This window comes from Lactuca virosa, chromosome 4 (assembly GCF_052849685.1).
Source record: "Lactuca virosa cultivar CGN04683 chromosome 4, Lactuca_virosa_CGN04683_v6, whole genome shotgun sequence".
Classification (NCBI taxonomy): domain Eukaryota; kingdom Viridiplantae; phylum Streptophyta; class Magnoliopsida; order Asterales; family Asteraceae; genus Lactuca; species Lactuca virosa.
In genome coordinates this window covers 432,682,621-432,754,709 of record NC_136429.1, presented here as the reverse complement: position 1 = coordinate 432,754,709, position 72,089 = coordinate 432,682,621, and positions in this window count along the sequence as shown.

Genomic DNA, 72,089 nt, shown 5'->3' with positions numbered 1-72,089 from the left:
ACATTATGTAACTTATAATATTATTATAAACAATTTGAATAATCAGGGGAGTTTCAAATGTATGTGGTGAAAGGAAAATGCTTCATTTATCGGTCCAAATTAATCAAACTCGGGCCGATTCAGCTTAATATACCAAACTACATAACGTTTTTTCTATTGAAACCCGGTTTGTATATATTTTGTGTTTTTGAATCAAATTTATTTTATAAACAATTATAATTTTATGTTTATGTAACTTATTTATAATATTATTAGAAACAATTTGAAAAATCATGGGAGTTTCAAATGTATGTGCTGAAAGGAAAATGCTTCATTTATCGGTCCAAATTGATCAAACTCGGACCGATTCAACTCAATATACCAAACTACATAACGGTTTTTCAACTGAAACTCTGTTTGAACCTAAAAAAATCTTGTTCAAAACCATTTTCGGGATTCTAAAACTTAAATGGACAGTTGCCAATAAAGACAATCTCACCAAAGAATACCCTCAACATCCTAAAAAGGTAGGCATAAGGAAGTTCTCATGGTTTGGTCCCTTTGAAACATTTCACAACCTTTCCTATTTATAGAAGAGGAAACGTTCTCTTGTTTACTCTCACCATCGATGTGGGATGAAGACATTGTAATAAAACACGCTTTCTTGTTTATAAAACATTATTCAACTTATTTAGTAAAACACCATTTCTCTTGTTTACCCTTTCTTTATTGTTCAATAGTTCCATTTTTCTATAATCTCGTAAGTTGCTATCCAAAAAAGTAAGTTTTTATTGAATAACTTTTTATTCAATTCTAAAATCATAAATTCAGTTAGGTACTTAATACAGAAAGTTTGTTTATATGTATTTTCAAGATTCAAAAGTTCATTATAAAAAGAATTCATTTATAAAATATAATCTGCGTATATATTTCATGCTTTTGATCAAATCGAATTTTCAAACAATTATAATTTTATGTTTAGGTACATGTTTTTTTATATTTATATAACATTATGTAACTTTTTTAAAATATCATTGGAAACAATTTGAAAAATCATGGGAGTTTAAATGTATGTACGGAAAGGAAAATGCTTCTTTTATGGTCCAAATAGATCAAACTCAGACCGATTCAACTAAATATACCAAACTACATATTTTTTTTTTCTAGTGAAACCCGGTTTGTATATATTTCGTGCTTTTAAATCAAAGTGATTTTTCAAACAGTTATAATTTTAGGTTTAGGTAGATGCTTTTTTATATTTATATAAAATTATGTAACTTATTTATAATATTATTAGAAATAATTTGAAAAATCATGGGAGTTTCAAATGTTTGTTGTGAAAGGAAAATGATTCCTTTATCGGTCCAACTTGATCCAGCTCCGGTTCAACTCAGTATACCCAACTACATAATTTTTTTTCTAACTGAAACACGGTTTAAACCTGAAAAAATTCGATTCAAAACCATTTTTGGAATTCTAAAAGTTAACTGGACACTTGCCAATATAGACAATCTCACCAAATAATACCTTCAAAATCCTACAAAGGTAGGCATGAGGAAGTTCTCGTGGTTTGGTCCCTTTGAAACATTTCACAATCTTTCCTATTTATAGAAGAGGAAACATTCTCTTGTTTACTCTCACCATCGATGTGGGATGAAGAGATTATAATAAAACACCCTTTCTTGTTTATAGAACATTATTTAACTTATTTATAATATTATTGTAAAGAAATTGAAAAGTCATGGGAGTTTCAAATGAATGTGGTGAAAGGAAGTTAAAAAAGGGGGCTTCAAGTGTATGAGATTCAAGAAAAAATTGCTAGCTTTATAAGTATGTATGATGTATGATACACACACACACACACACACACACACATATATATATATATATATATATATATATATATATATATATATATATATGAAGATTAATATTAATAATATATATAATAAAACTACTACTATTATTATATAAACTAATGCTAAATAATTACAAAAAAGTGGGAAATGAAAACAGTTTACTACGAATTACCTACGAAATGAAAAAGTTCCCACCTTTTTTCACTTCCGTAGGTAATTTGTAGTTAATTTCCTACAAAGTTCCTACAACATTGCAATCTCGATTAAAGAATTGGGGTTACTCAATTTTTTGTCGCTATTTCATAGGTAAATACCTACTGAATACATAGAGAGTACTAATTTGGAATAAAATATTATTGTTCGTAGGTAATGTGTATGTAATTCCCAACGGATTACCTACAAAAGTTATTTTTGTCGCTAATCTGTCGGTAGTTTGTAGGTAATTCAAGGCAAATCTTTTAGTAGCTACTCCGTTGGTATTTCGTAGATAATTACCAACGGATTTTCTTCCATAGGTGATTTTTGTAGGCAAATGGAAATTTTCTAGTAGTGAAAGATAACATAAATTCATCGGCCTTTATAAAATTGACCTCACATGAATTACTAACACATTTTAACTCTGTACATGATGATGCTACTTTAATTAATGAATCTTACAAGCAATATTATCCTAAAACATAGATCATCGAGATCCATATGAATAATATTCATCATCATGAGTTCCATCATCAAAATTCAGTGAGTAACTAGCAGCATCATACTGGAATATCAAAGGCTTTGAAGATCCGTACATGCTTTTTTTGCTTCCTTCAATCACCTTCTTCATGAGCTTCCTCCAATTACGACTCCGGCGTACACTGCCACTGTTAATTTGTGTGCAGTCTTCCTGATCGGAGATTGAAGAAGTCGACGTACAGTCAGAAACGTTAGATAATCGTCCTTCAATGGCAGCGCTGCAGGTAAGGTTAATTGTGGTGGCCATCTTTTTTTGAGACAGAAGAGTTCTTGTTTGTTGTGAATTGTGAATTGTGACTTGATGAATGGAAATTTAATTAGTGGAAGAGGAGACTTTATAGTTGGTGTAGAGGGGGTATTTGGTAATTTTAAAAGTGTGTGGTGTACCTTTAAATCTTAGGTGTAAAGAGGTGTTACAACGTAAGTCGGCAATCTTTACACATAAATTTACATCGTTGATTAGTTATGACACAAATAGAAAAAGATTGTTGAATACACGTCATAAATCTTATGTTATAACATAACTTTTACAAAAGACAGAGAATTCGTCTTTTGATGTCATTCTTTGCCAAATTATCCACTCACAATACACGAAAATATGTCAATAGATTTTATTAAGTATGCAACTTTATTCTTCAAGGATTTGAGAATTCAGTTGGTTTCAAAAGTATTAAGAACATATCACATGTCCTCAAATGGGGAAGTGTTGTGCCTTTTTTTAACATGGTATATACCATTAGCAAGATGCCAAGATGTACTTGCATTTTTTGGTTTTGATTTTTTGGATACAACTCACGATTTCCGTCAGATTTTTCTAGTGAAACTGTGTTAAGCAAAGGAGTCAACTTTCAATTCGATCATTTTCCGTTTTCATGTATATCACATTAAGTTTTGTAGAGACTCGACACAAATTCCATTAACCAAAACCACAACTGGATCACCAATTGTGGTTCAGATTTTATAAACTGTAACAAGTCACTTTCATCAACTACAAAATGCTAAATCTGGGGTTAAAAGTTGTGGGAGTTAGCAAGGTGAATGTCATCCGTCATATTTGAAGGGGCACATCTGCTCTTGTTAAACACCACAAGTTTTCGGGTTTTCCAAACATGCAAAATCACCGAGTAAATAAACGCCAAAGTTGCAGAATATATCAACAAATCATTAAATTCATATCCACACTCCATGGGATAAATCTCTTTGAATTAACATAAATTCATTTACCTTCATAAAATTGTACTCACTTGAATTAATAACACATACTATCTCTCTGTACATGATGATGCTACGTTAGTTAATCGATCTTAAAAGCAATATTATCCTAAACCTTGATGTCATCGAGATCTATATGAATAATATTCATCATCGCGATTTCCTTCATCAAAATTCAGCGAGTAACTAACAGCATCGTACTGGAATATCAAAGCCTTCGAAGTTCCGTATATGCTTTTTTTCTAGTATAGAGATTGTAAAAAACACAGATAAATATATCAAAATATCTCTTTGATTTATAATTGGAAATATCACTCAAAAACCAATTGGTTTACAATGTGTTTTTTGTTGCTCTGCATATTCATAACTCGATATATGCTATATATATATATATATATATATATATATATATATATATATATATATATATATATATATAAGCTGGAGTAAGCTTATAATATTAAACAAGTAAAGAGACCCAACCACTCTTTGATGATGTCCCCTACTTTGTTCCAGAAATTGTGTTAGCTTTTAGGAGTGGAAGACAGGAGTGGAGGGATTAAGGAATTAAGATTCCAACAATCACCCCCGAATCTCTAAGTCCTTCTAGAGATGTCTTCAATCCCGATCAAGTCCCGCATTGTCTTGAACTTGGTTCGAGCCAATGGTTTTGTGAGAATGTCTGCCTTTTGTTCTTCACCTGGAATGTACTTCACCTCCACTTGTTCCTTTTCAACACACTTACGAATGAAGTGAAACCTAGTGTGAATGTGTTTACTTCTTCCGTGAAAAACGGGATTCTTTGTTAGTTCGATAGCCGACTTGTTATCAACTCTAAGAACCACCTTCTCTTGTGTTTTGTTCAAGATTTCTCCCAGCAAATCTTGAAGCCATATTGCTTGACATGCAGCCGCAGTGGCTGCCATGAACTCTGCCTCGCAAGATGATAAAGCAACAGTATCTTGCTTTTGCGAACACCATGTTATTGGAGACAACCCATAGTAGAAAATATGATCAGTTGTGCTTCTTCCGTCATCTGGATCAACATTATGACTACTATCACTGTAACCAATTATTCGATTTTGTCCCATCCTCTTGTACTTGATTCCGTATCCCGTTGTTCCTCGTAAATACCTTAGGATGTGTTTGATTGCAACACCATGTGATTCTCTTGGATCTTGCATGTATCGACTAACAACTCCAACCGCATATGCCATATCGGGTCTTGTCTGCAAGAGATATCTAAGGCATCCTACCAACTTTCGGTATTGTGTCGGGTCGATTTCGGGTTCATCTTCGGCCTTCGACATTTTGGTTCCTGGATCCATGGGAATGTGGGTAGGATTGCAATCATGTAAACCGGCTTCCTTCAGAATGCGTTGTGCATACGGTTCTTGGTTTATTGTAATCCCCGATTCATCCTGTTTGACTTCAATGCCCAGGTAGTAAGTTAATCTTCCAAGATCAGACATCTCGAAGTTCTTGGACATTTCAAATTTGAACCTTTTGATCATGCTCAAATTTGTACCTGTGACAAACAAATCATCAACATAGATTGCTAAAATTAGCAAGTTGGATCCTTCGTTCTTCCGGTACACCGATGGTTCTTTCATGCACTTGTGAAATTTCATTCCTTTTAAAATCCCATCAAGTTTTGTATTCCATGCTCTCGGTGCTTGTCTAAGACCATATAGTGCTTTTGAAAGACGGTACACCTTGTGCTCGTCGCCTTTCCTTATGTAGCCTTCCGGTTGATACACATAGACGGTTTCTCTCAACTCTCCATGTAAGAAAGCCATCTTGACATCCAAGTGGTGAAGCTCCCATCCATTGGTAGCGGCTAAGGCAATGAGAAACCGTATGGTTTCGATGCGAGCTACCGGAGCAAATACTTCTTGAAAGTCAATACCAGGTTGTTGTATGTACCCTTTAGCAACCAACCTCGCCTTGTGTTTGTTTATGGTGCCATCTGCATTTTTCTTCAGCTTGAACACCCATTTGAGTCCAATGGGCTTCACCCCCATAGGTTTGTTTACGAGAGACCAAGTATTGTTCTTGTTGATCGAATTGATTTCTGTATTCATGGCTTTGACCCACTCTGGTTCTTTCTTCGCCTCTTCAACCGATACCGGCTCGTCATTGGTTGCTAGGAGAAGTTCTTCAATTTCATCAACATAAAGTACATAATCTCGTAATCGAATTGGAAGCACCTTTTGTCTTGTGGGCCTTTGGTTTTGAACATTGTTCACGTTGTTGTTGATCGGACTTGGTTGCTCATTTTCTTGTACCTCCACTCCGTCTTCAATCTCGTGATCCGATTCGTTTGGTTCGTTGTTTACATCGTTTCCTTGGTTGTTGTTTGCCTCATCTTCCGGTAAATCCCATGGTACTATGAATGATCATGGTTCTTCATTGTCAGGTGTAGCTTCGTTAACCCAATTCCATCCTTTGGTTTCATTAAAATAACGTCTCGACTTACGATTATTTTTTGTGTGACCGGGTTAAATAACCGATAGGCTTTTGTACCCGGTTCAGAACCAAGATGAACCAATGGTCTTGATCTTGCATCCAATTTTTTCACGTTTACCGGTTCAACTTTTGCATACGCTAAACACCCAAAGATGCGTACGTTCTCCAAATTAGGTTTTCTTTTATACAACTTCTCGTACGGAGTTGTATCACCAAGTACTCTTGTGTAAACACAGTTGATCAGGTTTGTGGAATGTTTTACCGCTTCTCCCCATAGATAGTTTGGAACATGCATCGCCTTCATGATACTTCGTGTCATGTCCATAAGTGTTCTGTTTCTTCGTTCCACAATACCGTTTTGTTGTGGTGAATATGGGGCGGTAAGATGGCGTTTGATTCCATTCATATCACAAAAGGAATTAAACTCGAGCGAAGTAAACTCACCTCCTCGATCACTTCGAAACACCTTTAAAGACTTTCCGAGCTCATTCTCCGCCAAAGCTTTAAATTTTTTGAAGTGTAAAAACGCCTCATTTTTCTCTTTTAAGAGAAAAATCCACATATACCGTGAAAAATCGTCAATTAGTGTGAAAATGTACCGATTTTGACCCTTCGTTGACGGTGTTATCGGACCGCATAAATCACCGTGAACTAGCTCCAATGGCCGTGTTGCTTTGTACGTCGTCATTAATGGAAATGACTTTCTTGTTTGCTTGCCCACCAAACAAGATTCACACAATTGATTTTCACTGTCAAAATGGGGTAACCCTTTGACTAGACCTTTCTTGGACATCTTTTTCATTGACTCGAAATTGATGTGTCCAAGTCTTGCATGCCAGCGCCACGTGTCTTCACTCAGTCTTGTATGAAGGCAAATAGGTACTCCAATGGGCAACTGTATTTTATAAAGGCGGTTTGGAGTTCTTTGTACCTTCATTAACAAGCAGTTGTCGGCATCATGCATTGTCAAATAGTTGTCTTTCATCCGAATATCGCATCCGGCTTCGGTTGCTTGTCCGAGACTGAAAATATTATTTTTCAAATCCAGAATGAAATAAATCTCCGTTATCAATCGTTGTTGTCCCGATTTTCCTTGGAAAACAATTGAGCCTTTCCCTTTTATTTCGACACACGAATTATCACCGAATTTGGCCTTTCCAGTTATTCCTTCGTCGAGTTCGGAGAAAAATGAATGATTTCCCGTCATGTGATTACTCGCCCCGTTGTCCAAATACCACACATCGTTTTCTTGTGAGTTGTATCGAGACGGTATCACTTTCTCTTCGTTCAAAAACACGGTCTCGTGTAAAAATACTGTTTCACCGGCATCGTCGTGTTCAGTAAAATTACTTTCTTGGAATTTTTGGGTTCTGTCCGGACATTTGGATGCGTAATGGCCCGACTTATCACATCTGTAGCATATAATCTTCGACAGATCTTTTTTCGGGTTTCGGTTTGAGTCCGAATTAGAATTGGGCCGGTTATTGGGCTTATTATTGTTTTGGGCCGAATTGGGTCTATTTCCTTTTGGGCCTGACCCACTGGATCCTACTGACCCGGATCCACCACCCGACCTGCTTGACCCATTTCGATTAAAGCCTCCCGACTCGGTGCCATTAGAACCCTTCCCCCGTTTTCCCCGATTCGTCTTCCCCGACGATCCAGAACCTCCACCGCCATCATTTCTCCATCCACCACCACCACTCGTTCTAGCCATCAACACCCTTTGTTGCCCGTCTCCGCCTTCATCTGCTTTGATTCTTTCTTCATACGCTTTCAGACGCCCTACGACGTCATCGAAGGATACTGTCTTCAAGTCAAGCACTTGCTCAAGGGAGGCAACGATTTGAATGAACCGATGAGGTACCACCGTCAAGAGTTTCTTCACGAGTTTCGTTTCTCCGATGGGTTCTCCCAGTGACGCTGACTTCGAGGCGATTCCAGCGAGCTTTCCGGCGAAAGCGTCTATCGTCTCTGTCTCCTGCATCTTCAGTCTGTCTAGATCGGCGGTGAGAGTTTGAAGTCGAGCCTCTTTTACTCTGTCGGCTCCAACATGTCGAGCCCTAATCGACTCCCAGAGGACCTTCGCTTCATCGACGTCCCCTATCTGCATTATCAAGCTCTCAGGGATTGCTTGATACAGCAATCCCATGGCAAGGTAATTCTTTTCATCATTCTTCTCTTCTCCTGGATCGATTATGGTCCAGGCTTTATGAATTCGAAGTACAAATTTCATACGTAGGGACCATACGGTGTAATTTGTGGAATTCAACATCGGGCAAGCCACTGTGGTTGATCCTATCTCTTTGAGTTTCACCGGAGCCGGACCAGCATCACCACCATCTCCTTCTTTGTCTGACATCTTTACTGGTGTCCTTCTTGATCACCAGGTAATTCAAAGCTTTCACAGCTCCCCTTGACTGATTTCGAAAGCTCTGATACCAATTCTAGTATAGAGATTGTAAAAAACACAGATAAATATATCAAAATATCTCTTTGATTTATAATTGGAAATATCACTCAAAAACCAATTGGTTTACAATGTGTTTTTTGTTGCTCTGCATATTCATAACTCGATATATGCTATATATATATATATATATATATATATATATATATATATATATATATATATATATATATATATAAGCTGGAGTAAGCTTATAATATTAAACAAGTAAAGAGACCCAACCACTCTTTGATGATGTCCCCTACTTTGTTTCAGAAATTGTGTTAGCTTTTAGGAGTGGAAGACAGGAGTGGAGGGATTAAGGAATTAAGATTCCAACATTTTTTGCTTCCTTTGATCACCTTCTTCATGATCTTCCTCCAATTCCGGGTCCTTTGTACACTACCAGTGTTTATTTGTGTGCAGTCTTCCTGATCGGAGACCGAAGAAGTTGATGTACAGTCATAAACGTTAGATAATCGTCCTTCAATGGTGATGCTGCTGGTAAGGTTAATTGTGGTGGCCATCTCTTTGGATAGAGAAGAGTTGTTTGATGTTTGTAGTGAATTGTGAATTATGATGGTGAATGGAAATTTAATTAGAGGAAGAGGAGACTTTATAGTTTGTGTAGGAGGGTTATTCTGTAATTTTTAGAATGTGTAGTGTACCTTTAAGTCTTAGGTGTAAAGAGGTCGTTAGAACGTCAGTTGGCCATCTTTACACATAATTTTTGGGACTCTGTAATATTTTGACTTGAAATCTTGAACCATCATATTCTAATTTTTCTTTTGTAATGGATTTTTAAATGAGCCGACAATCTTTTTTTGGAGACCATTTTATAACTATTGTAGCATTAAAACTCTTATCCTAAAGTTTTATACTTTAACAAAAGAACGTAGAGTGATCTCAAAGATGTCTTAACTTCTGTTTTTAGTCCATGTGCATAGTCTAAACATTCCTCGCGAAATTTCACTTTTAATTTACATCATTGTCTAGTCTTGATACAAGAAGAAAACAGATCGTTGAATACACGTCATAAATCTTATCTTATAACATAACTTTTACAAAAGACATAAAAACAAAAAGATCAATTTTTTTTTTTGATGTCATTGTTTGCCAAATTATCCACTCAGAATACAAGAAAAGTTGATTTTATTTAAGTATCCAACTCTATTCTTCGAAGATTCGAGGAGTCAGTTGGCTTCAAAAGGATTAAGAACATATCACATGACTTCACATGGGGAAGTGATATGCCTTTCTGATCATGGTATATATAGCATGAAATGTACGTGTGATTTTTGGTTTTGATTTTTGTTTCATACGGAATTAATTTTCGGTTATGTATCTTCTGTAAAAAAAAATATATGTCTTGTCCACATGCACGGTTGACACAAAAATTTACTTTGGATTCCTTAATCTTCCTCCTCGTACTATTGTTGTCTTCAAGATTCTATCACTTTAATATCCAAGCGATAAAGCAGTGTTCGTGATGGCTAATCTCCTAAAAAACATATAGACACTACACGAAATCCAAGTAATACCGGCGACAGTATTACTGACAAAATAGGCTTTACCGGCGACATCTGAATTTCGTATTTTCATGTCACCGGTAATGCCTATTTCGCCGGTAATACCGTCGTCGGCATTGATAGTAAGGTAATACCGGTAATACCCTAAAAATTGACCGAGAAATCTTCCCTCCATTTACCATTATATGTCGTCGCTAAAGATGTATGTCGACGCTAAAGCCTGTCGCTACTAAAGCCGATGCGACTACATCGGGAGCTTTTTCCCCATTTCTCAGTTTACGCAAATTTCTCTTGAACCATTCTCTCCTCTAGTGATTTCGACGAAGATACTTAGGTTGTTGCTAGAGCAAATCATGACGAACACCCATGATTATCACTACCACGGACCACGGAACAGGAACCATTGGGGTTCATTATACCGGCGACGACTATCATTTTTCTGCCAACAAATCGACCACAACACCGGCGACATTTGTATTTCTCATCCCTCCATTCTCTATCTCCTTTTCTATTATGAACAGAGAAAAAAAGTTTAATTTGTAGTTCTTTGTGTTTTCAGGGCACCGTACCGCTATTGTCTTCTCCTTCTCCGGCGACTACACGACTATCGCTTCTCTTTCTCCGACGACTACCACCACAAGATCTGCTGCTTATTCTTGCTTTCAGGTTAGTGATTGTTACTTTTGTTTAATTTTGTTCATAAACGGATGGCTATCAGTTTAAGGGTGAACATCTATATATTTGGTATATGTATATGTGTAACATTTTTATATTTGGTATATGTGTACGTGCATTTGGTAAAAAATGTTTGTGTATTTTTTATATGTTTATGTGTTTTTTGTAAGAGTGAATATTTATATGTATATGTGTATCATTGTTTGGGTATGTGTATATGTGTATATGTGTATTTGTATATATTGTGTACATGTATAAATGTATGATGTATGTATAACGTGTATTTGTATGAATCAAGAATTTATATGTGCATAATGCGCATATATATATATATATATATATATATATATATATATATATATATATGTGTATCACAATATTTTATGTATATGTGAGTATATTGTATGTATATGCGTGTAATGCACGTATATGTGTGTAAATTGTATCTATATGTGTGTAAAATATTTGTGAAATAATCGTAGGCTTAGAGATGGGTTAACTTCTTATTACTTAATTAGGCAAGCCTCAAAACTAGATAATATGTAAAGTACAATGCTATAATTGGAAAAAAAAAGTAGGATGTTATAATTCACAATGTCATCTAAAATACAATGCTTTAATGGAAAAAAAAAACATAGGATGCTATAATTCATAATGTCTTTTAAGGTACAATGTTATAATAGAAAAAAAAAACAATATAAGTAAAATGCCATAAATGAAAAAAAAGAAATATGAAAAAGGAGAATGCCATAATAAAAGAAAGTATATAATATTTAAAGTGCAATGTTATAATAGAACGATTAAAACAAAGTAAGATGCTATAAAAAATAAAAAAATGAAAAAGTAAGATGCTATAAATAACAAAAATATGCTACAATTATATTCGTTTATGTTTCTTCGTTTTAATAATCATGATCTTAGAAATACCCGTCCGAAATTAATTTAGAAATTAATTTCGGGATGCCCCCATTTTGGGACTGCTTTTTGAATATTTTATCTCATTTACAATGTGAACATGTATTAAATGATTGTTTGTTTAAGACAAATTTGATTGTCATTTTCTCTTTGCTCTTCGTATATATACTTATATATATACTTGGGAGCTAAGAAGAATGTTGTAGAATTTTTCTTAAACATACAATCATGTAATATATGTTCACTTCTGAGATAAGGTATTAAAAAAGTGGGTTTAGAAGTCTACCCTTGTGAATACTCTATTTAATTTCCGATGAATACTCTATTCAATTCTTGTTTCTTGTAGAGTAAAACTTAAAACAAATGTAACTTTATTCGGGGATACTTTTTAAATAATATACATTCTGAATACTCTATTCGATAATTGTTTAATTTGCACCGTGCCTATTGATAAAAGTTGGACCACTAATCCAAAACATAATTCTCCCGAATTCTTGCAAGGCCTCGCTAATTTTATCGAGCTATGAAAAGTACATGCCGGTAGCAGAGATTTTGTCATGTGCTCGTGTGAAAAATATTATTATCGTGCTTTAAGTGTAACTTATATCTATGTTCATAGTTGGTATTATGAATTTATAAATAAGATTACCAGTAATACCGGTCGTTATATTGATCGATCTACTTATGAGAGTGATGCCTACGCTAGATTCGTGAAGTGTTTAAAGTCGAATTACCAAAGGGTACATCTTTTTATCAAACGGGTCTTACCTCCAATATGATTTTACCGGTCGTTATATTGATCGATCTACTTATGAGAGTGATGCCTACGCTAGATCCGTGAAGTGTTTAAAGTGGAATTACCAAAGGGTGCATCTTTTTATCAAACGGGTCTTACCTCAAATATGATTTTACCTGGTTATTCTTTATCAGATAGAACTTGAAATATTCGTTAAGATTATTGAAGAATCTTCAAACGATTCATATAACTGTATAAACACGAGCAAACATTAAGACTTAGTAATATTCATATATATGTCATTTAAAAGGGAAAAGTTGAAGTGTTGGTTAATGAGCTGAATTTACCATGAGTCTTACACCTTTATCAGGTGAGTGCATAATACTTTCATGAACATGTTTTTAACAAAACTACTTACTTAAAGTATTAAATATCTATTGAAATCATATATGTGAAATAAGTTCTTATTTGGTGGAATGCGTGTTAAATGTAAAGTTGATAACATATGTTGTGTGAACCAAATATGGCTATATATTTTCTAAAGTGTTTATATGGTAGTATTACATGATAATCTTAATCGATGTATTTTTACTTAAAAGATTAATGTATATTAAATACATGTTACCTTGTGTTAAATAGATACACTGAATTATGATAGTCTTATATAATCATGTAAACATTTTTGGAAGTTGGTTACAAGCATTAGAGTCTTACCTATTGATGAAATAAGACTTACAAATGATGCTTAGTTCGAGTTAAGTTGAAATAGAGTTTAATTATACCCTGTATTGTAAAGATATTACATAGACATGAAATTTGTGTTGAGGTTAATTACGGGTATCGTAAATCAGTCTAGTTATAAACCGAGAACTAAAGGGGATGATTAGTTCAATTAAGGTTGGATAATAGGTAGTGTCATATTGATGGTATGTATGAGATGAGAATAGAGAGTAGAACTTCATGCGGTGACACTGATTTTTGGTGGGGTATAGGTTACATACAAGAGTACCATATTAGTATTCTCCATCCTTTTTAGATAGCAAAAAAAGGTGTGTTTGTTTTAAGTAGTCGTTAAGTTCCTGGTTATCTTCCGGAGGAGGATGACAACAACAGACTAAACCCAATCTTGTTGAATCACTGTCAAACTTATTGTCTATAAGTGTTAAGGAATTATATTGATCTGAGTGTACATAATGTTTAATCGTTGTATAATATGCTCCCCACATGGTTGCCTTTATTGATTCACGTCTGCTGCTAAGGAATCCCCGAAGCAGTATAGTCAAATCGTTGCTTACAATGATCCCTCAGGATAGATCCCATAAGATCACTATTATAGGATTGGTATATGAGGATCAACAGGAAGGGTAACTAAGGTTAAAATGTCTTATGGATATTTATGATGTGTTATTGGATAATAGTTACTTTTGCAGGATTATTATAATAATTATCATAATATTTTTGGATTGAAAACCCTATGTGTCTCACCAGGTTTCCCAACCCGACCTACTCAATTTGTATTCGTCACAGGTAGCGGGGTTAAGACTGCTCAGGACTTGAATAGGATGTTCACTGACTAAAAAGAAGACATGCAATAGTGTTCAGGACCATTAGGTCTTTACTTTGTAATTATGTTGTGTATTGATTATGAAATCCTTAGAGTTTTATTATTTTGAAATAAGCATCTATACTCAAAAATGTTTTAATATATACTGAAACTTTTGCAAAAAGATGTTATGGTATTTAAAGCATAAAGAAAAAGATTTTTTTTCAGTTCTGGAAAGTAGGGGTTGTCAGACTATTATAGGAAGTAAAAAAAGAATGATATCATGGTTGTACTTCGTTTTCATCTCTTGACTTTATAGCAAAGCTGATGCATATGAAGGTGAACAACAAATGTACTAATATTTCATTTGATCAACTCTTGCAGTTATTGCAATCAACATTTCCAAAAGGAAAAAAGTTACCCCCTCACATTATGAAGCAAAAAAAGAATCTAAAAAGGATTTTTTTTGGGCTATGAATTGATATGTGTGTAAAAACGAATGTTCTCTCTTTTTGAAAGAGCACAATTCATTGCAAAAGTATCCTATTTGTCATGAAAGTCAGTGGGTCGATATAAACAAAAGGGAAAGAAAGTTGCTCATAAGTTGTTACGATATTTTCCCTTGACTCACAGACAATGTTGTTTCTATGGTTCCAGACACACAGCTAAAAAATGATTTGGCATAGTACTAAGCGAGAAGAGGGTGTGATGTCTTATCCCATTGATGGATCTGCATGGAAAGAGTTTGATAGTAACTACACAAACTTCTCAAGAAAACCTTAAAACATTCGCCTAGGCCTTGGAACTGGTGAGTTTAATCTATTTGGTAAAATGAATACGACTCACAGCACGTGGCCAGTTGTACGAACCACATACAATCTACCACCATGGCTATGTATGAAAGAGTCGCCATTTATGTTGACCTTGTTGATTCTCGACCATAAATCACCTGGGAAGGACATGGATGTATTCATTAAGCATTTGTGGTATACTTGCGTACATACTAAAGACCCAACAACAAAAACAATCTTCACAATGAAATCGATGTTGTTCTGGACAATAAATGATTTTCCCGCTGACATTAGTCTATCAGGTTGGATCGGACAAGGATGAAAAGCATGCCCAACATGCAATGAAGACGCTCCTTCATTACATGTATCAAATAAAGTTGTATATGTCAGGTACCGCCTCTTCCTAGATGCCAACCATACATGGAGAAAGAGTTTGGACTTTAACGAAGCATATTCTTCGAACTCGATTATTTGTCTTCTCTACAACTGAAGTACAACGTCGATGTTATGCACGTCGATAAGAATGTAGGCGAGAGTTTTTTCGGTACTTTTCTAATGAACAATAAGTATAAAGACACATCAAATATGCAAGACGACTTGGAAAAATGCTAAAAATTTGTATAATGCAATGGTTGCGAAAGAATGATAACCGATTTTATAAACTCCATTCAAAGTACACATTCACGCCTCTGATCAAAAACTATTTTGTCAATTTATAAAAGATGCTAAATTGTCATATGGATTTGGATCTAACATTGGCAAAAAAGTGGCAGATGACAATAAAAACATTACCGGGCAGAAATCTCATGACTATCACATGCTTATGCAACATTTAATACCATTTGGAGTTAGAGGGTATTTGACCAAAGATACTTAGACACCAATAGTATGGGCTTGTATGTTTTTCAAGAAAATTTGATCTAGAACACTAAATGTGGAGGATATGAGTAAATCGAAGGCAAACATTATTACCATCTTCTATAAGTTAGAATTGATATATCCTCCCGCTATCTTTATATTATGGTTCATTTAGTTTTTCATTTACCTAATGAAGCACTTTGCGGAGGTCCAATATATATGAGGTGGATGTATCCACTTTAAAGGTATATGAAGAAACTAAAAAACTATGTCATAAATGTTGGGTTTTTATTCATAAATAGTTTCAAAAACATGACATTTTAACAACAAAATACTTGAATTTTTATCAATTATAAACAAGTTACAACCCTCCAAGTATCATCTTGCAAGTAATGGAATGAAAACACCAACCATAGAAGAGCTAAAGAATACAAAACCTTTGTTGTCTTTGGATCCTCAAGGGGAGGCTAGTAAATTGATGAATAATGTGGCTCCTTTGAGACACCAACAATGAACCAACTTGAAGAGATGCTAGTCACACTCTTAGGACGTGTTCGGAACGAAGTTTTTGGGAGCTTCTGGCTTCTAGCTTTTAACAAAACGCTGGTAAAAAAGAAAAAGCCTCATTACGCGACGGGAGCGTTTAGCTTTTAGCCTAAACAAAACGCTCCAAAATCAAAGGCTACATGGAGTAGCTTTCAACAAAACGCTCTAAAATCAAAAGCTAGCCGCTACCCGCTAACCGCTACACACTACCCGCTACTAGCTAGTTTTGCCGAACACACCCTTAAGCTTTAAGCCAAAACTATAATTTAACTTAAAGAGAGCAAGTAACTTTTAATAACACTTTTGAAGAACAATAAGAGAATAAGAGAGGAAAAGCTATGGTTTTTCTATCAAAAACTTAAGGGATGAAAGCCTTCATTAATCAAAACCATTACCAAAGAGTTCTTAACACTTTAAGCACTCCATACCCTAAATTTGATGAAACAAGCTTCCTTCTTTCAGTCAAGTTGCACCCATCGATCTTGCCACTTTAATTTTCTCCAATTATTGTGATAGTCCATTGATTGTTGCCACTCGCTCTACCACTCAGCCCATTTCTCATTCTATTTCACATGTTAAAGTTTTCAAGTCAAATAACCCAACATATACAACCTCTTCTCATTTTGGGCCACTTGTTTTGGCCAAGGCAAGCGGTCTTTGTTCTTCACTTGGATGCTCCTTACGGCACGATATAGCTGAGTCCATGACTGTTTCTGCTCCAATTCATACTAGATCTACATTGGCCCAAGACATTGACCTGCTTTTGTACACAGCTACGACCCAATCCCTTCCTCATCATCCTATGTTTACACAAGGAAAATGTAAAATCACAAAGCTAATTCCAAAGTATACTGTTGATTTCTCTTCTCTCCGGTACAACCCTCTTCACGTTGCTATTTATTCAAATAAACAGCCTTGTGGTTTTAAAAGTGTTGTTAAAGATCCCAAATGGTTATCCGCCATAAAAGAGGAAATGCATGCTTTGAGATCTAATCATACATGGGTATTAGTTCCTAGACCCACTTGTTTGAATGTTGTTGGCTCTAAATGGGTATTTTGGACAAAACATAATTATGACGACTCTCTTGATTGGTTTAAGGCTCGTCCAGTTGCCAGTTGTACTAATTACATATAATCTACCACAATGGCTATGTACGAAAGAGTCGTCATTTATGTTGACCTTGTTGATTTGCAACCCTAAATCACCTGGTAATGACATGGATGTGTTCCTTAGGTTGTTGTTGGAAGAGCTTAAACATTTTTGGTATGTTGGTGTCCGTACTAAAGACCTAACAACAAAAACAATCTTTACAATGAAATCGATGCTGTTATGGACAATAAACGATCTTCCCGCTCACGGTAGTCTATCAGGTTGTAGCGGAAAGGATGAAAAGGATGCCCAACATTCAATGAAGACGCTCCTTCATTACGTGTATCAAATAAAGTTGTATATGTCAGGTATCACCGCTTCCTACATGCTAAACATCCATGGAGAAAGAGTTTGGACTTTAACAAATCATATTCTTAGAACTCGATAATTTGTCTTCTCTACAACTGAAGTACAACATAGATGTTATGCACGTCGAGAAGAATGTAGGCGAGAGTTTTTTCGATACTTTTCTAATGAACACTAAATATAAAGACACATCAATATATACAAGATGACTTGGAAAAGATCCTAAAAATTCGTAGAACGCAGTCGTTGCGAAAAAAGGGTAACCAGTTTTATAAACTCCATTCAAAGTTCACATTCTTGCCCTCTGATCAAAAAATATTTTGTCAATTTATAAAAGATGTTAAATTTCCATATGGATTTGGATCTAACATTGGGAAAAAGTGGCAAATGACAATAAAAACATTACCAGACAGAAATCCCATGACTGTCACATTCTTATGCAACATTTAATACCATTTGGAGTTAGAGGGTATTTGAACAAAGAGACTTACACACCAATAGTAGAGGTTTGAATGCTTTTCAAGCAAAATTGCTCTAGAACACTAAAGATGGAGGATATGAGTAAATCGAAGGCAAACATTATTACCATCTTTTGTAAGTTACAATTGATATATCCTCCCGCTTTTTTATATTATGGTTTATTTAGTTTTTCATTTACCTAATGAAGCACTTTGCGAAGGTCCGATATATATGAAGTGGATGTATCCATTTTAAAGTTATATGAAGAAACTAAAAAACCATGTCATAAATGTTGGGTTTTTATTCAAAATTAGTTTCAAAAAGATGACATTTTAGAAACAAAAGACTTGAATTTTTGAACATAAACAAGTTACAACCCACCAATGATCATCTTGCAAGTAATGGAATGAATACACCAACCATAGAAGAGTTAAAGAATACACAACCTTTGATGTCTTTGGGATCCTCAAAGGGAGGCTAGGAAGTTGATGAACAATGTGGAACCTTTGAGACACCAACAATGAACCAACTTAAAGAGATGCTAGTCACTACTCTTAAGCTTTAAGCGAAAACCAAAATTTGACATAAAGAGAGCAAGTAACTTCTTCTAACACTTTTGAAGAACAATATGAGAATAAGAGAGGAAAAGCTATGGTTTTTCTATCAAAAAATTAAGGGATGAAAGCCTTCATAAATCTAAACTGTTCCCAAAGAGTTCTTAACACTTTAAGCATTGTATACCCTAAAGCCTACATGTCTCCAATGCTCTTTAAGACATGCTTACTTTCCCTCATTATATTCAAAAGACCATGCCTTGTTTCCTTGAGACTATCTTATTTTTTTTGTATAAATCGGCATGCTCAATTTGCTGAAACAAGCTTCTTTATTTCGGTCAAGTTGCACCCATCGATCTTGCCACATTACTTTTCTCCAGTTATTGAGATAGTTCATTGATTGTTGCCACTCACTTTACCAATCAACCCGTTTATCATTCTATTTGGTCTGTTAAAGTTTTCAAGTCAAATAACCCAACATATACAACATCTTCTCATTTTGGGCCACCTGTTGTGCCAACACAAGCAGTCTTCGTTCTTCACCCAGACACTCCTTATGCCATGATATAGCTGAGTCCATGACTGTTTCTGCTGCAACTCATACTAGATCTAAAACAACCTAAGACATTGACCTGACTTTGTACACATCTCTGACCCAATCCCTTCCTCATCATCCTATGTTTACACAAGGAAAATGTAAAATCACAAAGCTAAATCCAAAGTATATTGTTGATTTTGCTTCTCTCTTGTACAACCCTCTTCACGTTGCTATTTATTCAAATTAAGAGCCTTGTGGTTTTAAAAGTGTTGTTAAAGATCCCAAATGGTTATCCGCCATAAAAGAAGAAATGCATGTTTTCAGATCTAATCATACTTGGGTATTAGTTCCCAGACCCACTGGTTTGAATGTTGTTGATTCTAAATGGGTATTTTGGACACAATATAATTATGATGGCTCTCTTGATCAGTTTAAGGCACGTCTAGTTGCCAGTTGTACTAACCACATATAATCTACCACAATGGCTATGTATGAAAGAGTCGTCATTTATGTTGACCTTGTTGATTCCCGACCCTAAATCACCTGGGAGGGACATCGATGTTTTCCTTAGGTTGTTGGTGGAAGAGCTTAAGCATTTATGGTATGCTGGTGTACGTACTAAATACCCAACAAAAAAAACAATCTTCACAATGAAATCGATGTTTTTATGGACAATAAACGATTTCCCCCCTCACAATAGTCTATCAGGTTGGAGCGTAAAAGGATGAAAAGCATGCCCAATATGCAATGAAGACGCTGCTTCATTACATGTATCAAATAAAGTTGTATATGTCAGGTATCACCTGTTCCTAGATGCTAACCATCCATGGAGAAATATTTTGGACTTTAACAAAGCATATTCTTCGAACTCGATTATTTGTCTTCTCTACAACTGAAGTACAACATCGATGTTATGCACGTAGAGAAGAATGTAGGCGAGAGCTTTCGGTACTTTTCTAATGAACAATAAGTATAAAGACACATCAAATATACAAGACGACTTGGAAAAGATGCTAAAAATTCGTAGAACGCAATGGTTGTGAAGGAAGGGTAACCACTTTTATAAACACCATTCAAAGTACGCATTCTCGCCCTCTAATCGAAAACTATTTTGTGAATTTATAAAAGATGTTAAAATTGCCATATGGATTTGGATCTAACATTGGCAAAAAAAGTGGTAGATGACAATAAAAATATTACCAAGTAGAAATCTCATTACTGTCACATTCTTATGCAACACTTTATACCATTTGGAGTTAGAGGGTATTTTGTCACACCCCAAAACCGGGAACGGCAGAAACGTTCTGGGGTGGAGGACGTCATGTAATGTATCACAACAATGTAAAGTAGTAAACAAGCAACAACATCATCAATTGCATTAATAGTAAAATTTTTAATTACAAGTGTGTTCTTTCATAGCATAAACAACATAATGAATACTCAAAATAAAAGACGAGTCTTGACTGCTCCGTCTTCTCTAAACCTTGCATCGGTACCTGTCTATTTGTGACCTGAGAATACAAGTTATTTTGAAAGCGAGTATCAGCAATAAAGCTGGTGAATTCATAAGTATTTTAGTGTCATTTCTTGTGAAAAGTTGTTATGAAAGATTCGTAAAAGTTTGAGAAAGCAGTTTTGTATAAGTGTGAAAAACCCTAGAAAATCCCATATTTCCTATTAGTATAAAAAGTAGTCCTCTACCAAGACTCGAGTGTTTTGAAAGTGTGAACCTCTACGTAAGTGAAGGTTTTACCTTGTACAACTATTATTATTCAAATCTAATCTACCTCATCGATTATGTGAATGTGACACAAAGTAAAGGTAATAAGGAAAAATAATATAATAACAGAGAGTGTATCCTTTTGCACTAGGATAATCACGGCGTGGAAACTCGCCGAACAGTACAACCGTAGCCACCTGCCGATGTGCATTTTCCCTACTGTAGTTAACAGCCTTGGGTGCGGAATGGTAAGTCCCGTAGTGTATATAATAGTGTCTACTCATACAATATGTAATAGTATCTAAGCATATAGAATCTATGTAATCGTATCTATGTACAAGTATCCATGTAATAGTATCTCTACATACAGCATATATGTAATCGTATCTAGGTAAAAGTATCCATGTAATAGTATCTCTACAAACGGCATGTATTCGTATAGACTCATGAATGAACTGACTCTTGTATGATTCCTTGTACTAGGAATGGCAAGTAGTATCTCCTAACTATACCTATTATAGTTACTAGTAATTTACGAGTATAATCGGAAGTATACCTTTGCTACCCAAAGGTACTGAACTGACTGATGGAACTTTTATGACTATATATGTATACATGATATATAACTAATATTTAGACGACCTTCGGACGGATAACCGATACCCTAAAACCACATCCCAACGAGGAAAAGGAAACAAGGCGAGCTAGCCGTTCTAAGTCCTTTAAACATTACTTATATAACTATACATATATAGGCATGCATTTAACAATATAAAAGTATAAAAGAAGTTTTGTAAAACCTTTGAAAAGTTTAATAACTAAGAAAAGATGACTTGATGTCAGTTTATAACACGATTTGAAAATGGTTTGATAAGACAGTTTAAGTGAAGAAAACCTTTGTTGAAACACAGCTGTAACAGATTTTGAAAGGAAGTATACAGAGTGTAAGACAGTTTGATAAAGAGATTTAAACTAGTAAAAACGTTTTAGAAAGCCATTTAAAGTAATATATTTGGTAAAACAGATAAAAGTGTAGTAAATCCTTTTGCATGCGGGTTATTAATCACATGTGATTGATATGATAACTAGCATGATTCAACTTGTATTCCGCCTCCCCCATAAAAGCATTTAAAAACATTTAAAAGGTTAATTAAGGGGTATGAACTCACCTGTAGTGAGTGGATTGGATGGAAGTGTCGGGTAGGATGCTAGGTGTCAAGTGAGGACTTGAACACACACACGGATCCTATGTAATATGTAGTGATACATAAATGTATCTAATTAGTTATTTAATTACTAATTAAGTGAGTAAAGGCACTCTTATGTATGAAAACACTTTGTTTCAAGTGCTAGAAGTGCTAAGGGTTGCTTCTAAGGAGTGTATGGTCTCACTATGGAGTTTACACTTCAATTGGTCACCCCTATGGGTGTTTACGGTTGGAGGACCATTTCCCCCATGAGTTTACGGCGGTAAACTCATGGGAATGGTGTGTTTGTGTGTTTAAAGTTTCATGTTTCACAAAGAAGTGTCCTAGGGTTGATTCAAGGGCTTAGGAAGTGGTTAGGGCTCGAAATGGCATACTTTTTGGTGTTTACGGTTTTTGGACCAACCTTGAGAGTTTACGGTCGTAAACACTAGGGTTTACGGCCGTAAACCCAAGTATGCTTCAACCTTTTCATGTTTTGTGGTTCCTAGTTCATTCATGCAAGTTCCTAGTCCATAAGTCATGCTAGAGAGGGAGTTAGGGGCATCAAAACACCCTTTAGGGGTGTTTACGGTTTTGGGAGATCCCCAAACCGTAAACACTTGTTCTTGGGTGATATTGGTGTTCAATCCATGGTTTTCTAAGCACACTAAGTAAACAACTAGATTGGAAGAGTATACTTACTTCTAGGAAGCTTGTAGGAGTGTTTAGGACCCAAGAACACTAGTGTGTGTTCTTGGTGTTTTGAAGAATGCTTGAAGATCTATGTAAAAATCAAGAATTCACGGATGAAAAGATGTAAAAACACTAGACTAAGTGTTGTATAAGATAATCTAGGAGAGAAAACTTACACTTTTGGCAGATTTGGAAGAAGTGTGTGATGATACTTGAGAGAAAAACTTTGTGTTCTTGAGGTGGAAAGTGGAAAGTGAGCAAAAAGGGTGTAAACTCATGCTATATGCATGAGTCCTTGGGGAAGAGGTGTTTACGGCCCAAACACCAATTGTTTGGCCGTAAACTTCTAGTAAATGTGTTGGTTGCTCGGTTTGTTACTCCTTACTAATAACGACACTTTATTTTATTAAATCGTTTGACGAAAAATAAAATAAAATACCAAACGGGCTTCAATCCGGCCAAAAATGTACGGGAACGTTTTTGACTATTATTTGAAGTGTTTGACTGTAGAAATTATACAGATGAAAATTTCGGGTTGTCACATATTTGACCAAATATACTTACACAACAATAGTAGAGGTTTGTATGTTTTTCAAGCAAAGTTTCCCTAAAACACTAAAGGTGGAGGATATGAGTAAATTGAAGGCAAACATTATTACCATCTTGTGTAAGTTACAATTGATATATCCTCCCGCTTTTTTATATTATGGTTCATTTAGTTTTTCATTTTCCTAATGAAGCACTTTGCGGACATCTGATATATATGAGGTGGATGTATCCATTTTAAAGGTATATGAAGAAACTAAAAAACTATGTCATAAATGTTGGGTTTTTATTCAAAAATAGTTTCTAAAACATGACATTTTAGCAACAAAAGACTTGAATTTTTGAACAATTGTAAACAAGTTACAACCCACCAAGGATCATCTTTCAAGTAATGGAATGAAAACACCAACCATAGAAGAGTTAAAGAATACACAACCTTTGTTGTCTTTGGATCCTCAAAGGGAGGCTATGAAGTTGATGAACAATGTGGAACCTTTTAGACACCAACAATGAACCAACTTGAAGAGACGCTAGTCACAACTCTTAAGCTTTAAACGAAAACCAAAATTTGGCTTAAAAAGAGAAAGTAACTTCTTCTAACACTTTTGAAGAATAATAAGAGAATAAGAGAGGAAAACCTATGGTTTTTCTATAAAAAAAATTAAGGGATGAAAGAATTCATAAATCTAAACCATTACCAAAGAGTTCTTAACACTTTAAGCACTCTATACCCTACAGCCTACATGTCTCCAATGCCTTTTAAGACATGCTTACTTTCCCTTATTATATTTAAAAGACCATGTCTTGTTTCCTAGAAACTAGCTCATAGTTTTTTGTATAAATCGGCATCCTCAATTTGATGAAACAAGCTTCCTTATTTTCGTCAAGTTGCACCCATCGATCTTGCCACATTACTTTTCTCCAATAATTGAGATAGTCCATTGATTGTTTCCACTCACTTTACCAATCAACCTATTTCTCATTCTATTTGGTCTGTTATAGTTTTCAAGTCAAATAACCCAACATATACAACCTCTTCTCATTTTGGGCCACCTGTTGCAGCCAACACAAGTGGTCTTCGATCTTCACCCGGATACTGCTTATGCCATGATATAGCTGAGTGCATGATTGTTTCTGCTCCAATGCATACTAGATCTATAACAACCTAAGACATTGACCTGACTTTGTACACAGCTCTGACCCAATCCATTCCTCATCATCCTATGTTTACACAAGGAAAATGTAAAATCACAAAGCTAAATCCAAAGTATATTGTTGATTTCGCTTCTCTCCTGTACAACCCTCTTCACATTGCTATTTATTCAAATTAAAAAGCCTTGTGGTTTTAAAAGTGTTGTTAAAGATCCCAAACGGTTATCCGCCATAAAAGAAGAAATGCATGTTTTGAGATCTAATCATACATGGGTATTAGTTCCTAGACCCACTAGTTTGAATGTTGTTGGTTCTAAATGGGTATTTTGGACACAATATAATTATGATGGCTCTCTTGATCAGTTTAAGGCACGTCTAGTTGCCAGTTGTACTAACCACATACAATCTACCACAATGGCTATGTATGAAAGAGTCGTTATTTATGTTGACCTTGTTGATTCCCGACCCTAAATCACCTGGGAGGGACATCGATGTTTTCCTTAGGTTGTTGGTGGAAGAGCTTAAACATTTATGGTATGCTGGTGTACGTACTAAATACCCAACAAAAAAAACAATCTTCACAATGAAATCGATGTTTTTATGGACAATAAACAATTTCCCCCCTCACAATAGTCTATGAGGTTGGAGCGTAAAAGGATGAAAAGCATGCCCAATATGCAATGAAGACGCTCCTTCATTACATGTATCAAATAAAGTTGTATATGTCAGGTATCACCTCTTCCTAGATGCTAACCATCCATGGAGAAATATTTTGGACTTTAACAAAGCATATTCTTCGAACTCGATTATTTGTCTTCTCTACAACTGAAGTACAACATCGATGTTATGCACGTAGAGAAGAATGTAGGCGAGAGTTTTCGGTACTTTTCTAATGAACAATAAGTATAAAGACACATCAAATATACAAGACGACTTGGAAAAGATGCTAAAAATTCGTAGAACGCAATGGTTGTGAAGGAAGGTAACCACTTTTATAAACACCATTCAAAGTACGCATTCTCGCCCTCTAATCGACAACTATTTTGTGAATTTATAAAAGATGTTAAAATTGCCATATGGATTTGGATCTAACATTGGCAAAAAAAGTGGTAGATGACAATAAAAATATTACCAAATAGAAATCTCATTACTGTCACATTCTTATGCAACACTTTATACCATTTGGAGTTAGAGGGTATTTGACCAAAGATACTTACACAACAATAGTAGAGGTTTGTATGTTTTTCAAGCAAAGTTTCTCTAGAACAATAAAGGTGGAGGATATGAGTAAATCGAAGGCAAACATTATTACCATCTTATGTAAGTTACAATTGATATATATCCTCCCGCTTTTTTATATTATTATTCATTTAGTTTTTCATTTTCCTAATGAAGCACTTTGCGGACATCTGATATATATGAGGTGGATGTATCCATTTTAAACGTATATGAAGAAACTAAAAAACTATGTCATAAATGTTGGGTTTTTATTAAAAAATAGTTTCTAAAACATGACATTTTAGCAACAAAAGACTTGAATTTTTGAACAATTGTAAACAAGTTACAACCCACCAAGGATCATCTTTCAAGTAATGGAATGAAAACACCAATCATAGAAGAGTTAAAGAATACACAACCTTTTTTGTCTTTGGATCCTCAAAGGGAGGCTAGGAAGTTGATGAACAATGTGGAACCTTTTAGACACCAACAGTGAACCAACTTGAAGAGATGCTAGTCACAACTCTTAAGCTTTATACGAAAACCAAAATTTGACTTGAAGAGAGAAAGTAACTTCTTCTAACACTTTTGAAGAATAATAAGAGAATAAGAGAGGCAAATCAATGGTTTTTCTATCAAAAAATTATGGGATGAAAGAATTCATAAATCTAAACCATTACCAAAGAGTTCTTAACACTTTAAGCACTCTATACCCTAAAGCCTACATCTCTCCAATGCCTTTTAAAACATGCTTACTTTCCCTTATTATATTTAAAAGACCCTGTCTTGTTTCCTAGAAACTAGCTCATATTTTTTTGTATAAATCGACATGCTCAATTTGATGAAATAAGCTTCGTTTTTTCGGTCAAGTTGCACCCATCGATCTTGCCACTTTACTTTTCTCCAATTATTGTGATAGTCCATTGATTTTTGCCACTCACTCTACCACTCAGCCAATTTCTGATTCTATTTGGTATGTTAAAGTTTTCAAGTCAAATAACCCAACGTATACAACCTCTTCTCATTTTGGGCCACCTGTTTCGGCCTACACAAGCGGTCTTTGTTCTTCACCCGGATGCTCTTTGTGCCATGATATAGCTGAGTCCATGACTATTTCTGCTCCAATTCATAATAGATCTACACTAGCCCAAGACATTGACTTGTCTTTGTACACAGCTCTGACCCAATCCCTTCCTCATCATCCCATGTTTACACACGAAAAATCTAAAATCGTAAAGCTAAATCCAAATTATAATGCTGATTTCGCTTCTCTCCAGCAAAACCCTCTTCATGTTACTATTTTTTCAGATAAAGAGCCTTGTGGTTTTAAAAGTGTTGTTAAAGATCCCAAATGGTTATCCGCCATAAAAGAAGAAATGCATGCTTTGAGATCTAATCATACATGGGTATTAGTTCCTAGACCCACTGGTTTGAATGTTGTTGGCTCGAAATGGGTATTTTGGACAAAATATAATTATGATGGCTCTCTCGATCGGTTTAAGGCACGTCTAGTTGCCCAAGGATTTACACAAGTACCGAGTTTTGATTACGCTTTGACATTTACTCCAGTTGTAAAAGCTTTCAGTGTTCGAATAGTTTAATCTTTGACAGTCTTAAATAAAGGCTTCTTCACCAACTAGATGTTAAGAATGCCTATAGTCATCTCACTGAAACTGTATTTATGGAACAACCGCTTGTCTTTCTCGATCCTAAACTCCCTAACCATCTTAACCATGTGTGCTGATTATAGAAAGCTTTCTATGGCCTTAAACAAGCTCCGCATGCATGGTTCCAATGAATGACACTTCTCTATCCTAAATTCCTGAAATTCACCAACTAGATGTTAAGAATGTCTAAATTTTCCTTGGATTTTTCAATCCCAAATTTCCTCGAGTTTATTTGTAGTCGTTCTGACACTTCTCTTTTTGTTTACAAAAAGGGGACGTGTACTCTTTACCTTGTGGTTTATGTGATGACCTTATTCTAACAAGTCACCAACCAGAGTTTATTACCTCTTGTATTTCACTTTTAAATTGTGAATTTGCGATCAAGGACCGAGGAAACTTGAGTTATTTTCTCGGTCATGAGGTTGTTTATATTAATTACGGCTTGTTCCTTAGTTAAGCTAAATACGCTCATGATATTCTTACTGGAGCCATCTTATTGAGCCCTAAACATCTTTCTAAACCACTTTCCACCTCTGATTGCGTCACAAGCCCAGGTACTCCATTTAATTACCCCACTACATATCGCTCTTCGGTTGGTGCTTTGTAATATCCTACCCATACACGGCCTAACTTATCCTATGTCGTCAATCAAGTCAGTCAATTCTTGCATCCTCCAACTATTGATCACTTTCAAGATGTTAAATGAATTTTTGGGTATGTAAAGGGTACGATTTCCTATGGGTTATCTTTTCGGCAATCTAACAAACTGAACATCCTTGGTTATTCTGATGCTGATTGGGCTTGTTGTATTGAAACACGGTATTCTATGTATGGATACTCAATTTTTCTTGCTGGAAATCTTATTTCTTTGAGTGCTAAGAAACAACCTATTGTGTTCGAGCTGTGAATTTGAGTATCGTGCTACGGAAAATACCGCTTCTGAGATTGTTTGTGTCACTCATCTTCTTCGACAGCTTCATGTCTTACCTCTTGATCATCCAAACCTTCTATGCGATATCCGAAGTGCCATCTTTCTCAGTAAGAATCCAGTTTCTCACAAAGAAGCCAAACATAATGATATTGATTACCATTTGGTTCGAGCGCTTGTTGCCTCTGGTAAATTACATGCTAGGTTTGTTCCTAATAGGTTGCAAGTGGAAAATATTTTTACCAATAGTCTTCCAAAGCTGTTATTTGATAATTTTCATCATAATTTTTGTGTTGGACCACCACCCATGCGCCTGAAGGGGGAATTAGCGATAACTATACAGCTGGAGTTAGATAGCATTATCCCTTAGTATTCTAATTATGTATATTTAAACTTAGTGAGTAATATTTTAAAATGTATATCACTTAGCTATATTTGTATTATATATACTGAATTATAACCCTTTCCGCAGTTGTGTCGAGAGTTACAAACATTACCGAAGTGAAAGGAATTGAGCGAGTTTAGTAAGTCGATCCATCACGACCGATATCGTGGTATTTCCATTTGATGGAGGAAGGTGTGTGATAAATCAATAATGATGTCTACCATGGATTTATGGTGTTGATAATAATGGTGTGAGAAGGCCATATCGTTTGTGATTGGGAGATTTGGTGGTTTACCAAACTTGACAGTGCTTAATATAGTTTGCACATCAGTTTTCATGTATGGCTAAAAAAGGAGATGACATCTATTAGTATGTGGCATTTATTCCAGAGTTCCCACCTGGAAGAATGAATTCCCTATAAATGTGATGATAATGTGGAATGTCCGACAAAGTAGACATCGTCTCTACTTTTTTAACCACTTCAGTAATTGTTTATAACTCATCAACGTGGGTGAATTTGGCATGCATGAGATTGCACATTTCATTGCTAAAGAAATAAATGGGGTTGTTTAGTATGATAGTGCCACACGAATTTGTGGATGAATCCATAGTGACATAGAATATATCAGAGAAGTAGGGTGATGTGAGGACAAGGAGGGACACCATGGTTGCAATGTGGTTGTGGGAGTCGATGGATCTTAAGTACAAAATAAAGGACGCAGGAACGTAAGGTATATGGTTTCAATAATCACCTAAAGAATAGACACACATACCATGATGATGTTGGGTTATGAGCACTCTAACACTCCTATGGTGTGCATGCAACCCTAGAAACCTTGGATCTATGTTTTCTCTATTATACATACAAACTTTCATTTTTCTAAGGTTTCATCCTAACTAGCATATCATGGGGTATATGTAATACAAAATTCTAGTAGAATGACATACCTTTCTTGTAGCTTTGATTCCTTAAGACTTTGTGAGCCTAGCACCCCAAATGTGATGCCTCAAATGCTTCACACAACACCACCAACAATTGGAATAACATGAGAGAAGATTATATTGCACCAAAATCGACTAGCCCTCACTTGTGTATCTTAAGTGCCGATTTTGCTAGTATGAGGCTTATTTATATAGTGTGCAAATTAGGGTTACACCATGTAACTCATGACTTTCCACATTCCTCATGATCCATGGGTTTTAACCTCCATGGAGTATCCATGGGTCACCACATGGGTTTAGCCCAACATGAAGAACTATGGATCATAAGCCCACTATATAAAATGAATGATTTACCAAATCAATCCCCATTTATTTAATTAGTCTCTTTTGATAAAAAAAAATAATTCCAAACTAATTCTTGATAAATACTAATTAAATAATATGATTTCATATTAATATATTAGAACTTATAATATATTAATAAATCATAAATATCCTCTTCTCACAAAAGTCTATCCAAATTGTTCCGATGTTATGCAACCCAAATGGACCATGCTAAATCGGGTCAAGTACATACCAAATATAGTTATGGACTTAGACACCTTATCCAACAGTCTCCCACTTGGATAAGTCTAATAACTATAGCTGCAAGTATGACTTCAGGATCTGACCAGCAATCGTAGCTCTTAAAAGTCTTGTGGAAGTAAGTTGTGCCATTTTAGATAAGTGATCATATAATCCTCTATTCTCAAGATATCAGCCAGACAAATACATGGAACAACGTCGTACTTATTGTCCAGCGGTTTGTTTCCCGATTTCCGATTTGTATGACATAGAACTTAATCGAACACATCAATTCAGTTCTGACCGGGCCCGGCACATAAGTCAAAACAAAATCATCGAGGGGCACAAGATATCGCTTTTAATCCTCCAAGGACTAAAAGGAACAGATAAACTTCAACTCATATGCTTGTACTGACTAATCATCAAATTGTACACAACAGCACATTTTATAACATCAAGTTACTGATGCGTTTTCGTACTATCAATGTACAACCAACTCATAGTCAACAACTCATATCTCTTGGTTTGAAGACTTATATGATATTACCATGTCACGATCACTCGAGATAAATTCCATGAAGTGATACAAGTGAGCGTAGGTTGAATCCAATACTCAGAACTTTTGAGCACTCATGAATGTTGCAGCAACAATTGATATGTCTAATACAATTCAGACAAATCTACAAACCCAATTCATGACAGTATTATTTCAATACCTACTTCCAAAGTATGATCGACTGTGGATAGTTTGAATAATATAATTATTCTGGAAGTCAAAACATGCAAAATGAAACAATAGTAAATGATTGACACAAGACAGTACCATACTAGTAAATAAAAACACCTTTTATTTAAACATCAAATGTCAATTACATTTCAACTATTACAAGTTTCGAAAGCTATCTAATTACTAAAACTAATATCATCCTTCAGCCCAATGCGCCTCGCATGCTGTAAATGCTTAACCCTACACAGTCCCTTCGTGAGGGGATCTGCTGGGTTGTCATCCGATGATACCCTCTTTGCCACGATGAGTCCTTCTTCTATTCGATGTCTAATGAAGTGGTATTTCCTGTCGATGTGCCTGGATCTGTTGTGATCCATTGGTTCCTTGGCTAAGGAAACTGCACTCTCGTTATCACAGAAAATCTCCATAGGCTCCTTAATAGTTGGTACAACTCCAAGGTCTCCAATGAAGTTCTTTAGCCATATCACCTCCTTCGCCGCCTCGCTTGCTGCTATGTACTCTGATTCGCAAGTTGAATCAGCTACTGTCTCCTGCTTGGATCTTTTCCAAGTAATTGCTCCTCCATTTAAGGTAAAGACCCAGCCCGACTGAGATCGGAAATTATCCCTGTCTATCTGAAAGTTGGCACCACTATACCCCACTACTCTCAAGTCATCACTCCCACCAAGGGTAAGGACCCAGTCCTTAGTCCTCCGTAGGTACTTGAGAATGTTCTTCACCGCAGTCCAGTGAGCCTTTCCATGATTCCCTTAATATCTTTTGACCATGCTCAAAGCAAAGGCCACATCAGGGCGAGTACAAGTCATAGCATACATGATCGAGCCTACAACGGAAGCATATGGTACTTGACTCATCTCAACTATCTCAGCCTCTGTACTCGGGCTTTGAGTCTTACTCAGTTTGGCGTTACTCTGGATCGGTAAGTCACCTTTCTTGGAATCCTGCATGCTGAATCCTTTCAGCACCTTATCCAAGTAGGTCCTTTGACTAAGTCCAATTAGTCTCTTAGTCCTGTCTCTCAATATCCTTATCCCTAGGATATAGGCAGCTTCTCCAAGGTCCTTTATAGTAAAACACTTCCCAAGCCAGGACTTAACCTCCTGCAAGGTTGGGATGTCGTTTCCTATTAGTACTATGTCATCCACATACAATACCAAAAAGCTAACTATACTCCTACTAGCCTTAACATACACACAGGACTCATCCTCGCTCCTCGAAAAGCCAAACTCTTTGACTTTCTCATCGAAACAAAGATTCCATCTGCGAGATGCTTGTTTTAATCCATAGATGAATTTCTCAAGTTTACACACTCTATTAGGGTGTTTTGGATCGACAAAACCCTCTGGATGACTCATGTAAACATCCTCAGCCAACTTTCCATTAAGGAAAGCGGTTTTGACATCCATTTGCCATATTTCATAATCATGAAATGCAGCAATGGCTAGCATAACCCTAATAGACTTAATCTCCGCTACTGGTGAGAAGGTCTCATCATAGTCAACTCCCGGAGTTTGAGTAAAGCCCTTCGCAACCAGTTGCGCCTCATAAGTGTGTACCTTCCCATCAATGTCGGTCTTCTTCTTAAAGATCCATTTGCACCCGACTTTCTTACGACCCGGTACATTGTCAACCAAGTTCCAAACTTGATTGTCATACATGGACTGAATCTCGCTGTCGATAGCCTCCTTCCATTTGGCAGATTCAGGGCCTGCCATGGCTTCCTTGAAGTTGTTAGGTTCATCCAAATTTATCAGTGTACTATCATTGATAAATGCATCACCTTCTGTAGTAATATGGGAACCATAATAAAAATCAGGTGTGCTCCTAACTCTCGTGGAACGCCTCAGAGGTACAGACTCATCAATCGGCTCAACAGGAGTTTCCTCCTCAGGTTGATTGGTAGTGTTTGAGGTTCCTTCACCGCTTGACTCTTGAAGTTCTTCAAGGTCAATTTTCCTCCCACTGTTTCCTTGGCTTATGAATTCTCTCTCACAAAAGACTCCTCTCCTCTCCACGAAGACAACATTGTCACTCGGTCTGTAGAAGAGATAACCAAAAGATTTTTGTGGGTAGCCGATCAAAATACACCGCTCACTTCGAGGTTCGAGCCTGTCATGAGTCTCGCGCCTCACGAAAGCCTCGCAATCCCAAATCTTGATGTGGTCTAAAGTGGGAACTTTCCCAGTCCACATCTCGTGAGGTGTTTTGGCAACCTTCTTGGTAGGGACTAGATTAAGGATATCGGCGGCAGTCTCTAAAGCATACCCCCAGAATGAGATTGGTAACCAAGCTCGACTCATCATGGGATGAACCATGTCTAACAGGGTTCGATTGCGCCTCTCAGCCACACCATTCAGCTGTGGTGTCCTAGGAGGTGTCAATTGTGAAACAATTCCACATTCCTTAAGATAGTCAAGGAACTCGATATTAAGATACTCACCACCTCGATCGAATCAGAGCATCTTTATCTTCCTGCCCAACTGATTCTCCAGTTCTTGTTTAAACTCTTTGAATTTCTCAAAGGTTTCTGACTTATGCTTGATTAACTAGATATAGCCATACCTACTGTAATCATCAGTGAAAGTTACATAGAAGCGGTTAGCATCCCTTGTGGCGGTTCTGAAGGGCCCACACACATCGATGTGTATGAGATCCAACAAACCCTCACCCCTAGCACAAGTACCAGTGAAGGGTGACTTAATCATTTTTCCAAGTAAACAAGATTCACACCTATCATCTGACTTTAAGTCAAATGACTCCAAGATTCCATCATTTTGGAGTTGGCCTATGCGCTTCTTGTTGACATGTCCAAGACGACAATGCCACAAGGATGCCTTATCCAAACTAGTGGAAGAATCAATATGCAATACATTATTTCCTAAGTTGTCTACAACCGACACAGTTTCATATACAACATCACAAGGTAATGCTTTAAAATAAAGAACACCATTATAAAAAGCATTAATACCACCACATTCATTATCAAATGAAAAAGTAAATCCTTGTTTGTATAAACCATGAAAGGAAATAATATTTCTCGCCATTTCATCCAAGTTTATCTTCCTGTGCTCCACATCCTCACTTCTTTTTAGACCTTGCAAACCAGAACAAATGTGAATTCCACACCCTGTATCAAGGACCCAAGAATTAGTATGTGGTGAGTTATTAGACAATATAGTGTAAATACCTGCATGGGTGGGTTTCACTTTCCTATCCTTAACATCCTGCAAGTACTTGGGGCAGCTTCGCTTCCAGTGACCTTTTTCCGGACAGTAGAAGCATTGTGCATCCTTCGGGTTGGAAGAGGGAGTGGTAGAACCTCCTTTGGTTCCAATCGAAGAGGATCCATCAATAGACTTTCCCTTGGTACCCTTCAAAGGGGTCTTCCTATTTTTCCCTTTACCTTGCCCGATTGCCAGAACAGGGGCGGTGGTAGGAGTGGTAACAACATTCTTACCTTTGAGACTACTTTCAGCAGTCCTCAAAAGTCCTTGAAGTTTGCTAAGTGTGACCTCCTCCTTGTTCATATGATAGGTCATGCGGAACTGATCATAACAGGAGGGTAAGGAGTGTAGAATGATATCTATTGCTAACTCCTCATCAAAGTTCACATTTAACTTTAGCAAACGGTCCACGAATCTTTGCATTTTCTGCAGGTGGCCCGTGATAGACTCTCCATCCTTCATTTTTGTTGTTATCATAGAGTTGATGATTTCATACCTTTCCTGACGAACACTCTGATGGTATCTTTCCATCAGGTCCTGGTGCATCTCATAAGGGTAGAAATCTTCATATGATTTCTGGAGTTCTGCTGTCATGGTAGCCAACATGATACAAGACACCTTAGTGGCATCCTTCTCATGGCTAGTGTACTCAGCAATCTCCTCTGGAGTAGCAGAAGACTCATCAATGACCTTAAGCTCCTTGTCGAGGACATATTCTTTGTCCTCATAACGAGTGACCATCCTTATGTTCCTAATCCAATCATTGAAATTGGTTCCATCAAAGATGACTCTCCCACAAAGGATCATGAGAGAGAAGGAGCCAGTAGGGTTTGAGCCAGAAGCATTGTTAGAAGACATCTGAAAAGGAAGAAAGACAAGTTTAGATTAGATAAAGAGTCCTTAATAAGACACCCAAATGAAATATTAAGGCTAGGACCCAACACAATATTTTATAACTTGGAAGAGGGATGTCGTAATCCAAGCTACAAAATATTTGAAGGTAGGTAAATGACGATTTACCAATTTCCACCATGAAAAACGAAACAGATTATTTGGTTTTAATTGGATTGAAACTCCTAGATCTTTTGAGATTCATTGAACAATTCAATGGCATGTTTAAATCTCGATTATGCCCTTCAAGTTTGTGACTGGGATACCGAGGATCACAAACAAGGTGTGAATAACCATGCAAATTAACTTGGTACTCTTAATTTTATCACCTAATCGATGTGCCGGTTAACCACACACGCTCCACCGATCTATGATAAACCTTAAGCCACCCTTTGCCACCCTTGTTAGTCCAAGTTAGTGTGCCGGTTAACCACACACACTCCACTAATGACTTAGCAAGGTGCAAAGTGTAATTTCATGGGTTAGCATCAATTTCACATTTTCCTAAAGTAACTAAGATTAGGAATTTAAAAAAGGTTTAGTTACTTTATATTTATCATTATACTTTTAATGAGAACTATAGTCCTTGTCCTACCCGTTCGGCTAACTACCCTCCACCAGTCAAGGAAGCGGTAGGTGAGAGTGGACACCCATTAAGCTGCCATTTTATAGGCAACAACCTTATACCCCCCTTATAGACTGGCTTCGTGAATGAGGCCTATTAATGGTAAGACTGACTTGTTCTTATACATATATATAATTATTAGACTTTTAATAATATAATAGTATAAGGGTTAAATTTTAAACTTTTAAAATTCTAGGGTTTGGAATTAAAGTATTCTAAAGTGACTTTACAAATTCCAAAACTTGAGGGCAAATTTTGAAACTATTCAAAATCTTTCATTTCTATAACTTATGAGTTTTAATGATTTTAATGGAAAAGACTCTTGGAATTCCATAACTTGAGGACAAGTTATGGAGTCCATTAAAAGGCATTTAGATCACCAATTAAACTAACAAGCATGTCAAATAATTTCTATGATCTAACAAAACTCATAAGCATGCATAATTCATATCAACATTTTTCAAGAATCATATGAACTTAATATAAAACTTGAAACTTTGACAATTATCTTTGAAATTGGATAAGCACAATCATTACCACATCAAAAACAGGTTTAACAATCTAAAAACAGTTTAGGGTAATGATCCTAGTCCAATTCCAGCATTGAAACTCGAAATTCTGCACTCAAGGCCTCCAACTCGTCAAGTGCATGAACCAACTCGACAAGTTTGATGAATTTGAACATGGACTCGTCGAGTCCCTCCAATGGACTCGACGAGTTGACTGAACAGTGAGCAGAAAATCGACTTTTTCAGCAAGTAGCATCAAATATAATTGAAAACAATCCTAGGCTCTGATACCACTGTTAGGTTATGAGCATTCTAACACACCTATGGTGTGCATGCAACCCTAGAAACCTTGGATCTATGTTTTCTCTATTATACATGCAAACTATCATTTTTCCAAGGTTTCATCCTAACTAGCATATCATGGGGTATATGTAATACAAAATTCTAGTAGAATGACATACCTTTCTTGTAGCTTTGATTCCTTAAGACTTTGTGAGCCTAGCACCCCAAATATGATGCCTCAAATGCTTCACACAACACCACCAACAATTGGAATAACTTGAGAGAAGATTATATTGCACCAAAATCGACTAGCCCTCACTTGTGTATCTTAAGTGCCGATTTTGCTAGTATGAGGCTTCTTTATATAGTGTGCAAATTAGGGTTACACCATGTAACTCATGACTTTCCACATTCCTCATGATCCATGGGTTTTAACCTCCATGGAGTATCCATGGGTCACCACATGGGTTTAGCCCAACATGAAGAACTATGGATCATAAGCCCACTATATAAGAATGAATGATTTACCAAATCAATCCCCATTTATTTAATTAGTCTTTTTTGATTTCCAAATTATTTCCAAACTAATTCTTGATCCATACTAATTAAATAATATGATTTCATCTTAATATATTAGAACTTATCATATATTAATAAATCATAAATATCCTCTTCTCACAAAAATCTATCCAAATTGTTCTGATGTCATGCAACCCAAATGGTCCATGCTAAATCGAGTCAAGTACATACCAAATATAGTTATGGACTTAGACACCTTATCCAACAGATGAGTCAACTACACACTAGATTGTTCTCCATGATATCCGGTTAGGGGGTTACCCTTAGTGAAACATGTCACACGTGACTATTAGCAGTATGTACACGCCAGTTTATTTCGATTGTTAGACAAAACCGCACCATTACAATCGGTTAATGCATTTCAGTAACCATTGACCATTGGGTACCGGTGAGTAATGGTTTCGGTCGAAATCTTTGGTTATTGGGTAACATCGGTTAATGATAATGATACACAAATTACATAAAAAAATAGAAAATACATTTCTAAAAAAATGAAAAAACAAAAAGTAGATTGTCAAAACATTAAAATGAAATCAGAAAGTACTGTGTTGTTAACTTAGTTGTAATCTTTCGGTTGTTAATTTAGACACCTAAAAACCACCATACATTTCTTTCCAACTTCTTAAAAAGTTTAGTAGATGTCAACAAAATTAGTCCAATATATGCTCGATAGATATTAAACATTAATAAATAACCCTATTATAATAATTTTTATTAGAAATTATTATCTTCTCCGACAACCAAAACTTTATATTTATACGTATTAAGAACATACCCTCTTTTGTTAAATAGCAAATTTCATGGAATTTTTATTTATTTAATATTTATCCATAACTTACAATTTATATACAATTAAATATAAGACTTCGGTTTGGCCTATAGTGGATCAATTTCCATATAAAACCTTAACAAAACCATTACTTATCAGTTAACAAAAAAATAAATTTTAATGATTGGGTTTAAAAATGGTTTGGTTTTTATGGTTCGATTGTATCGGTTAATTCGGTTTTGCTTTGGAATTTCTTTTCCGTTATTATGCTTGCAGTAGCAACTACGATTGAGAAATTACCCCTCCAAGTGTAGATTTCAAGAATTAACAAGCAAAAAACTATGAACATAGAGGAATTTATGGTTCGTCTCTATATTGAAGATGAGGAAGAAAAATGATCTAAATAGTAGCTACTTGTCTGCTTTGGCAAAAGAAAATTTGTCTTTGATTATAAATATTGTTTGCATAGATCAACCCTTGTTTTCAATAGAATAACTCGTTCTATTGAAAGACTTTTGTGAATTTGATGATTGAGATGTCGTGTTCTTCGATGAAATAGCAGCAGATTATATACAAATTTGCAGAGTAAATCAACAAATCACTAAATTAAAATCCACTGTCCATGGGATAAATATCTCTTAAATTCATCGTTTGCTGATCCGCTAAAGATAATATAAATTCATTTGCCTTAATAAAATTGATCTCACGTGAATAACTAACATATACTAGCTCTGTACATGATGATGCTAATTTAGTTAATCGATCTTACAAGCAATATTATCCTAAGACTTGAGATCATCGGGATCCATATGAATAATATTCATCATCGTGATTTCCTTCATCAAAATTGAGCGAGTAACTAACAGCATCATACTGGAAGATCAAAGGCTTCGAAGATCCGTATATGCTGTTTTTGCTTCCTTCGATCACCTTCTTCATGATCTTCCTCCAATTCCGGCTCCTTCGTACACTGCCACTGTTAATTTGTGTACAGTCTTCCTGATCGGAGATTGAAGAAGTCGACGCACAGTCAGAAACGTTAGATAATCGTCCTTCAATGGCAGCGCTGCACGTAAGGTTAATTATGGTGGCCATCTCGTTTTGGAGAGAGATGAGTTCTTGTTTCTTGTGAGTTGTGAATTGCGAATTCTGATGATGAATGGAAGTTTAGTTAGAGGAAGAGGAGACTTTATAGTTGGTGTAGGAGGGGGTATTTGTTAATCTTAAGAGTGTGTAGTGTACCTTTAAATCTTAGGTGTAAAGAGGTGTTACAACGTAAGTCGGCAATCTTTACACATAAATTTACATCGTTGATTAGTCTTGACTCAAGAAGAAAAAGATTGTTGAATACACGTCATAAATCTTATCTTATAACATAACTTTTACAAAAGACAGAGAATTCGTCTTTTGATGTCATTGTTTGCCAAATTATCCACTCACAATACACGAAAAGATGTCAATAGATTTTATTAAGTATGCAACTTTATTCTTCAAGGATCCGAGGAGTCAGTTGGCTTCAAAAGTAGTAAGAACATATGACATGTCCTCAAATGGGGAAGTGTTGTGCCTTTTTTTAACATGTTATATACCATTAGCAAGATGTACTTGTATTTTTTTGGTTTTGATTTTTTGGAAACAACTCATGATTTCCGTCAAATTTTATTTAGTGAAACTGTGTTAGGCAAAGGTGTGAGCTTTCAATTCGATGATTTTTCCGTTATCGTGTATATCACTTTAAGTTTTGTAGAGACTTGACATAAATTCCATTAACCAAAACCACAACTGGATCACAAATTGTGGTTCAGATTTTATAAACTAAAACAAGTCACTTTCTTCAACTACAAAATGCTAAATCTTGTGTTAAAAATGGTGGTAGTTGGCAGATCCTAAGTTTTTTTTTTTTTTTTTGAACGGCTCATATATTAAGCATAAAAAAGGGAGAAATACATCATTCAAACCAAGATAATAATTTAAACTTTGATTTTTGTATAAGCCAATTAAACGCATGCAACAAGTTGAATGTCATCCGCCGTTTTCGAAGGGGCACATGATATTCTCTTATTAAACACCAAAAGATTTCGGGCTTTCCAAACTAGCAAAATCACTGAGTAAATCGACACCAAAGTTGCAGAATATATCAACAAATCATTAAATTCATATCCACACTCCATGGACTAAATCTCTTTAAATTAACATAAATTCATTCACCTTCATAAAATTGAACTCAGTTGAATTAATAACACATACTATCTCTCTGTACATGATGATACTACATTAGTTAATCGATTATACAACCAATATTATCCTAAACCTTGATATCATCGAGATCCATAGAATAATATTCATCATCTCGATTTCCATCATCAAAATTCAGCGAGTAACTAACAGCATCATACTGGAATATCAAAGGCTTCGTAGTTCCGTATATGCTTTTTTTGCTTCCTTCAATCACCTTCTTCATGAGCTTCCTCCAATTCCGGCTCCTTGGTACACTGCCACTGTTAATTTGTATGCAGTCTTCCTGATCGGAGATTGAAGAAGTTGATGTACAGTCAGAAACGTTAGATAATCGTCCTTCAATGGCAGTGCTGCTGGTAAGGTTAATTGTGGTGGCCATCTCTTTGGATAGAGAAGAGTTGTTGTTTGCTGTTTGTTGTGAATTGTGAATTATAATGGTGAATGGAAGTTTAGTTAGAGGAAGAGGGAACTTTATAGTTGGTGTAGGAGGAGGTATTTGGTAATTTTTAGAGTGTGTAATGTACCTTTAAATCTTATGTGTAAAGAGGTCGTTAGAACGTCAGTTGGCCATCTTTACACATTATTTTTGGGACTCTGTAATATTTTGACTGGAAATCTTGAACCATCATATTCTAATTTTTCTTTTGTAATGGATTTTTAAAAGAACGTAGAGTGATCTGAAATATGTGTTATCTTCGGTTTTTAGTCCATGTGCATAGTCTAAAGATTCCTAGCGAAATTTCGCTTTAAATTTACATCATTGTTTAGTCTTGATACAAGAAGAAAACAGATCGTTGAATACACGTCATAAATCTTATCTTATAACATAACTTTTACAAAAGACATAAAAACAAAAAGATCATTTTCCTTCGTCCTTTACTTTTGATGTCATTATTTGCCAAATTATCCACTCAGAATAAAAGAAAAGTTGATTTTATTTAAGTATCTAACTCTATTCTTCGAAGATTCGAGGAGTCAGTTGGCTTCAAAAGGATTAAGAACATATCACATGACTTCACATGGAGAAGTGATATGCCTTTCTGAACATGGTATATATAGCAAGAAATGTACGTGTAATTTTTGGTTTTGATTTTTGTTTCCTACGGAATTAATTTTCAGTTACGTATCTTTTGTAAAAAAAAATATCTCTCGTCCACATGCACTGTTGACACTAAAATTTACTTTGGATTCCATTGTCTTCCTCCTCCAACTATTGTTGTCTTGAAGATTCTATCACTTTAATATCTAAGCAATAAAGCCATGTTCGTGATGGCTAATCTCCCAAAAAAACAGATACACACTTTATAAAAGAAATCCAAGTAATACCGGCGACGGTATTACCGGCAAAATAGGCTTTACCGACGACATCTGAGTTCCGTATTTAGATGTCACCGATAAAGCCTATTTCGCTGGTAACACCGACGCTAAAGCCGATCGCCACTAAAGCCGATGCGACTACATAGGGAGTTTTTTCCCCATTTCTCAGTTTACGCAAATATCTCCTAAAATATTCTTGCAAATATCTCCTAAAATATTCTCTTCTCTGGTAATTTCGACGAAGAGAATTGGGTTCTTGCTAGAGGAAATCACGAGGAGCACCCATGATTTTCACCACCATGACACATGAACCATTGGGGTGTATTATACCGGCGACGACTATCATTTTTCTGGCAACAAATTGACCACAACACCCGCGACATTTGTAATTCTCATCCCTCCATTCTTTATATCCTTTTCTCTGACCAAAGAAAACAAGTTTAATTGGTCGTTCTTTGCGTTTTCAGCCAGTGTCTTCTCCCTCTCCGACGACTACACAACTGTTGCTTCTCCTTCTCCGACGACTGCCACCACAAGAACTGCTCTCATTCTTGATTTCAGGTTAGTGATTGTGAGTTTTTTTAAATTTTGTTCATAAACAGATGTGTATCAGTTTAAGGGTGAACATATATAGGCTTAGGTTATTCTATTCAAAGTAATTATTGTGTTATTGTATGCATAAATGTGGGCCAATCAAATTTACTTATTTTAAGAAAATGATTGATATATATTATTGAATTAAATATAATTGAAAAATATCATCTTAATTAATTACAAGGGTAATTTAGTCAATTAATATAGATTTAATAAAGGAAATTGCATTTTTAAGGGATCATAGATTCTATTAATTTTAAAAATCCAATTGTACGAATTATAATTTTTTTAATTCGGATATTCTGACAGAATATGTTTATGAGTATATTCAAAAATAAAAATATTCTTGAACCATAAATAATAAAAATATTCTTGAACCTATTTCTTGATCATGACTTTAAAAACTTCTTGTAGAATAACAAATTCTTGAACAATCAATTGACGAATATAAACAAAAAATACATTATTTCTTATAGAATACGGGTAACAATTGTTAAGAATTACATTTATTGTTAAAGAATAAAACTAAAAAAAACTTTCAAAACGGGAAAGAAAACATCAAAACTAACAACGACACTAATACATTTTAAAAGAATAATGTTGCTTAAAATCACTTTCAATTTTGTGGTCCGTTCTTCAAGCATCAACTTCTGTGAAAACAAAACAAAATTGTAGCTTAGATTCCAATAATGCATTAGCAAATGAAAAATAAAAAACTAAATTCCTTTGGAAAAAGATGTGGACTTGTGAATTGCACCAAAACCAATAAACAAGAATTGTAGAACATGCATAAATCAGTGAGAAAAATATCCATACTCCATTCCAACAGAATTGGAATTCATGATTCCATTCCAACAGAATTGGAATTCGTGATTCCTTTTATCTTCTTCATGTCAATCTCAAGAATTGTACCACACATTTATGTTTTCTTTCCCTTAGATCACAATGTACTCCATATCTATCAAAATTCACAACTATACAATAAGATCATCAAGAGAATTGATTGTTTTTTATCTATTTAACTAGTAAAACCCAATCAAAAGAAACATACCCAATCAAAGAAGAGATCATCACCATTGTTCTTCATTCTCTTTTCTGTCAAATGAATCAAACCTGGCCACAAAACAGTCAATCAGCTTGAGGATTAATAAATTAAGTATCAAGAACCTATAAACAATATTGTTTATTGGTTCATTTAAAGAAAATAAAAAAGGAGATGAGAGGGAAAAGGTTGTCTTTGAACACTCTCCCGGGGTCGTTGTCGCTTCAATCGAACCAATGCTCACACCCATCTCTTCTTTTTCTCTACACAAACACCAACGGATTTCCTCCCCGTTCGCCCCTTGCTACTGGAAACGAAGCAAACAGTCGAGAGGCTGCTTGAGTCCTCGTAACACCCAAAGAAGCCACAACAGCCTCATTGCGATTACCGTTTCCTGTCTTCGGCCTCATCGAGCCCCGGAGATGACCATTCTCCTCCCGATAGATCGTTCAATCGCTGCCTTATGTCGCTTCCTCCACTCGCAATCGATCGGCAAATCATTGTGCCGTTTGTGAGCATTCGTTGTGTCCGTTCCGTTCATAAGCCACCACTATGAGCGATCGATTACCACCACCGGAAACGCAACCTCAGCCTTCCACCAATCGACAGAACCCCCAAACGATTCCTGATCCCGATTTCTTAGGTCTCCGTGAACTGCTCTCGTTGGAAATGCAACTTCGTCCATCTTTGCACGATCAAAAGGAACACGGGTTTAAAAGCCCTAATCTTTTAAGTGGATCCACTTGTTGAAAGCAAAGACACCCTTATTTATTTAGGTTATAAATCAATACCATGATTATAGGGATTATTTTTGGAAGTTACTAAACAAATTACTAAATTACCCTTATTTATTTATTTAATTATTTAATTTTTTATTTAATTTTGATTGGCCCACATTGATGCATACAATAACACAATACTCACTTTTAATACCTGAACCTAGCTCTATATATATATATATATATATATATATATATATATATATATATATATATATATATATATATATATATATATATATGTGTGTGTGTGTGTGTGTGTGTGTGTGTGTGTATGTGTAACATTTATATATTTAGTATATGTGTACGTGTATTTGGTAACAAATGTATGTGTATTTTGTATATGTTTATGTGCTTTTTGTAAGAGTGAATATTTATATGTATATGTGTATCACTGTATTGGTATTTTTATTTGGTATGTGTATATGTGTATATGAGTATTTGTATATATTGTGTATATATGTATATGTATGATGTACATATACGTGTATTTGTATGAATAAAGAATTTATGTGTATAATGCAAGTATATATATATATATATATATATATATATATATATATATATATATATATATATATGTGTGTGTGTGTGTGTGTGTGTGTGTGTATTGTATGTATATTTGTGTATATTGTATGTATGTATATAATGTACGTATGTGTACGTAACTTGTATCTATATGTGTGTAAAATATGAAAAATAATCGTAGGCTTAGAGATGTGTTAACTTGTTATGACTTAATTAGGCAAGCCTCAAAACTACATAGTATGTAAAGTACAATGTTATAATTGGAAAAATACAAAAAAACTAGGATATTATAATTCAAAATGACATTTAAAATACAATGTTTTAATTGAAAAAACAGAAAACCGTAGGATGCTACAATTCATAATGTCTTTTAAAGTATAATGTTATAATAGAAAAAAAAAACAATATAAGTACAATGCCATAAATAAAACAACAAATATGAAAAAGTATAATGTCATAATAGAAAAAAATATATAATATTTAAAGTGCAATGTTATAATAGAAAATTTAAAACAAAAGTAAGATGCTATAAAAATTAAAAATATGGAAAAGTAAGATGTTATAAATAAGAAAAATATGCTACAATTCTATTCGTTTATGTCTCTTCGTTTTAATAATCTTGAGCTTAAAAAACCCGCTCTAAATTGATTTAGAAATTAATTTTGGGTAGCCCCCATGATGGGACAACTTTTTGAATATTTTATCTCATTTACAATGTGAACATGTATTATATGATTGTTTGTTTAGGACAAATTTAATTGTCATTTTCTCTTTACTCTTTGGGTGTATACTTATATATACTTGGGAGCTAAGGGGGAATGCTACATAATTTTTCTTAAACATGTATTCATGTAATACATGTTCACTTATGAGATAAGGTATTCAAAAAGTGGGTTTAGAAGTCTACACTTATGAATACTCTACTTAATTTCCGATGAATACTTTATTCAATTCATGTTTCTCGTAGAGTAAAGTTTAAACCGAACGTAACTTTATTCGGGTATACTTTTTAAATAATCTACTTTTGTAACGTCCCAAAAATCACAATAAAATTTTTCATTCTCAATTAAAGTAATATCATTGTTTCCATCAAAACCCTAGTCATAAGAAACCAAGTAACAAATACAAATATCCCAAAATCAATGTATCACAAAATCTCCAAAACATGTCATGAAAAGATGTGTATGATCATGACTTTGCTTTTCCCCGATCATCAGAAGTACCTAAAACATGACACATAAACTGTAAGCCAAGGCTTAGTGAGTTCCCCCAAAATACCACCATACAACATATAACAACATGCATACTAGGTCAACAGTCATCAGACTGGATTACCCATGAGCCCAAAGCATGAGTCTGGCTTGCCTTTCTGGCCCACAGCTCATGTCTGGATTGCACCCAAGCCCACAGCATAAGTCCGGCTTGCCTTTCTAGCCCACAACTTATGTCTGGCTTGTTCCCGGGTTTGTTGGCTTCCGCACAGAGCAGTATTGCCTCAACCCTACCGCACTATGTCGAAACATGCAACAAATAAACATATAACAGCAAATAGATAAACATGCATGTCTTAACAGATCATTACACCATAGCAACATCCTAAAGCAGAATACATAATTTGTTGGGTCGGCGTTGTTGCCTTCGACGCACAACTACAGTAGGGAAACTCACCTCACAGTTTGAATTGATAGTTGAACAAATCATTTCTCCGAATACTTCCACTACTGATCACCTATACAATAGCAGGCACATACTTCAATCTACAGCCTATGCCACGCCATGGGCACTGGGCTCCCAATAACTTAATAGATTAAGTCGTCTTTCTTTGATCCTAAGGGCTCCAAAGCTCAGTTCTGGTCCATTCTAAGGTCAAAGTGTATAAAGTTTTCAACTTTATCAATTTAGACCCTCCGAGAGATAGATATCTCACTTCTAGGTGTAAATGGGGCAAAAATAGAACTTGGTTTAACCCATTAAGAACTTTCTCTTAAAGACTACTAGATCCGCACTTCTAGAAACGTTTCTAGCATCTTCTAACAACATAAAAATCCTTACTTTCCAGACATGCATGTCTAATGCATGTCTTGGACCCTTATTAGCTCAAAATGAGGGTTTTTGACCCAAAGATCCATGCATGGCATCAAAACTAACTAATACTTAAGATCGAATGCACCACATGCCCTAAGTGGCATGATATTATTAAAGTTGCAAGAATTATGAGATCTTACCACCCAATAATCAAGAACATGAAGATTAAGGGACAAAATAGCTAGATCTAGTCATATAAAGCATAAAGATTCGATTTTGAGGACTTACAAGAGTCGGGAATGTGCTCAAGGTAGATGGGAAGAGTTTCTTGTAGGAAGTTAGCTCCCTTCTTCCTCTTCTTCTTTCAATGGCTTCAAAGGAACACCCAAAACAAGGTTAAGAAAGGGATAGGAAGATTAGGGTTTCACAAATCTCAGATAGGCTGATGGAGGCTGAGGGTGAGCAAAACTCGGAATTAGGGTTTGGCCATTTGCCACATGCCATGCCATGGCCATATACTGCCATGCCGTGACGACCTTAAATGAAGTCGCGATCTTCTCTTGAAGCGTCATGTCGTGGTGCCTTTCCCATGTCGTGGCAACCTTAAAATGCTTAATATATATAAGGAGTTGAATTACCTCGGGATCCGGATGTTACAATTCTCCCTCACTTGAATCAGACTTCGTCCTTGAAGTCCGGCACCATGAATAACTTAAGGTAGGACTCCCACATCTCTACCTCAGGTTCCCAAGTCTATTCCGAACCCTTCTGATGTTTCCAACGTTTAACCAATAGAACAACCTTGTTGCACAAGGCCTTTGTCTTCATATCTGAAATCGTCACCGGCCTCTCAATATAGTTCAGGGGATCATTAACATGAGTATCATGCAATGAGATCATTACTAAATCATCAGTTACACACTTTCGTAGCTGAGAGACATGATATGAAACTCTCGGGTAGATCCAATCAATAGGACACCCTGCCTACCTTAGCGATCACTCAAAACGGCCCGATATATCGGGTCCTTAGTTTTCCCCTCTTCCTGAAGCGTATTACACCCTTCCAGGGTGATACCTTCAATAAAACCATATCGTCGACCTGGAAGTCTAACTCGGATCTGCTGAATAAGCTCTATCATCTGAAGGACTATCTCAGTCATTCCCTTGACCCTATGACCGACCTCTTTCCCAACAGACTAGGGTATGACACTTCCTCCCATAAAGAATCTCAAATGGTGGCGCACCGATACTGGAGTGATACCCATTGTTATAAGAAAACTCAGCTAGAGGAAGGTAGGAGTCCCAACTCCCACCGAAATCGATAACACGGGTTTTCAACATATCCTCGAGTGTTTGGATGGTCTGCTCGTTCCTACCGTTAATCTACGCATGATAAGTCGTGCTATAGTGCAACCTTGTACCCAGTTCCTCGTGGAACCTCTGCCAAAATAGAGAAGTGAACCAAACATCTCGATCGGATACAATAGAACTCAAACACCATATCGAGCGAAAATATCATGCACATACACATCATCCAATTTCTCGTCCAATGAGCTCTCCGGAATAGCTAGAAAGTGGTCATTCTTGGTCAGACGGTCCACTATAACCCATGTTGCATCAAATCCCTTAGTCATTCAAGGTAACTTGGTGATGAAATCCATGGTGATCTGTTCCTATTTCCACATGGGAACCTCTAAGGGATGAAGCTTGTCATGCGGCCTCTAGTGCTCTTCATTGACCATCCGACAGGTCAAGCACCTCTCAATATACCAGGCTATCTCTATCTTCATGCACGGCCCCCAGTAACTAAACCTTAAATTCCAGTACATCATGGTGGCTCCAGGGTGTATCGAAAATATAGACTTATGTGCCTCCTCCAGCACAGTCTACCTGATCCCGCCAAAAATTGGTACCCAAACCCGACCGCATTGGGTCAACAATCCATGGCTATCAGTAGAAAACCTATCAATCTCGCCCCTGATTCTCTCCTGCTTCCAATTCTCTTACTTGACTCCATCGGCCTGAGCCTCTCTGATCAGATACAAAAGCGGATAATCGATAGATATCGTCATACGTAAGCTCCAAACAGAGAACTAGCCGACTTGCGGCTCAAAGCATCAGCGACCACATTCGCCTTCCCCAGGTGCAAAAGAATCTCGCAGTCATATTCTTTGACCACATTGAGCCATCTGCACTGCCTTATATTCAGATTTGGCTGATCCATGAGATACCTCAAACTCTTGTGATCTGTGTAGATGGTACACCAGACCCCTTATAGATAATGCCACCAAATCTTGAGGGAAAACACCACCGACCCCAAATCCAGATCAAGCGTAGGATATCGCACCTCATCGGCTTCAGCTTCCTAAAAGCATATGCAATAACACTCCCACGCTGCATAAGTATTGCCCCCAAAATGGTGATAGAAGCATCCCAATAAACAAAAAAAATCCTCTACACCCTCCGGGAGGGTCAACACCGGTACCTCATATAATTTCTGCCTCAGTGTCTCTAACGCAGTCTACTACTCGGTGCCCCAGTAAAAATCCATTCCCTTCCTCGTCAAGCGAGTGATAGGTACAACAACCTTGGAGAAATCCTGAATGAACCTCTCATAATACCCTAATAACCCCAAGAAACTCCAGATCTCTGAAGGAGACTTCAGGACCTCCCATTGCATGACTACCTCAATCTTGGCCATGTCAACCAGAATCACGTAATGGTTAACGAGGTGTCCCATGAACTGGACCTCCCGTAACAAAAACTCACACTTCGAGAACATGGCATAAAGGCCCTCCCACCTTAAAACTCCCAGAAGCTCTTGAAGGTGCTCCTCGTGCTTCTCCCTGGTCTTTAAATAGACCAGGTTATCATCGATAAAAACAATGACAAAACAATCAAGCATCTGCCTGCACACCTGATTCATCAAATCCATAAATGCTACCGATGCCTTTGTGAGCCCGAACAGTATCACCAGGAACTTGTAATTGCCATAATGAGTTCGAAATGTTGTCTTCTCTATGTCCTCCTCTATAACCCTCATTTGATGATACCCTGACCTCAAATCCATCTTAGAGAACCAAGATTCACCCTGCAACTGATAGAAGAGATCATCAATCTGTGGAAGTGGGTAACAGTTTTTCACCGTCAACTTGTTCAACTCCCAATAATCAATACATGTAGGGTTAGACTCATCCTTCTTTTTCACAAACAAGATTGGTGCTCCCCAAGGTGAACTGCTCAGCCTAATAAAATGCTTGCCCAACATCTCCTGAAGCTGAGAGGACAACTCTTGCATCTCTGGCGGCACAAATCGGTACAACGCCTTAGAAATTGGCACTGCACATGGATCAGATCGATCCTAAACTCCATTTGACTTGCAGGAGGCATTCCAGGTAATTCCTCCAATAATACGTCTGGGAACTCTCTAGATACAGGCACATCTGCAACCGAAACCCCCTTCTCTACCCGAGTGTCAATCACATAAGCAAGGTAGCCCATGCACCCATGCTATAGATATTGTCGAGCCCATGTAGCAGAACAAAAGGCTGATCTAACCCTAGTAACCTCCCCATATATAATCAGTTATCCCCTACTTGGGGTTCGAACTACCACCTGCTGACCCTCACAGGTGGAACCCAAAAGAAAATCGACAACCACCCTCATGAACCTTGCTATACTTGCCACAAGTACGACCCCTTTGTCCCCCACATTGTGAATCAGTAGGATTAAACTGCTTCGCTCCACGCAATGAATGAACGGGATCATGCCTCTACTCCCTCGTCTAAGTCTCAATCTCAATCTCTCTCTTCCTCGCGGCATCATGAAGCTCGACGAGGGCACTGTATTGCTGAGTAGACACAAACTCCCGAATCTGGGTCTTGATCATGATCAGGTATCGTGACATCTGGTCCTGCTCTGATGAAGCATGCTTAGGATAGAAAAGAGCCCTCTCACTAAACATTTTGGTGATCTTTGTCAACATTTTTGTCGTCTGTCTCAACGAGAGATACTCCTGAGCCAAACTCTCTCTCTCCACTAAGGGAAGATACATAGTGTGTAACATCTCAAAGAACTATTCTCAAGTCATTGCAGCCTTCTCTGCTGGAGAATAAGTACCAACCACTAGCCTCCACCAATACTTCAACCCTAACCGAAGAACGTTCAAGGTGCACTTGACCTTCTGGTTATCTGGGCATGAACCTGTGAAGAAGAAGTCATCCACATCAAACAACCACCTCATCGCCACAATCGGGTCCTTGACCACGTCAAACTCCGGGGGCTTCGTGTTGTTGAAGTCCCGATACTAGAATGATCCTCTCCCCTGAATCCCCGCAGCAGCAACAGTTGTTGTAGCTGCAACAATAGCAGCCTCAGCCACAACGGCGTACCGCTTAGCAAACAACTCCATCATAGCGGTCTTGATAGACCCAAAAACCTCGGGCATAAAACCTTGGACAGCAGCAGCCATCTCAACAGCGATCAACTCATGATGTCATCATCATTCAATCCTGGCCTATCCTGCCCACTAGCTCCAAAACTCGATCCTCTCGTGAACACCATACTGAAAATGAACCAACATATATCAGAATTCCACAATTCATATAATTACATCTATCATACAAGAGATTCTCTCAGGCTATAGAGTGTTAGTTATGTACACCTATGATGAACACACTAAGAAACTATAGTAATGATGCCAATTCCATCTATCATACAAGAGATTCTCTTAGGCTATCAGGCATCATAACTCAGGCAATCCTAAGATGCACTTCTTGAAGATCCTTAGCCTATAAACTAGCATGCAGTTCTATCAAAATCATCATAATAAAATAATAGTGTAGGTATTTTCGGGTATACTTCTTGCTCCAACTGATCATACACATCTCATCCTTCATGGTCATCCTTGAAAAAAAATTTAAAAACAATTTTGAAAACAATTTTGGAAAATATTTTGAAAACTTTTACAGATCCTTAATTTGATTCTGGATTCACACGAATGTTCACCTAATTCTCTCAAACCAGGGCTCTGATACCAACTTTTAATGTCCCGAAAATCACAATAAATTTTTTCATCTTTAATTAAAGTAATATCATTTTTTCTATCAAAACCCAAGTCATAAGAAACCAAGTATCAAATAGAAAATCCCAAAATCAATGTATCAAAAGATCTCTAAAAACATGTCACCACACAACTCATGACACATAAACTGCAAGCCAAAGGTTAGTGAGTTGCCCCAAAATACCACCACACAACATATAATAGCATGCATACTGGGTCCACAGTCATCGGACTGGATTACCCTTGAGCCCACAACATGAGTCTGGATTACCTTTCTGGCCCACAACTCATGTTTGGATTGCTCCCGAGCCCACATCATAAGTCTGGTTTGCCTTGTTGGCCCGTAACTTATGTCTGGTTTGCTACCGGGTTTGTTGGCTTCCACACAGATTAGTATTGCCTCAACCTTACCGAACTATGTCGGCATATATAACATATAAACATATAACAACAATCAGATTAACATGCAGGTCTTAACATATCACTACAGCATACCAACATCCTAAACCAAAATACATAATCTGATGAGCCAGCATTGGTGCCTTCAACCCACAAGTATAGTGAGGAAACTCACCTCACAGCCTGAATTGATAGCTGAACAAATCACTGCTCTGAATACTTGTGACATCCCCTAATTTCTCGGCCAAAAAAGACCGATTTAATTTATGCTTTTAAAATAAAGTCAGAGAAATCCTTTTAAAAGATGTTGCGGAATTGGTCCCCAAAACAAAACATGATAAAAATTTATCAAAACCTTTCTTTAACAAAGTATATGTTTTCCTTTTATATCAAAACCTCGGGATGTCATGTTCCGATACAGATCAAAAGCATAAACAAGACATTATAAGCCTTACAACAGTTATTTACAACTACTGGCCTATAATCCAAAAATCTTTCATTATCCTCCGACTATGCTCGGGGTCCACTACCTGTAATAATAAAAAGCTGAGTGGGTCAGGATTGGGGGCCTGGTGAGCATATAGGGTTTTCAACCCACAATAATAATAAACTTATTAAGTTCACCAATCAACAATAACCCTGATTACCCATTCCCGTTATCCTCACTTTACGTCCCTAAACACCTATCACAAGGGACCTAGCCTAAGGATTATCATCGGGGTGGACACTACTGCTAAGGGGACTCCACAGCCATACATGTCCTAAAGGCAACCATGAGGGGGATGAAGTACGCCAATGAATATTTAGTTCTCCTACACCTACAAGTTGCGAACTTGCTAGTGTTCCACTGGACTGTCTAGAAAGGTCTGTGGTCGTCATCTATACTCCGCTAGACGACTACAACAACAACAACAACAACATCGAGGCCTCTCACCATTTTAACACACATCGACTATTTCGTCTACCCATGTTTTACCCAACATATTTGTAGATAAAATACATATACATTTTAAAACTTGTATAAAACATCTATTCAACAGTCACCTCAAATAAACACTTAATATAATTACATATAGCACGTATTTTATAGAAAATACTTCATATCTAGGTGTAAGATGAAAGTGACTACACACTCACTTGATTTAATGATAATCGGGCAGCACTTCGTTTCCTAAAACGATCGTTTCTAATAAAATTAGGAGTTTCATTGAGAAACCGGGCTCTGCGAGGGTCGGGCTTAAAAACCGAAAAGATAAATTTATCGTGCTTCTCGGGTACCTCGGGACGTGTTTCGGGTGTTTGGTATGATACCGGGGCTTTGGGGGAAGTTGGAATGAAAGAAATATGGGTTTACGAGTGTAAAATGTCAAATTTCCAAATTATCCCCGGGAGGTCTCGCACCCTTCTATTTATAGGGGCGAGGCTTCTGATCCAAGGGCTGAGAAGACTCCATGCGGCACCAGATCCGAAGAGAAGACTGGTGGCTCACATGTGCGAGGGTCAGCTGTTGGCCTCTGATTGGACCGAGGTCTAGGTCCGAGGGTTGGGTCGTGGCGCTACGTGCGAAGCTCGGACACGTCAAGAAAGGGCACGCGTCGGACTCCTACTGGACCGCGCTTCGGATGCGAGGGCATGCGACACGCCTCGCCAGCTAGCTTCGGTGACTCAGCAATTTCGGACACGTGGCGCGTTATGAGCGAGGGTGACGTGGCCGAAGTCCCACCATGCGAAATTTCTCGGATTTGGCATTTTTTCTCGATTTTTGTGCAAAAACTTCTAAAATCCATAACTTTCGCATACGGGCTCCGTTTCTGACGTTCTTTATATGCACGCGTAGGTAAAATTACGCTCTACAACTTTCGTTCAGACTTCATTGGCTAATTTTGATTTAATTTTTATATTATTATTTTTAACAGACCGGGACAGGAAATCCGTTAAAAATTCATAACTTCTTCATCTGACGTCCGTTTTCGTCTGTCTTTTTACCGTTGTACTACTATTGACGAGACCTTCGATTCTCGTTTAGGTTGTGTCGGCTAAAAATTACTCGATCTAAACTTTGAGTTTTTAGTTGTCTACTGCTAAGCTGAAACTTAGAAAAATCATAACTTCCTCATACAAAGTCAGATTTGGGCGTTCTTTTTATACATACTCTCGGTTTAAGGAACACTACGACTTTCGTTTAGATCACTAAGCCTAAAAAGTAGTTTATCAAAAACTCACTTTGTACGTCATTCGGCACCGTGCCGGTTTTGTCGCGAAACTTCGACAGGTCATAACTTCTTCGTTATAACTCGGATTTCAGTATTCTTTATATATCCGTAATCCTTGTCATGACCACTACAACTTCCTTAATAGATATCGACTTTATCTAATATTTATTTTCGACGCTTATTTTTATTCTTAATTAATTAAACCCTAATAATTAAGCATAAAACACATAATTTTCACATAATATTCACATAATTCCTTTTCATTTCTTCAAAATGAGTTACAAAGGTTAACCTAGACTATCACGTTAATATTAATGCCTAGCCTAGAAGCACGGGCGTTACAATACTACTTCTGTTGATCACCTATACAATAACAGGAATTCAAACTTCAATCTAGTGCTCAAAATACCCAAAATGACCTAAAGTCAAACTTAGTCAAAGTCAACGGTCAAAGGTCAAAGTCAACTCCATCTGGTCGCCATACCGTGGCCATACTTGGGCAGTGGCCTTATCCCAGCCACTAAATGACAAGGTAGACGAGCCTTATCCCATTCGTCACACCGTCGCAGCCTAGGCCACGTCGTGGGCACTGGGATCCCAACAGATTAATAGATTAAGTCGTCCTTATTTGATCCTAAGGGCTCCAAAGCTCAAATATGGTTCCTTCTATAGTCCAAGTGGATAAAGTTTCCAACTTTATCCTTTTAGACCCTCCAAGAGATAAGGATCTCACTTCTAGGTCTAAATGGGGCAAAAACAAAGCTTAGTTTATCCCATTAAGCACTTTCTTTTGAAGACTAGTAGATCCCCACTTCCAGAAACGTTTCTAGCATCTTATAACAGCATAAAAATCATTACTTTATAGACATGCATATCTAATGCATAAATTGGACCCTTATTAGGTCAAAATGAGGTTTTTTGAACCAAAGGTCCATGCATGGCATCAAAACTCACTAGAGTACAGGAATGTGCTCAACGTATATGGGAAGAGTTTCTTGCTAGAACTCAGCTCCCTACTTCTTCTTCTTCCCTCAATGGCTTCAAAGGAACACCCAAAAACAAGGTTAAACAAAGGAGGGGAAGATTAGGCTTTCAAAAATCTCAGAGAGGTTGATGGAGGCTGAGTGTGAGCAAACCCTAACCTCCTTATTCCTTTAAATAAGGAGTAAAACCTGAAATTAGGGTTTAGCCATTTTCTAGCTGCCACGACATGACCATATAATTCCGCGTCCTGGCGGCTTTAAATGAACCCACGGTCTTCTCTTGAAGTGCCACGTCGTGCACCTTTCCTATATCGTGGCAACCTTAAAATGCTTACTATATATAAGGAGTTTAATTACCTCGGGATTCGGATGTTACAACTTTCTGAATACTCTATTCGACTATTGTTTAAGTTTCACCATGCCTATTGATTAAATTTGGACCACTAATCCAAAATGTAATTCTACTAAATTCTTACAAGGTCTTGCTAATTTTATTGAGCTATGAAAAATACATGTCGATAGCAGAGATTATACCGTATGTTCGTGTGAAAAATGTTATTATCGTGCTATAAGTGTAAATTATATCTACGTTCATAGTTGGTATTATAAAATTATAAATAAGATTTAGGAGTAATACCAGTCTTTATACTAATCAATCTACTTATGGGAGTGATGTCTACGCTAGATCTGTGAGGTGTTTAAGGTGGACTTACCAAACAATATAGGTTTTTATCAAACGGGTACTACCTCCAATATGATCTTCTCGGTTATTTCATATCAGATAGAACTTGAAGTATTTGTTAGGATTATTGAAGAATCTGGTAATGATTAATGTAACCGTATAAATACAAGCGAATACTAAGACTTAGTAATATTCATATTTAGGTCGTTTAAAAATGGAAAAGTTGAAGTGTTATTTGTGGGGCTGACTCTCTCATGAGTCTTCCACTTTAATCAGGTGAGTGCATAGTTACTTTCATGAACATGTTTTTAATACAACTACTTATTAAAAGTATTAAATATCTGTTGAATGCATATATGGGAAATAAATTCTTATTATGTGGAATACATGTTAAATGTATATTTGATAACATATGTTGTGTGAACCAGATATACCTATATATATATATATATATATATATATATATATATATATATATATTCTAAAGTGTATATATGGTATTATTACATGATAATCTTAATGGAAGTATTTTTACTTAAAAGATTAATGTATATTAAATACATGTTACTTTGTGTTAAATAGATACATTGAACTATGATAGTGTTATATAAATTGGAAAAGGTTTTCGGAAGTTGGGTAAAACCATTATAGTCTTGCCTATTGATGAAATAATACATATAAAGGATGCTTTGTTCGAGTAAAGTTGAAAGAGAATTTAATTATACCCTGTATTGTAAACATATTACGTAGGCATGAAATTTGTGTTGGAGGTTAATTACAGGTATCGTAAATCAATCTAGTTATGAATCGAGACCTAAAGCGGATGCATAGTTGATTTAAGTTTGGATAATAGGTAGCATCATACTGAGGGTATGTGTGAGATGAGAAAAGAGAGTAGAAATTTACTCGATGTCACTGGTTTTCGGTGGGGTACGGGTTATGTACAGGAGTACTATATTAGTATTCTCCCTCCTTTTTAGACAGACAGAAATGGTGTGTCTATTTTAGGTAGCTGTTAGGTGCCAGGTTATCTGTTGGAGTAGGATGACAACCACAGACTAAACCCAATATTTTTGTAATCACTTTTAAACTTATAATCTGTAAGTTTTAATGAAATATAGTGATCCAAGGGTACAGGATGATATGTTCATTAGTTATACTTTATCCCCCCCCCCTTCTCCATGGTTACTTTATTGGCTCACACCTGCTGCCAAGGAATCCCCGAAGCATTATATTCAAATCGTTGCTTACAAGATCCCTCAGGATAGATCTTATAATTTTATAAGATCAGTATGTGAGGTTCGTCAGAATGGGTAACTAAGGCTAAAATGTCTTATGGATATTTATGATGTGTGTTGGATAATAGTTAGTTTTGTAGGATTATTATCATCATCATCATAATATTATGGGATTAAAAATCCTATGTGTCTCACCATGTTTCCCAACCTGACCTACTCAATTTGTATGCATCACAAGTAGCGGTGGTAAGAGTGTTCAAGACTTGAATAGGATGTTGAGTGACTAAAAAGAAGACATGCAATAGTGTTTAAAACCGTTAGGTCTTTAGGTTGTAACTATGTTTTGTATTGATTATGACATCCTTTGAGTTTTATTATTCTGAAATAAACATCTGTACTTAAATATGTTTTAATACATACTGAGATTTTCCGCAAAAAAAAGATGTTATGGTTTTTAAAGAATAAAGAAAAAGTTTTTTTTCGGTTTTGTAAAAGTAGGGGATGTCACACTGTTAGAGGAACTCACAATGTTACAGGCTCGTGGGTCCCTCAATCCTTAGCAAAAATGGTGTGGCCCCTCAGGCCTCAAATACTTGGCATAGCAACATCCAGCTTCTTAGATGTTCTTAGCAAAGTCGATCCATGAGTTCTCTTCCTCTTTCCCAGCTACGTCTCCAAACCAAGCTCCTGCTCTTGAGTCACCTCAACAATCCCATCAGCTGTCCGAATGACTGTAATTTGTTCCTCAAACTTGGCGGCCAACCTGTCATTGATATGACCAACAATTCCCGGCAATTCCTCTTGTAAGGTCTAAGAAACCTCGGCAAAAATCCAATAATGGTCACGATCCCTCTTAAGGTAGTATGCAAACCCCACCTTCGATCCGTCGTAGCAGGAACTAGTATGATGAGCATCATTCATTTCAGCGGTCCACCACCTACTAGAAATGGGGTCCTTCTCCCCGAAGAACTTTGGGGCTCCGCAAGCCTTGAACTCCCGAAAAAGAGAATGTTTGTGCTCCGATCTGACCAGTCGTAATCTTTGCACGGAAATCCCCAAGCCACTCATTCAGTAGCTCCATCATCCCCTACTTGATAGCACCAAACATTATAGGAGTCGCATCCAAAATACCGCAAGTGACCTCAGATAAAACGAACTCACAAAGCCGTTCATCAATCGGCTCAGCACCAGTGCTTGTGCCTGACCCAAAACCCAAACCTCCTCCACGCGTACTCATCACCATACTGAAAAGCAACCATACAATGATCAGAACATACCCTATTAATTCCTCATTCTACGGCTTCCTATAATCCTCGTGACTTTCCTTGATTCGAGTATGGATTTTGTGTTTTCAGTAGTACGAGCCCAATACTACCTTACACACTTATCCATACTTTCCTCAAGAATCATCTCGAATCCTATAAGTCACTTTCTCATACCGATACTCCCAATACCCACTATACAGCATTCCAGCCAAACTAATGCACTCCCTAGGATCTCCTAGGATCCCAACCTCACTCTTCCATCAACCGATGAAGAACTCCGACTAATATCAGATAACTATTTCATGAATACAATTACATGCAACAAAACTTAAATAATCTTTCGACTAAAAGACCTAACCCTACAATGGTTAGACTCAAATGACAGTTGTGCAATAAGGCCGAATCAATCATTCTAAAATCATTTAACCTTTGCAGCATGTAACTCAGCATATTCACTTAATAGTTAATTACTCACATCAATAAGAGTCCCACAAAGCACAAAGCAATCAGCGTTCGTGCAGTAAAACACTCAAAAGCCACAAATCAATCAAAGGACGTCCCAAACTCACTTGCTACTACAATGCTAGGAACTTCCACTCCCACAACCGTTTGCCTTATGCATGCAAATAATACACAATACGGGATCAAATAGATTATCGAATAAATGATTCTACCCTAAGACCAAAACCAGACGAGGAACAGGAAATAGGGTTAAATCTATCATTCTAGGGCTATATGATCCTAACCGTATACAATTTTCAAACATACACTCTCCAATCAATTACACCAATATAGATTCCAAATCTAATATAGCATCCAATTCCACCTAAGCTACAAGGCATTATAAATAAACCCATTCTATCACTCATCTGAAATTCATACTAGCATGCAATTCTAAAAGCTCAACCAACAGGCATATAAAGGCATCATTCCTTACATTCTATCATGCAATCCCAAGCAGATCCTTAGCCTTAATATTGCATGCAAATTCTCATAGCATATAACATAACATCATGTATGGGTATTCTGAGAATCACTTATTTGAGCTCAGCTAATTGCACGCATCGCACCCATTTTCTTAAAAAATAAATCTCTATAAAATTCATTTTATTTCAAGAAGATTACAAATTCCTCATATTGAGTTCAGACACACCCGAGAGTATGCCCAAATCCCTCAAACCAACGCTCTGATACCAATTTGTAACGTCCTGAAAATACCAATAAAATTTTCATTTAAAACCATTAATTTCATACAACCACTTGCTTCAAAACAAGTCAAAGGAAATGTATTTTCAAAGATCAGAGTAACACAATAACAATCAATGCATAAACGTTTATCAATGGATGTTGTGCAGTCAAGTCAGGCCCTTCCCTTTGGAACTATAAGTACCGGAAAATGTTAAACCACAAACCGTAAGCAAAAAGCTTAGTAAGTTCCCCAAAATACCACATACATCACAACATAATAATCAGCTAAAGGTAATCATCAAACTCTAGAGACTGTCCATGGGCTAACGGCATGCCCAGTGGATTAACAGCACACCTCATGGGTTATCACCAACCCTATGGACTATCAGCAGTCCCATGGACTTATAGCAGTCCAGGAGTTATCAGCAACTCATTTCACATATAATAGAAATCAACAAATAAGACCAAGTTAGTCGACATGCCTATACTACCACAAACGCAAGCATAGTGAGAAGACTCACCTGACTCACAAAGCCGCTAAAAACTCAGTTCAATGTCACACCATCCACAGCTAACAGAATCCCCCATCCGTTTAATGGGTGCTAAACACCTTCTAATAATCCCCACAAGGTAAACCCTAAGTCTACCTTCGAAAAATGGAAATTTGACAAAAAGTCAACCCATGCCAAATTCAACGGTCAAAGTTAAAGTCAACAGCCTATATTTTCCACTACCGAGCCTCACGTCATGACTAGCCCTTGGTCACATCGTCAGAGTACACTCAACCCGATTCCTACTCGACTCGTTCTAACTCATCCAACTCAATCACGGACAAACCTTTGGGCTTACCTCACAACGTGAACATCTCTCCGCCACATCGTGAGTCCTATAAAACTCAGCAAAAACGGAATCTTTCATGGTCACATCATGACACACCTTGTGTCACGTCGTGACTCCAGTCTGAAGCATAAATCCAAATATTTAAGTTCTTAATCCATTAAGTCTTTCACTCTAACTTTTCCAGAAGATAAAGGGGACTCCAAAGCTCCACATAAATGATTACTTGATGGACATGCATGTCCACCATCCATTCTAGGTCAAAAATGAAGAAAGTGAACCAAAACACATATGTATGGACCCAAACATCAACCAACTCCTAGATCTGAACATTATCATACTCAAAGGACCCTTAAAATGCATTAAGTTTCCAACTTTATGTGTTCCTTCCATTAAAACTTTCTTAAACATGAAAAACATGGGACAACAACTTAGATCTAACCAATTTAAGTAATAAAGTTTGAGCCTTTGGCACTTACAAATGTCCAGAAGCAATAAGAGATGATGATGTTGTTGTTTCCTTGCAAGTTGAATCAATAGAACACCTTCTTCTCCTTCTTCTCTTCTTCTTTGAGCCAACAACAACTCTAAAAGTCCAAGAATCACCAAGGGAAATAGGGTTAGGATTTTTTTTAGGTATAAGGGTGTTGGAGGATGGTAATGAACCCTAAACGGTCATGGGCTTGGGCTGCAGCAGGTTTCACGTCGTGACACCTTGTATCTCACGTCTTGAGGATGGTCCGAAATGTGTTTCTCGCATTTTGCTCGTCTCACGTCATGACCACCCAATGGTCACGTCGTAACGCTCAATTTTATCCAAAAATAAATCTTTGACTCCCTAAAACCCTAAATCGATCCATCCTAGAAAATGGGTGTTACATTAATTGATATTGATTTTGTAAAGTGTTTATAATTTCAATCACACTTTAATCATGTGTGAGAAATGTGTAATTATATTAACACAATACAAATTAATCTTCTGTATTAAAGGAAAGATAATACAAGATACATACAAATACATATTTAAATAATAAGTTGGTGATTATCTAATATCCCCCCTCAAGCGAATGGGTGGCGGACCAAGTCAAAGCATAGCGCAAAATTTTTCAAACTGGGCATGCAGAAGTTTACCGGAGGCAGCTAGTTGTCAAACGAAGTGATAGTGTAGATCAATATATTTGGCTCGTTTATGGAACACTGAATTTTAAGTCATGAAGACAGCACTTTTGTTGTCACATAACAAAGTTGGTCGATCCGGAGGTAGGGCATGCAACTCTCGTAAAAGGTGAGTGATTCAAACTATCTCAGTTCTAGTGCTAGCCATAGTATGATACTCCGATTCATAGCTACATCTTGAGACGGTGGGTTGTTTCCAATGTTTCAAAAACCGGTTTTTTAGTTGAATCGGTATTGTGACCGGTTCCCGGTTTAACCGGTTCAACCGTCGGGTCAACCGGTTTCTATATTTTTCATGTTTTCTCCTATTTTCATACACATTCATACACATATAAATCATGAGATTGATGTTTACAAGTTCAAACATTAAGAATACACATAAAAATAAGTTGTAGATGAATGTAAATACATTAAAATAACACATAACCATAAGTTTTACTGTTTTATATCAATCAATATACGTCAAAAAGAAAATAAAGTATAATACCAAAATGAAATATAGTTTTAGATGAATACAAACAAATCAAAAAACTTTATAACATTTACCATATGTTCTTATTTAGAGAAAAAAACTAAATAGATTTGAAAAAAATTACAAAAGTTTATTATGTAAATGGTTCTTTTCATGTGTTTTTATTAAGTTTAACCGATTCAACCGGTTCAACCAGGTTTTTCTAAAAACCAGTTGGTTCAATCCGATTTAGAAATTGATGTAAAATTGGTGATAGTTGAACCGCTCCTTCCCCCGGTTCCCGGTCCAACCGGCCGGTTCAAACCAATTTTTAAAACATTAGTTGTTTCTTTGTACTCCAAGAAACCATGTTGCCACCAAGAAATATGGAGTAGCCATAGGTGGATCGACGTGTTTCAAGCCAATGAGCTCAATCAGCATCGGAGTAGCCCAAGATGTTATTAGTATGTGGACGGCGAAAAATAAGACCAAATGAAATAGTGCCCTTGACATACTGCAAGATTTGTTTTACTGATTGAAATTATACATGAGTAGGAGCATGAAGATATTGACTTACTTGATTAACAACATACGACAAATCAGGTCGAGTAATAGTCAAATATTGTAATGCTCCAACTGATGAATGGTAGAGAGTAGGATCATAAAATAATGGTCTGTTTGAGGTAAATGTTTCATGAGTAGCTAGCAGTGTCGGAACTGGTTTGGAATCAAGTAAATCAGCTCGAGTAAGGACATATTTAGCATATTTGGACTGGCATAAAAACAATCCATCATCGGTATAGCTGATCTCCAAGCCAAGAAAGTAATTAAGATCACCAAGATCTTTGATAGCAAATTTTTTATTTAAGCGAGTAGTAAAAGAAGTGATTAGCGATTCTTGATTACCAGTGAGAATGAGATCATCTACATAGACTAGCAAGTACATAACACAAGAATGTTTGGCATAAATGAATAAAGAGGTGTCTGCATAACTGAAACTGAACCCGTTTGCTAGTAAAAATGAGCTTAGACAATGAAACCATGCTTTTTGACCTTGTTTTAGTCTATATAGAGCTTTGGACAACTTGAAAACATGATTAGGGAATTTAGGATCAATAAAGCCAGGAGGTTTCTCCATGAAAACCATTTCTATTAATTGATCATGAAGGAAAGCGTTTTTGACATCGAGTTGATGTAGACGCCGGTTATATAAAAAAGCAAGTGGAAAAACAATACGAACATTTGATGCTTTAATAACTGAACTGAAGGTATAAGAGTAGTCAAGACCGGGAATTTGAGTGAAACCTTGAGCCACAAGACATGCTTTAAATCGTCCTATCGAACCATCAGATTTGTATTTTTGTGCGATAAACCCATTTGGATCCAACCACGTTAGAGGCCATTGGACGAGGAACTAATGTCCACGTGGGATTCTATTTAAGAGCATCCATTCCATCCTGCATTGCAAGCATCCATTTTGGATTTTTGGCGACTGTCTTGAAACCTTTAGGCTTAAGAGAAGAAAACAATGAAACATATAGAGCATGCATGGCAAGAGAATCAAAATCTAAAAGACGTTTTGGTTTAGTAATCCCAGATTTTGATCAAGAAGTCATAGGATGCATCGATCTTGGCCCATGTGGATCGATTGATGAAGCAGCTGGCTGTGGTGGCGTAGATGGTGGATCAGACGGTTGTTGGGGTGTCTTGGATGAAGGAGAGGAAGAGTATTGTCTGAGTCGGGTTGACACAAATGACAAGGCGGAATAACATTAACCTTGGAGGGATCCGAAACGGGCTTTGTTGTGGTCCGGGAAGAATAGAAAGAAGCAACGAACCCATTCTTTGGAGCAGTCGGCGAGGTACCAGGCCCATCATCAATGAATGAGTACAAGTCCAGTTTAGCAAAGTTTGTGCGACTAGAAGTGCCCGACAAAGGGAATGAAGTTTCCTTGAACTTAGCATGGCATCTAATATATACTCGAGATGTTATAGGATCAAAACATTTATAGCCCTTGTATTGAGAATTGTAGCCCTTGTCTAGACAAGCTTAATAAATATTGTTAAAACTGCATAAAAATAGGACTTGGATTTTAAAGGGTAAAACCAAGTGAAGAGTGAGTGATCATCCACAAAAATAACATAATAGATATATATATATATATATATATATATATATATATATATATATATATATATATATATATATATATATATATATATATATATATATGTCTAATGAAACAATAGCTGGTCCCCACAAGTCACAATTTATTAAATCTAAGGGATATAAGGAGTGTTTTGGATTTAATTCAAATGGTAATCGTTGCCCTTTAGAAAGCTGACATGGTTCACATATAATAGGTTTTGGTAAAATTGAAGTAACATGCAAAACACCTAGTTTGTTTAAAATAGAGATAACATCAAAAGAAGTATGTCCTAAGCGATTATGCCACAACTCGAATGAGGCTTTGTTGGAAACTCCGGAAACTACAACCAAAGCTGTGGGGTAATCTCGAAGCAAATATAAACTGCCTTCACATGTTCCTTGTGCTATCACTTGTTTGCTTACCCTGTCCTGGATATTGAAAAATTATTAAGAAAAGAGAACGTCAATCGGGTGATCCATGGTAAGTTTACTAATATATAGAAGATTCTTGGTTAAGTTATGGACAGCCAATACACCACGCAATGATAGATTTTTAATAATTATAGTATTACCCATATGAGAAATAGGGAGTTTATCTCCATTACCAAAAAGAACATGCATATTACCCGAGTAAGGAGGCGGTTAAGAGACGTGATATGGAGAAGAATTCATATGCATAGTTGCTCTAGAGTCAACATACCAATCAGGATAACCTTATGTGACATGGCACTAAAAATGAAAGGATTGAGCTAGATTTGAGTTTGAAGTAAGTGCATTAGTAGCATAAGTATGGAGGTTGGTATATGAAGACGCTTAATGCCCATTTGTTCATCATAACTGATAGTGGGGAGGACGACAACCTCCACGTCTATGACCACCATTAGAACCACTACCATTACAACCACCACGATAATAATGTTGTTGGTGTCTACGAGAGTTGTTGGACATGTTTTGTTGAGACACGAAGGTAGTTGGAGGAGTAGTGTGACCATGAAGAGTTTGAAGGAATAACTTATGGTCTTCATCCTATGCAACTAAATCTCTGAAAAGTGAGGATGGTTTAGAAGTTTGAATAGTTTGGAGAAGGTTTCGAATGAGGCTCCCAACCCACAAAGAAACCAATGAATTTTGTCCATCTCATCAACAGGTTGACTAATAGCAGTAAGTTTATCACAAAAAGGCTTGAATTTGCAAGCATAATCAGAAACAGAAGTTATACCTTTTGTCATTTGACGAAGAGAATCTCGTAAAGAGTGAATACGTTCAACAGATGAGGTGTTGTATGCAGTCTCCAAGACAGACCAGATAGCATGAGAAGTGGAGAGACCAAGGGCCTCGGTAACAGCCTCCTTAGTGAGAGAGGAATTTAATAGAATGACAGCCTTCCGATCTAAATCAGTCCATGTAGAAACGCAGGATTCGGTACTAATTTGTTATCTGTTTCAATTGTAGCAGGAGGAGCGATGGAGGTGCCATCAATATGACTTAAAAGCTTCTGAGGCATGATTCCTCCACAGAAGGTAATTGGTGGAAGAGAGTTTTATTAGGAATCATATGAAAAAGAGTATTCATAGTGAAAGTGTCGTCTGTAGAAGTTGACATGATGATGAGGTACCAGGAAGAAGAAATCGGAGGGTTTAAGGTTAAAAAAAAATATTGTGAGGGAGGAGGGTTTGTTAGGCTGATACCATTTAAAGTGTTTATAATTTCAATCATACCTGAGTCGTGTGTGAGGTATTTATATTAACAAAATACAAACTAATCTACTGTATTAAATAAGAAATAATACAAGATACATACAAATACATATTTAAATAATAAGTTGGTACATACAAATACATATTTATTATAATTTAAATAATAAGTTGGTGATTATCTAATAGATTTATTTGAAAACATATATATGTATATAAAACTAGAAGAGTGCTCAAAACTTTAGAAATATTGGTAAGGTGGTCATGTTTTGTCCACATGCATGTCAGTTTCCCCCCGGTCCCATCATCCACATAAAAACAATAATCCGAAAAAATTTCAACACACAGTAGATAATGCAGTCAGTGTAATTACTTTTTCACCTATCTTATCTTGTTTCTACATTCCAAAACAAAAATAGGCAAATAGATTTTACACATAGGATTAGGGTGTGTTTCAACTTTTAGAAACTCGCATTTCTTAATTATATATAAAGTGATCATAAACATTCATCAAACTCTTACACCTTAAAATAGATCACAATTTTCATATTTAAAAATAAGTGATTTAATATTCCAGATCCAGTAATTAAATTAATATCCTTGAGGATTTCATCACACAAGGATCCAATTAAAACGCATTGTTACCTACATAAACAAGCAAAATTTAATCGCTGAAATATATATCACCAAACACATAATTATACTGTACATGAGATCATATATAACGTGAAGAGAACCTACGAGCATTCTCCTAACACTTGCGCGATTCGAAGTCTGTACATATAAAAATCATCACCATGATTGCCTTCATCAAAATTCTGTGAGTAACTAACAGCATCGTAGTGGAATACCAAAGGTTTAGAAGATCCGTATATGCTCTTCTTGCTTTCTTCAACTACCTTGTTCATCAGCTTCTTCAACTTCCGTCTTTGGTGATGATGATGATGATGATTCTCGCTTCTGGTGCTTTTGATTCGGGTGTATTGTTCGTCGACGGGAACGCACGACGGCGACATACAGGCGGAGAAGTAGGACGAACGCCGTGGAGTGGTGGAGCCGATGAAGTTGGTTGTATTTGTATTCGCCATTTTTGGAGAGTCGTGAGAGTTGTGAATTGTGATAATGAATGGGATTTTGAAGCGATAATGTGCAGATTTTATGGTTGGTTGATGGAGGGCTATTTGGTAAATTTGTATTGGAACTGAGAGTGTGGAAATAGTGTAGTGGACGCGTATTTACCTTTTTTCTGTTATCATGTGTGTCGTTGGTGACTTCATTATCTTCATAGCTGTCGGTTGGAGTGCAACAATTTTACTTTTTTGTTAATCACAAAATTATCTTAAAATGTTGTTTCTGTTTTTATATTATTTTTGAGAATATATTCTAAGAAATATTGACATAGCATTTATTTACTTATAAAATAAATTTATAATTAAGATTATTACCAAAACTGAATTTAATCATATCGGTAACTGACTAATTGGTTCGTCATTTTGTAAAATCTTATTTTTGGTTTTTATAGAGGTAGTGAAATTTCTATATGGTAGGTTCGTTGTTCAAGTTTTAAGGTTTTAATTAGAAGTTGGTTAGAAGATGGTATGCGATTTAGTGTAGTGTCTTAGTATATTGTCTAAAAGACAAATTCTTACCCCCTATATTTGCAAAAGCAAAAACTGTAGTGGACGGTCAGAAGCCCAATTTATAGATTTATTATCAGGTGAGTCTTTTTAATCAATATTCATCAATTTAGAAGTAGTTAAATATTAGTATAATTTAGGGATGAGCTTCGGACCGGGTCGAACTGGTTGGTACCTAGGAACCATATAGTACCAAAACTGAAAATGAACAAAATTTAGAATGGGATATTAAACTGGATGTAAGTATATGATACCGGCTCAGATTGGAAATAAAGTTTAGTTTGAACTTAGGGTACCTATGGTACCGGTACCTGGTTTATCTCAAAATCGAAAATGGACAAAATTGAGAATCGTTTGAATGTTATGCAGTGCATGCATATGTTTGTTATTTCTTTTTTTAATTTTTTGTTAGTTTCAAGCTAGTAAAGAGTTTTTATTATAAATATGTAATATTTTTACAACTAATAGTTTGTTTTTAAAAAATTACATGAAATGACAATCAATAAGATTTTATTTGTGCTTTACGCCATTAAAATTCTAATTATTTTTAATTGATCAAACATGTATGTTTGTTTTGTTATACCATTTGTGTCTTAGGCTTAGAGGAACCACACCAATCCATCCTAAACTTGGTGGTTACACTCTACTACGGTGACACTATTGTAGGGGAGGTCATGTGGAAAAATAGCTCGACGACAAGATGATAACAAAAAACTTAGGAACATGTGATCTGGAGACCATGTAGGTTAAGAACATGGTATTCCCAGTGAAAATCATAGTCAATGGTATATGTTAGGGGTGAAGTCTTGACAGAAAGCTCTGTTAGTAGCAGAAAGCTCTGCTGATGAGAGAAAACTCTATTTGTGAGAGAAAGCTATGTTGGTGAAAGAAATATATGCTTGGTGGAAAAAAGTTATGCTGATCAGAGAAAGCTTTGTTTGGCAGTAGAAAACTATGTTGGTGAAAGAAATCTTTGTTGGTGGTAGAAAGTTGTGCTTTTCACAGAGAGATCTCTTTGGTGGTAGAAAACTCTGTTAGTGAGATAAATCTCTATTTAGTGAGAGAAAGCTCTAGTTGTGAGAGAAAGCTCTATTTGGTAGCAGAAAACTCTATTGGTGAGAGAAAGTTTTGTCATGAAGGAGAAAGTTGCTTCATGGCTTTCTGTGATTGGCTGAGATTTTAGGGCATCCCCTGCATGGGATAATTATGGATGGTTTTGGCCCATCAGATTTATGGTTTCCCATATTTGCCAATAAATAGGCACACATCTCCATCTTTATTCTAGGCTAGTTTTTGTGAGTATTTTCAAGAGAGCGATCATTATGAGAGCACATCCTTTGGAGCACTTGTAAGCAAGAGTGATTCTTTTGTTTTGAGAGCTCAACTAAGGTGCAACATTGAGTTATTGAAATAGTTCCCGAAAGTTTAATACAATCCTCTCTCTCTCTCTCTCTCTCTCTCTCTCTCTCTCTCTCTCATGGACGTAGGTAACTTTGATTGAATCGTGTTAAATACCACGTTCAGATTTGATTTCATTTTTTAGAAGTTTTATTCCGCAAGTTTCACCGAAGTTCATTTATCATTTGTCTGAAGTGCTTAACTTGCTTTGTTGAATTTCCTAAAAAACTAGTATCAAAGTTATGGATGAAGATAAGAGAGTTAAGATTGGAAAATTCAATGGTCAGGATTTTGGGTTCTAGAAAATTCAAATCGAAGTCTATCTTTACCATAAGAAGTTACATGAACCATTGTCCAAAAAGAAACCTAAATCAATGAAGCATGAGGATTGGAATCTGTAAGATCAGTAGGCACTTAGTGCGGTGAGGTTATCCTTGGAAAAACAATGTAGCATATAATATTGTCAATATGAAAACGACTCATGGATTGATCAATACGCCATCTAACATGTAAGAAAAATCTTTAACAACAAAAACGGTTCACTTGATTCGACAGTTCGTAAATCTAAAGAAGAAGGAATGTGGCTTTATGCATATCATGTAAATGAATTCAATTCAACCATCTCAAGGTTGATTTTAATTGATATTAGATTTGAGGATGAAGTCATTGCACTATTACTATTATCATCTTTACCCGCCAGTTGGTCCGACATAGTGACAATAGTCAGCAACTCAGTTAGAGGTGCTAAGTTGGCTTCAAAACAATTTGTGACTTAATTCTTAGTGAGTATGTGCGAAAATGAAGTGATGTAGAATCTTCAAATAATCTCTTAAGTATTAAATACATAGGAAGGAAGTCCAATAGATAGGTAAGGATAGAGGAAGATCAAAGTTGAAAAAGATAGATGTATCTAAAAACAAGAAGGACATCACCTATTGGAACTACAAAGACAAAGGTCATTTCAATAATCACTCTATAACAAAAGGAAAGTTAGTGGTTGCTAGAGGTCAAAATCGGGGTACATTTTATATGGTGGAAGTTTCTGATGCTAAGGCACATACTGTTGAGGAAGTTGGGGATTCATTCAATGGCACCAAAGTCTTAGGCATGTGAGTAAGAAAGGAATGAAGATGCTAGCTCTAAAGGAAGAATTTTGGATCTAAAGAATGTGACACTGGATTTCTGTAAGCAATTTGTTCTTAGTAAATAGAAGAAGGTTTCTTTTGCAAAGATATGTCATCTGCCTAAGATATGGAAATTAGAGTTAGTTCATTCAGATGTTTATGGTACAACTTCAATTGCTTTAGTGGGAGGATCTTGACATTATGTTACCTTCATCGATGACTGCAAAAGGAAAGTTTTTGTTTATTTATTGAAGCATAAGTCTGAAGTTTTTAGGGACTTCAAGAAATGGTAAGTTATCGTATATAATGAAACGAACTTGAAAATCAAGTCTTTCAGATTTGAAAATGGGGGCATATATACTAGCAAAGAATTTGTTGATTACGGTGGTGACCATGGAATCATAATGCAAAAGACCATTCCAAAAACACCTTAGCATAATGGAGTAGCTGCGAGGATGAACTGAATGTTGAATGAAAGGGTGAAGAGCATGAGACTGCATGCAGGTTTAACCAAGAGATTTTGGGCAACTTTGGTCAACACATCAGCATATTTAATCAATAAAGGACCCTCATTTTCGATAGGGTTCAAGATTTCAGAAGAAAAATGGTAAGGTCGCGCGAGATTTCTCTTAACCATTTGAAGGTTTTTGGTTGTGTATTGTATGTAATAGTTAAAGATTATAAGAGAGACAAGCTAGCGGAAAAGGAAAGAAAGTATGCCTTTATAGGTTATGGGTTGGACGATATGGGGTACCGCTTCTAGGATAATGAGAATAAAAGGGTTATCAAAAATTGAAATGTTGTGTGTCAATGAGAATGCTTTATACAAGGATGATCTTGAAAAGAGCTCCAACATTAATAAATAACCAAAATATGAAGATCAACTTAATTTGGAAGAAACTTCAGATGATGACATTATAAAACCTGTCAGTACCCCATAGATACGTAAAAGTTCAAGAAGTAGTGGGGGCTCTGATAACAGTAGAGGCATGAGTGATAGTAGTTCAAAGGATGGGGATGCAGATAATGTAGAGACTTAGACTCATGCCGTCTGTAGATCCACTAGAGTGTGAAGGCCTCTAATCAGATATTCTCCTTTAGCAAATTTCTTGTTACTAACAGAGAATGGTGAACCTAAGTATTTTGCAAAATCCTTAAGGACCAAAGAATCCAGACATTGGAAGAAGGCTATGGAATATGAGTTGAGCCCTCTTGATAAGAATCATACTAGGTCCTTGGTCAAGCTCCCATCATGGAAGAAAGCACTGCAGAACAAGTGGGTGCTTCGGGTTAAGGATGAGATTGACAATACCAAAAGATACATATAGGGAAAGGTTGGTGGTCAAGGGGTTCCAACAAAAGAGAGGGGTTGATTATAATGAGATATGCTCTACAGTTGTGAAGATGGCTATAATCACAATGGTTTTAGGCATTGTAGCCTCTAAAGATCTCCATTTAGAGCAGCTAGACGTAAAAACAGCTTTTCTACATGGAAATATTGAATAAAAAATCTATATGGCACAAAGAAGGTTTTCCCATAATTGGTAAAAAAAAATATGGTATGTAAATTAAAGAAAAGTTTGTATGGTTTGAAGCAGGCTCCAAGGTAGTGGTGCTTGAATTTTGATAACTTCATGCAGAGGAATGGATACAACAGATGTAAGATGAAACACTACTATTATTTAAAGAAATTTAAATCCTCTTACATCATCACGTTGTTATATGTTGTTGATATATTGATCGTTGAATCTAACATATAGGAGATCAACAAGCTTAAAAATCATATGGCCAGTTAGTTCAAGATGAAGGAGCTAGAGGGAGGCTAAGTAGATATTAGGCATAAGCATAGCAGGAACAAAGTTACCGACACACTATAACTTTCACAAGCCAAGTACATCAAGAAAAATTTATAAGAGTTCATCATGGAAGATGTGAAAGCCAGAAGTGAACCTTTAGGGAGTTAGTTGAGACTATCAAAGAAGCAACCCCTAAAGAATGAAGAAGATAAAGAATATATGGCTAAAGTACCCTACGCATCTACGGTTGGTAGTTTGATGTATCCAATGGTATGCCCTAGACCATATATTGCTCATGTAGTGGGAGTTATATGAAGGTTCATGTCAAATATAGGAAGACAA